A 72089-nucleotide genomic window follows, 5' to 3' on the forward strand; every position below is an offset into this window, starting at 1 on the left:
GAACTACTTGGACAAAATGACCACATCCCTTGAAAGACAGAAATTTTAAAAAACTGACATAAAAGGGAACCAGATAATCTAAATTGCCCTTAAAGAATTGAAATTTGTAAATAATAACCTTCTCATTGGTAAATTCAAGACCCAAATGATTTCTCTGATTAAATCTATAAAATATGTAAATAAGAAACGATACTGGTCGTCTCAGCTGCTGCAGGTTTGATACCACCGTCCCAGCAGGCCTCAGTCCCAGACTTTTCCATGGCCAAGCCTGAGGAGGTGCGTGCCTTTTTGCCGCCCCCACCATCTCCCCCTCTCCATTCTCTTCAGAGGCATCTTTAGCATCCTCCCCCATAGTCCCAGTAACTTTGGATTGGCCTGTTCCGAGCAGGAGCAGCAGCGAACAGTGGACCGGCTGGAGGAAGTGGAGCTGCAGATTGGAGATGCAGCATTTTCACTAACCAAACTTCTTGAAGCCACATCTGCAGTATCAGCTCAAGTGGAAGAGCTTGCCTTCAAATGTACAGAAAATTCACATTTCCTTAAAACATGGAGGGACCTCCTGAAAGAAGGCTATGATTCTTTGAGACCTGAAAACTGATTTGGCATGATTAATTAGCTATTGAAATAATGACAGTGTAATAATTCAATTTTCCTCATATACATTTGCGCATGTATAGGATAATCTCTTTTGAGCTGTTCTGGGTACTCAGAATGAAGTTTTTCTTAGTTTTCTTGATTTTTGTGAAAGCAGGTTACTGATATTATTTTTGTCAGTGGCAAGTTTTTGGTATTAAAGTTAATTTTATTAGATAATTAATATTTGTAATGCTACAGTGTGACTAGTATTAAAATAGGTAGACCATTATTGATTTTACAAGAAGATTCCAAGGAAGGCAGAGTTTGAAGGGACGTTTTAGTTTAGCCTCATTTTATGGACCAAAAGAGGTAACTTTGACTAAATTTGCCAGTGGTAGACCCACCTCCACCGGGCTAAGTTCCCTAGAGCTAATGATGGTGTCTTGATTACCTCTATTATCTCCAGCACCTGGAATAGTTTGTTGAATAAACAAAACTTTCACTAAATGTTTGTTGAATAAAAGTTAGCCAAAATGATTAAAGCTATTTTTTCTATTTTTAGCATGAAGACCAATTGTTTCTCTACTTTTTAAAAAAGTCTTCTTTTTTATGGGGATTTGAACTTTGATTGCTTTTCTAAATATATGATGAATTTTTTCCTTATTATGATTTTTTTTAAGAGTTTAATTCAGAAAATGAAAGCCTGTATGGAAAGAATACGTAATTTTCTCTATCTCTATGGCTAACTGCTTTTACAGTTACTGTTTCCTGTATTTGATATATTTATACATTTGATTGCTATCTTAAAAGTGCCTTGTTAGTTAAGGTTCTAAACTGTTGCATTTGGAGCTTTGAAAATTGTTTATGTGACAATTCTAAAGAAGTTTGTTGCTTCTAATGCATCAAGTTTAAATAGTGTGATGGTTTTCATGTTCTTTGACCTTAGTGATCCTTGTTTTTTTACTTCTTTATCTTATATATATTTTTTGATGGTTATTGTCATATGTGTCAATTAAACCAACTAAATCTCTGCAATATAACTTCTGTGACATTTTGATAGGGGCATCTTAATTCTTTGTATATATGGAAATGTGTACAGACAATATTCTAAAGTCCCACAGTGGGGCTATGAAAGCGGACAAATGGATGGGCAAAGAATAGTTTTGTTTAGCATATTAGGTCACAGTTCTTAACTATGATTTTAAGTTAAAGATCACACACAGGCATGATTTCTGTACCAAAGAGATGCTTATTTTGATATTAGAAAAATATTTTTATTATGTATCTTGAAAATAGCAGTTGTTAAAACTTGCAAAAATAAAGTGAAAAAAAAAAAGAAATGATACTAATATTATACAAACATTTCAGAAAATATAGGAGGAGGGAATATTCCCATCTCATTCTCTGAGACAGCATAACTCTGATACCAAATCCAGGCAAGGACATTGAGGAATAAGGGAAATTTTAGAGATGATGAAACTTTCCATATCTTAATTGTAGGGGTGGTTTCATGACTGTATGCATTTGCCAAATCTCAGAACATATACTAAAAAGGGTGATTTTAGTGAGTTTGTATACAAATTAAACCTCAATTTAAAAGAATAATGTTATGTTGGGTGAAATTAGCCAAAATCAAAAGGACAAATATAGTATAGTCTCACTAATATGAAGTAATATTAATGAGAAAACTTTGAGACTTAAAGTTGAGAACACAGGTTATCAGAATATAGAAAGAGGGAAGAGAACAGACATTTGATGTTGAAAGAGTATAGAATCTTTAATAGGATTGAGTGTATAGATCCAGAAATGGATAACACAATACTGTGTGATGGTAGCACAATATTGTAAGCACACTGAACAAAGATGACTGTCAGTCAAGTTGAAAGAGGAAGGCTAGGGTATGGATGACAACAGAAGAAAAATTGAAGATAAAGACCGAGACTATATAACTTAGTGAAATCTAGAGTGGTCAATGATAGTGATTAAATGTACAAATATAAAAATGCTTTTACATGTGGGAGAACAGATGAATGTAAACTTTGCAAGGTGTTGAGAATGGGATGGTGTTGGGGAAGAATACAATCAAGGAAAAGTAGAGTCTACAGTTAACAGAAATATTGTAATATACTTCCATTAATTGTAACAAAGGCAATATATTAATGCTTTATGTCTGTCAGAGGGGGATATAAGGGAGAGGTATGGGATTCTTGGTTGTGATGTTGTCTGACTTAATTGTATTTTATTGTATTTTTAGTTTTTCTTTTATCATTTTTATTATTCTTATTTTAACATTTTTTTGCAGTGATGAATGTGTTCAAGTGCTGATTGTGGTGATGAATGCACAACTATATGAGGATACTGTGAACAACTGATTGTACCTGGATGATTGTATAAAATTGTACGAGAAAAACTAAACAGAGGGATACAAGTTGCTGGAGAAAACATGGAGAGAAGGATCTACCTATTCACTTTGGGAGGGGAAGTAGTATAGTACAGCCCATCTGGAGGGCACTGTCGGGTTCCACAAGAAGCTAAGTATGGGAGTCTCATAAAATCCTGCAACCTCATTATTGGGTATATACCTGAAAGAACTGAGAGCATGGATATCAATGGACATTTGCCTACTGGTGTTTATGGTCACAGTATTCATGATTTGCAATGAATGGAGGTGGCCTAAGGATACACTGACTCATAAATGGAATGGTGAGATGTGATGGATGCATACCACAGAATATTGAGCAACTGCAAGAAGGAATGAAGTTGTGAAGCATGCAACTACATGAATAGATTTTGAGGGCAACATTTTGAGTGAAATAAGCCAGAAATGAAAAGACAAACTGGATACACATGGGCCTTGGGGTGCTGGAGATGGCTATAGGAAGACTCCAGGGTAACCCACAGATTATTAGGTTCTTGTATGTTATTTGGGAAGTGGTCAGGATTTCCAGGTAAATCTGGTGGTGATGGATAACCTGAGTGTCATTAGTTCAGTGTTTCCATGCAAATATTTGTAGAGAAGGAATGAGACTCCAACATTCATGCTTGTGTGGCCCTGCAGCCTCTAAGAATAACCAAGAGGAATTCCTGGGAGTGCATGAAACCTGGTTGCTGGTTCCTGGGGACAATTGATAATCCCCAATAAATATGTTTGAAGAACAGTTTATGATCCTTACTTGTAACTTCTTACCATCTTTTATTGACTGTCCACTTGCCTCTTCATCTGGGATAACATGTAGTTTTTTCTCATGGAGTCTGAGTATTCTACAGGTAAATTAGTTATGCCTGGTGTATTAGAATACCATCAAATTTGAAAGTCTTAATAATGCAGCAGTGAAAGAAAATGGTTTGGCTATTAGAGAAGCATATATAAAGCTAAGAAAACATTAGAAAGGTATGCAGAAGTTGGAAGATATTTTGTTGTATGTTGAACTTCAGGAAAATCTTATGGAATTTGTGTCTTTTGACATTTCCTGTCTGATTCCTATCTGCTCAGACTTCACTGGCATTTAGGTGGAGGGCAGAAATCCTTCAGCATAAAAGGAGTATGTTTCTCTCTTACAGTTTCATCCTGTTGTTTTGTATGACTGGCAGAGACCAGGATGCCTTTCCTCCCATCCAAGACCACCTCCTCTTCAATTGTTTCCCACCCATAGGGAAACTAATGAATGTATCCTGGACAAGAGATTGCAGTAAAACAAGACTATCTGCTTGTCACAGAATCAGAGAGGTAGAAGAGGAAAGTTTCAATCATAGGAACCCTATATTTTTTATGCCAATGGAAATCCTAGGACCTCAATCAATGTTGCATTGAATTACTTATTGAACCCAGTTCCCTTATTTTGCATATGAGGAAACTGAGGTCTGGTGGCATTCAGAAAACAATTTGGCATCATAGTGACAATGCTGACATGTGGACCCAGAATATTTGACTCAGCCTTGCACTGTGTTATTCGAAGCAGTGCTTATCTCCAGAAAGGACAGTCCTTATTGGAAAGACAATGTTGAATGTTGTTAATAATATTTATATTCAGCAATTGACAATTGAGAGACTCTTCTACTATTAATGATCACCTGCTCTCAAAATGCTGCTGCAGTTTTTTTACTCCCATTTGCTCTTCAACCAGTGGGACCCATCAACATCAAAGTTGACTTGGTTACCAGGGTGACAATTAGGAAAAAGTTGAAAGCACACAGGGAAGCATGATGTGGCCTTGACTCTCATTTCTCATTGAAGGAAACAGTACAGAATTTATTATTGATACTCTTACTCATCAAAAATTATTACATGTTTTGGGATACTGACATGGGTAAATAGCAATGAGTTTTCCTTTGGAACTTAGTATTGTAGGAATACTTGCACAATAAAATCAAAGAAATCAAATTAAAAGATGCAATTTTGTACCAGAATTGATCCTTTTATGCTGGGAATATTTTCTGAGGTTCAATTTCTGGAAAGTTTTAGACAAATTTCTCTCTGTCTTTTGTCCTACTTCTTTTTGTTCTACCTTTGAGGATCTGAACATTTTCCATTAGGGTGGATTTTTCTGACAACATGCTTAGAAGTGTTTTCAGATTTCCATTTGGATTGGAGCTATCACTTCTTATTCTCCCCTTAACCTCTCAATTTATCCAAAGCATCTTTTCTAACATTTTCCAATATGTTTCCAGTACTAGATTTAAAAGATGTCTTCTACTCTGCAACTGAGTCCAGATTCTCAAGAACAATTTGCTTTCAAATGGAAAACCTCAAAATGACTCTAAAGAATCACATCAGTATTTTGGACTGTGCTCCCTCAAGGATTTAAAAGTGTCCCCTCTATATTTGTAGAAGTACTAGCTAAAGATTTGGGGGAACTCTAACTTCAGCAGGGAATCCTACTACATAGATGAATGATAACCTGCTTGCCAGTAACACCAAGAAAGTTTCAGATCAAAATGCTATCTTAACTCTGAACTTCCTGGAAGATTGAAGCTATAAAGTTTCCAAAAAAAAAGGCCCAAATTTCATGACCACCACAAAATACTTAGGATTTGAACTTTCAAAGGGTCAAAGAAATTTACTGCCAGAGGAAAGAGAAGCAATAGCCAGAGTGGCAGTACCAACCACTAAGAGGCAACTCTGAGGATTTCTATGAATGGCTGGATTTTGTTGAATCTGGATTCCAAATTTTGTACTTATAGCCAGATTTCTTATGATGCCGTTAAATAAAGAACATTGAGCCACTAGACTAGACTGCTAGAGGTCAAATGGTGTTCCATGCTATTAAAGAGGATCTCTTAACAGCCCTAGCACTTGGTCTCCAAGATCTCAGGAAACCTTTCAATTTGTTTGTACATGACAGAAAAGGGATTGGCCTTGGGGTACTAATGCAAAACTTGGGTAACACTTGAAGACCATTTGCCTACTTATCCAAATGATTAGATATAGTTTCCCAGGCTTGGCCAGTATTCTTTATGCCATGGCTCCCACCAGTGACCTCCACAGGAAGCTGAAACATTTACTCTGGGACAGCCTACAACAGTGAATACCCCCCAGTGTGTGACATGCCATCTTGAACAAAAAGGGGGATGTCGGCTTCCCTCTAATTGCTAATCATCCTCTGGTTCTGTATTCCTCATTTGAGTTCCTTTAATGGAAGTGGGATGTCCCATCATTGGATTATTTTTGGCACAAAACAAGCAATTGTCAACCACATATTGAATTATTCTCTTCATATTTGTTCAACTATGAATTTTCATAGCCATTGATACATGGCATCTCAACCATATTGACTTTCTTTGTGTTTGTGTGTAATGATTTCTTCTATAAAATATTCAGGAATTAAAATAATCCTTTTTTCATTAAAAATCAATCCATCCTTCATAGCTTTGTAGGGTTCTTCTTCTGGGTCTCTGGAGCCAACATTGAAACCCCACTCATTAGCTCTCTTTAGATCTACTGCTGAATATTGGGGCATAATGAATCCAGATCTATGTTAGGTATAGGAGAACTAAGATGTTATTGTTTGTCTGTTGTGTCTTGGCCACCTGTTTAGCAATCTGACCAGGGAAATTATCTCCTTTTGCTACTGAGGTATCAATATTTGATGACCAAATCAATGGAAAACAGCTATTTCCAATGGAAACATAATGGCCTCCAGCACTGTTAGTAAAACTTTTGGGTGTTTAATTTCTTTTTTTTTAACTGAGTTTTATAGTCCCATATCTTTCCAGATGACTCAATGTGCATGGATTATGGAAAAAAGCATACTTAGAATCAGTGTGGATGATACTCCTGTTTCCATCTCCTAGATATAAGGCTCTAATAAAGGCTATACTTTCTGCTTTTGGGTGGACATAACTGGAGGAAGTGTGTTTACCTCTAGAGCTTCATGGAGGATTACTGTAGCATTGCCAATGTTTCAGAATCCCTGGTCCATGAATTTACTTTTTTTTGTGCACATCTTGAGACTGGCTTCATTTAGGGGTTGGACTTTGAAGTCTGGTCAGCTGGAATAGATTTCTTCAATTATCTGTGTACAGTTATGCATTGATTTCTTCTGTGTATTGAAGCATAGGGCAGCAGGGTTCAAGCTAGACACTGCTTTTTTAATGCAACTTTTTTGAGATACACTCACACACCATATAATACATCAAAAGTATATAATCAGTGGCACAGAGTATCATCAAATAGATGTACATTCACTGCACAATCAATTTCTGGGCATTATCATTATTCCAAAATAAAGAAAAATATACAAAAAATTAAAAAATAGAAGAAAAAGTACACCCAAGCCACCCATACCTCTTCTACCTACTTTTATTTATATATTTTTGTCATTATTTTATTACTCATCTGCCATCAAACTGGTAAAAGATAGTGTCAGGTTTTCACTATCACATGGTCACACTATCAAAGCCATATAGTTATACAATTATTATTAAGAATCAAATCAACTAAATTATTATTCAAGAGATTCAGCCATTTCTTTCTAGATATTCTAATACACTGGACACTAAAAACTAATAGCTATAAAATTCATAAGAATAACCTCCAGATTGACCTCTCAACTCTATTTGAGCTTGGCTTTCTCTAGGGGGTGGTCTGTGAAGTTCTGTTGGTTTGAATAGATTTCTTCAATTATCTATATACAGTCATGAATAGATTGCTTCTGCAAATTGGGTTAAGGATGGCAGAGGAAGAGACTACTCTTAATTTCACATTTGGATTACCTAATAATATAGCTTGATATTTGCCCAAAGTCCAGGGAAATTATAAATACCTATTAGTGTTTGTGGACACTGTCTCAGGGTGGGAAGAAGGCTTTCCAAGCAGGACCAAGAAATCCCCAAAGTAACAAAAGCTTTACAGAAAGAAATTTTTCCACAGTGTGGACTGCCTTATTCTATGCAGAGTGATAATATGGGTGCTTTCATAGCTAAAGCAACCCAAGAAGTCACTGGAGACCTAGGATTACATTGGTAGTTTCATGCCTCCTGTAGGCAACAATCTACTGGAAAGATAGAAAAGATGAACCACACCTCAAAGAGGACCTTGGCAAAGAAGTGCCAAGAAACTAACCTAATTTTACCAAGAAACTAACCAACTGCACTACTTATGGTAACAGTGGTTCTCAGAAGCAGGCTCCAATTGAGCTCATATGAAATGTTACATGGGACACATTTTCTTAAGACCAAAATTTACTGTGATTTAGTAAAAAGTCATTCTGCTATGGAATTACATGCTATAAAATCTGTGTAATCCTTAGGTGCTAATTTATCTGCTATTAATCAATATGGTTGAAGACATCTTATTTTTCCCACAGATTTAATTCTTCACTTCATAAATCCAGAAGTTGGGGTACTTCTTGAGACTTGAATAAATTTGCAAAAAATAACCAAACAAAAAAACCAATGTCCAAAAAATAAATGTCTAAAAGACCAACAATGTCAACAGTGGAATGTGCATTTTGGTGTTTTACTAAACACACATTCTTCTAGTGAGCTGCAGGGAATAAAGTCATGGGTCCTTCAGTGTTGAGTTAAATAATTTCCCAGGATTGAGAAGATCTCCCTAGGCCCATCCACTGGGACCCAAATGGGTAATAGACTTCATAGACAGCAGATTGTCTGTCTTCAGCAACAGTCTAACAGTGGATGGGCAAACTCCACATATAATAGTGTTTTACCCTACAATATTCCTGTAAACACATGTCCAATCTCAAACTGCTTTTTAAGAGGAACAGAGGCCTAAAAGCTAAGTTGTAAAATACTGTCACTGTGTTCCCTCTCCTTTTGCTCTTCCTTGTCCTCATATATAATTATTTGGTCCTATCAAAATCAATGGGCCCCTGATGGTAATGTTTTCCTTCAGTGGGCACACACCTATACCATCTTTATGAATCAATCTAATTGCTGAATATGTGGTCAGCTCCCACTTTCCGGTGCTTCTGGCCTACTCTGCTGGATATCAGCCCTCCAGGAAAAAGGCTGGATAACCCTAAGGTACTTAAAGAGGAACAAAAACAATCAATGATCATTAACTCTATAGATGTAACTAATGCTGACCCAAATGATTGGTCCACTGATGTTAATGCATCTGGGTATATGGTCAGTTTTTTCTATAACATGACTGTTAACATGGACACACAATGGGCAAGACAATCACCCAGGGATAAAAACTTAACTATTAGGGAAATGGAAGGACACATACAACTCTGGGATTTCTTAATATGATTTACCCCTGGGTATGGCCACCTGGGTCAAAACCCTTTTGTTGGGATCAATGAAAACATTCCAAGCAGCTATTTCCTTATATTACCAGAAAAAATAGTCTGGCTGATCCCTGAAAAAAGTCACCCAACTATTATATAGCAAGAAAGTAACTGATTTGGGACTGATTTGTCAAAACATGATGGCATTTATTGGAAAGCTCCAAACAGAACCCAAAGGACATGGAGAACCAGCATATGGCTTTGGTTGCCCCATGCTGCTAGGATGATGTACATTAGGCCTGTGATGGACCCAAGGGACTATTCATAGCATTCTGCCTGCTTCTGCTAATTTACCCTTATTAAAAGCTAGATGGGCACCATCAGTTTTCCACTCACATGATCATCTTGCATCCGTATTTGTTCCATCAATAGACTTTGAAGATGTCCTCATTCACATTGAAATCCTTAATAGATTTACTCAGCAAGCCCTAAACAATAGTCTCCATAGTGTTTCCCTGCTATATGCAGAAGTCACCCTCATTCATAAAGCTGTCCTTGAAAACCAAATTGCCCTAGGCCTCACATCTTCATCCCAGTGTGGCACATGTGCTATAATCAAAACTGAATGCTGCACTTTTATGCCTGATGAATCTGCTAATGTTAAGAAAATATTATCTCACATGAAAAATCAGATTAATGCCATGGAAGCAAGGTTTTCCTCATTTGATTTGTTTAGTTGGTTCCCCTCAGGAATCTGGCCTTTGTTCAAAAAAATATTACAGACAGGACTGTTCCTCCTTATTGTGATTATTATTGGTATTCTGTTTAAGCTATGCTTTAATGACTTATCCCAACTCTGACAGGACCTCAAGGCACCTTCTCCTCATGGCCATCAGCAAACATATGCAGAGAATGTCAAAGCTGGTACTTGTGGCTTTATTGCCATTTCTGGTTGGTATTGCTCATTTCAGCACTTATCTCTGAGATATATGCTTCTTTCTCTAATAAATTTAGGAAAACAGAATGCCTTGATAAAAGTTCTACCCTGTGGTCCCATCAATTCTTTATCCACCTCAGAAGAGAGAACTGACAAATCAACTAACTCTCTAATCATTGTCTGTAATTTCAGAATAACTACAGGGCTAAATAAAGTTTTTTATCTTTTACTGATTTTTAAAATTTTGTCTTCTGTCCTTTACATCAGTTAGTTTGCAATAGAAAATTAGTTATTGAAATAAAAGTTATTAGTGGAGAATTAAATCCCACCCAGTACTTTGTAAAGACTGGATTCTCCACAAATACCACTGATTTTGAAGGTGGCCACTACAGTGGCTTAAGGCCCCATGAAGGCACAGCACCTATGAAAGGTTACCCAGGAGAGCTGCCAGGATTCAGATGAAAATAGCTTGTGAAAAGAGTTGCTTTTAAAATATTTTCTTTCCTACTACTACACAGAAAAGTAGGAAAATAAAAGGCTATGTGATATGAAATGGAGGGAAATGACATCCCTGGATTTCCCCAAACACCCCAGGCCACACTGGCATAATCTTGGAGGCTCATATGAATGGCAGCTTACTTTAGCCTGGGCAATTTCTGTGTCTCAGTCACAAAGCAAATCTGAAATGGATTTGTGTACCAACTCAGCTTCTGGAACAGAAAAGCACCCAGAGAGAAGTGGCCTCTCTTCATTTTCCAGGCCTACTGTGAGGCTCTTTCCAGACCCTGCTTTCCCTCTGTCACCTGAGAAGGAGAGAGGGAGGGGACTTGGGGGACAGTTATGGAGAGAGGGAGTTTGAGAGAAAGAGGGGAAAATGGAAAGAGAGAATGATAGGAAAGTGAGAGGTGGAGAAAGATAGAGAGATGGAGAGAGAGAGAGTGATGGAAGGTGATGGAAAGAGAGGGAGATGAGGAGAGAAAGAAGAGTGAGATCACAAATGGGAATGGATCAGAATATTAACTAAAGTTCCAAACTGACTGATATTCATCCCCCAAGACAGACCCAACCATCACCATCACTACATGTGCCAGTTTGAAACTGTTATGTACCCCAGAAGAAGACATACTCTTTTAATCCAGTCTTCTGGGTGTGCACTTATTGTGGGTAGATGGGTAGAGGGTGTGGCCCAGATTGGAGCACATATACCTGTGGTGTAGATACATGTAGTAAGAGGCCATACTCAGAGCCCTATACACACAGCATATAAGGATGGAGGCATGGGGCCAAGCTTAGAGCCCATATAACTGTGGGGTAGACAGATGGAAGCTGGGGCCAGTCTCAGAGTGCATGTCACTACAGTGTAGATGTATGGAGGCTGGGGTCTGGCTCAGAGCCCATATTCCCAAAATGTAAGCAGGTGGAGGCCAGGTTATGACCCAGATCAGAGCCCACATACCTGCAGTGTAGACAGGTGGTGGCTGGGGACCAGCTCAGAGCCCATAACCCCACACCATAGGTTGGTATAGGCTGAGGCCCAGCTTGGAGCCCATATACCTATGGGTAAATAGGTGGAGCCTGAGAACTGGGCCAGAGCCCATATTACCAAAGTATAGATGGGTGTTGGTTGGGGCCAAGTTTGGAGCCCATATACATGTGGTGTAGACAGGGAGATGCTGAGGCCAAGCTTGGAGCCCAGGTACCTGTGGGGCAGACAGATGGAGGTGTGGGGTCTTGCTGGCTCTCAGATTCCTATAATGTAGATGGGTGGAGGCTGGGGTCCAGCTTGGAGCATATATACCTATGGTACAGACAGGTCAAGACTGGGGACATGTTCAGAGCCCTTATTACCACAATGTAAGTGGGTAGAGGGTTTGGCCTGGATTGGAGCACATATACCTGTGATGTAGGAAGTTGGAGGCTGGGGTCTGGCTCAGAGCCCATATCCCCACAGTGTAGATTGGTGGAGGCTGGAGCCCACCTTGGAGTCCATATCCCTACAGGGTAGATGGGTGGACATGTGGGGCCCAGCTTGGAGACCATATAATAGTTGGGTATGCAGGTGGAGGCTGGGGCCTGGCTCTGAGTCCATATAGCTGTGATGTAGACAGGTGGAGTCCTGGGGCCCAGACTGGAGCTTATATCCCCACACTGTAGACAAGTGGAGGCTGGGACTCAGCTGGGAGCCCATATAACTGGTGTAGACAGGTGGAGGCTACGGCTTGCCTCAGAGCCCATATCACCAAAGTGTAGATGGGTGTTGGCTGGGGCCAAGTTTGGAGGCCAGGTACCTGTGGGAAAGATGGGTGGAGGTATGGGGCCTGACTGGAGCTCAGATTCCTGCAATGTGGATGGATGGAGGCTGGGGCCCAGCTTGGAACACATGTATCTATGGTTATAGATAGGTCATAACTAGGGATTGGCTCAGAACTGATATTCCCACAGTATAGACAGGTACAGGCTGGGCTAGGTTCAGATCCCATATTCACACAGTGTAGAAGCATGTAGTGGGCATGGAGGCCCAACTTGGAACTCATATACATGAGGGGTAAACAGGAGAAGGCTAGCACCTGGCTTGAGCCAATATCCCCACAGTGTAGACATGAAGAGGCCGGGGCAAGGCTCAGATCCTATATTCCCAAAGTATAGAGAGGTGGAGGCTTGGGCCCTTTTCAGAGCCCATATCCCCAAAGTGTAGATGGGTGGGGGCTGGTACACACCTCAGAACCAATATCCCCAAAGTGTTGATGGGTAGAGGAGTGAAGCCCAGCTTGGAGTTCACATCCTCACAGTATGGACAGGTGGAGGATAGGGCCCAGCTCAGACCCATATACCTGTGGGGTAAACAGATGAAAGCTTGGGTCCAGCTTGTAGCAATATACCTATGGGGTAAACAGGTGGAGTCATGGATCCTGGTTCAGAGCCCAAATAACTGTGGTTAACCCTGGTTTGGAGCTCATATTCCAGCAATATAGATGGGTGGGGGTGTGGGGTCTTGCTTGGAGTCATTATAACTGTGAGTTAGACAGCTAGAGGCTGGGGTTCAGATCAGAGCCCTTATCCCACATGTAGATAGGTGGAGGCTGGGGCCTAGCTCAGACCCATGCACAAGTGGGGTAAACAAGTGGAGGCTGGATCATGGCTTGGAGCCCATATTACTGCCATGTAGAGGGTGGAGGCTATGACTCAGATTGGAGCCCACATATATGTGGTGTAGACAGGTGGAGGCTGGGGCCCCGAATGGAGCCCATATACCTGTGGGATAGATGTGTGGAGGCTGGCACTCAGCTCAGAGCCCTTATACCCACAGTGTTGGAAGGTGGATTCTGGGGTCCAGCTCAGAGATGATATCCCCACAGTGTAGATGACTGGAGACCTAGGGCCCTGCTTGGATCCCATATACCTGAGTGATAGACAGGTGGTGCCTGAGGTCCAGCATGGAGCCCATATTAATGCAATGTTGAAAGCTTGTTGCTGGTCAGGCTCAGAGCCCATATACCTCTCTTCTATACAGCTGAACACTGGGGCCAGCTTTGTGCACATATACCCACAATGTATTCAGGTGGAGGCTGGGGCCCAGTATGGAGCCCCTATACCTGTAGGATAGATATATGGAGGCTGCCCCTGCTCAGAGCCTATATACCCAGAGTGTAGACAGGTGGAGGCTGGGGACTGGCTCAGAGCCCATATAACTGTGGAGTAGACAGCAGGGTAGAGAGATGAATGCTGGGGCCTAACAAGGAGCCCATATTTCCACAATGTACACAGGTGGAGATGGGGGCCAAACTTGAACCCAAGATATGTGTGGTGAGACAGATGGAGCCTAGGTACTGGCTTTGAGCCCATTTCCCCACAGTGCAGATGGTGGAGACTTGAGGCCCAGCTTGGAGCCTATATACCTTAGCAGTAGTTGGCTGGAGGCCAAGGCCCAGCTCAAACCCATATTCCCACAATATAAATGGGTGCAGGCTGGGGCCTAGCTTGGAGCCCATATCCATACAGTGTAGATGGGTGGAAGCATGTGTTTCAGGTTGGTCTCCATATATGTGTGGGGTAAATGCATGAAGGCTTGGGCCAAGCTTGAGCCCAAATCCCCACAATGCAGATAGTTGTAGGCTGGGGCTCAGCTAGGAGCCCATATACCAGTTGGGTAGATGGTTGGAGGCTGGGGCATAGCTCAGAGCCCATATCCACAAAGTGTAGACATTGTTGGCAGCAGCCCAGCTTGGAGCTCCTATTTCCACTGTGTAGAAAGGTGGAAACTGAGGACAGCCTTTGTGCCATTATTCCCACAAAATAGATGGAGGCTAGGGCCTAACTTGGAACCCATATAACTATAGGGCAGAGGTGTGTAGGCTGTGGACAAGCTCAGAGCCTATATATCCACAGAGTAGGCACATGGAGCCATGGGGCCCAACTGGGAACCCATATACATGTGGGGTAGAGAGGTGGAGCCTGGAGACTGGCTCGAACCCATATCCCCACAGTGCAGATACATGGAAGTTGGGGACCATCTTGGATCTCATATAGATGTGGTGTAGATATGCAGACACTGTGGCCTAGCTTTGAATCCATATAACTGTGGTGTAGACAGGTGGAGGCTGGGGACCCACTTGGAGCTTATATACATGGGGTATAGGGAAGGGGAGGCAGGGGCTCAGTTCAACACCCATATCCCCAAAGTATGGATGGGTGAAGGCTGGGTCACTTCTCAGAGCCTGTAACCCTGCAGTGTAGACTGGTGGAAGCATGGTACCCAGCTTGAAGTCCATATATCTGTGGGTTAGACAGATGTGGCCTGGGTCCTGGTTTGGGGCCCAGACCCCCACATTGTTTTTGGGTGGAAGCTGCAGCCAGAATCCAAACTACTATCCCCATACTGTAGATGGGATGATGTGGGGCCTGGCTCAGAACCCATATATCTGTGGTATAGACACATGGATGCTGGGGCCCAGCTTGTAGCCCATATACCTGTGGTGAAGACAGGTGGAGTCTGGGGCCAAGCTTGGGGCCCATACACATGTGGGGTACATGAGTGGATGCTAAGGCTCAGCTCAGAGCCCATATCCCCACAGTGTAGATGGGTGGAACCTTGGGCCAAAGCAAGAAGCCCACATACCCATGGCATAGACAGGTAGAGGCCTGGGCCTGGCTCTGTGCCCATATACCTGCAATTTAGATGGGTGGAGGCTGGGTCCTGGCTTGAAACCCACATACCTGTAGGAGACACAGGTGGAAGCTAGGGCCCAGCTCAAAGCTTATATAACTATGGGTTAGATGTTTGGAGGCAAGGGCCTGGCTCAGAGTTCCTATCCCTACAGTGTAGATAGATGGAGGTATGGGGCCCAGATTGGAGCCCATATAACTCTGAGGCAGACAGGTTGAGGCTGAGGCCCAACTTGGAGCCTGTACATATGTGGGGAAGATAGGTAGAGGCTGGGTCCCAGCTCAGAGCCCGTATCCCCAAAGTGTAGATGGGTAAAGGCTGGAGCAGGGCTTGAAGCCCATATACCTATAGTGTAGACAGGTGGAGGATGGGGCCCACTTTGGAGACCATATACCTATTGGGTAGGGAGGTGGAGGCTAGGGCCTGTGTTGGAGCCCATATCCCCACTTGTACATGGGTGGAGGCCTGGGGCCAAACTTGGAGCCCATATACCTGTGGCATAGAGAGGTAGAGGCTGGGGACCAGCTTGCAGCCTGTGATGTTTGGGTTCATGTGTCAACTTGTGCTGGTGATGGTATCCGGGTGTCTGGTCAAGCAAGCACTGGCTTAACCATTATTGCAAAGAAATTTGAGGCTGGTCAATAAACCAGAAGGCTGGTTTATTAAATAATCAGTCAATTGGCTGCAGCTGTGACTGATTATATCAACAAAGGTTGTGTCTTCCTCAGAGAATTCAATCAGCTGGATTTAATCCAATCAGTTGAAGGCTTTTAAATGACAAAGTTAGAGGACCTTCACTTCTTTTTCAGCTAGCCAGTGAAGTGTTTCCTGAGGAGTTCATCAAACACCCTCTTTGGAGTTGCCAGTTTGCTGCCTGCCATATGGAATTTGGACTTGTACATACCCACAGTTGCATGAGATAATTTTATAAAATCTTAAGTTTATAGATATCTCTTGTTGATTCTGTTTCCCTCAAGAACTCTAACTAATACAACTTGGTATCAGAAGTGGCATGATTCTTGAGAAACAGAATCTTAAAATGGGCTTTTACAATTGGCTTTCTACACTGATTAGATTGAAAGGCACTAATGACTCCATTTTCAATAATCAAGATGGCACTGACAGTCCATGGCATGAATTGGCAATGGAGATACACAAAATATCACCATTTGATTCTCCTAATCATACTCTTATATGAAGCCAGGCTCTGGGTGACAGTGTTTTTGATACCTTAACAGAGTTTTGCAGAGTTTAGAAGTGTAATGATGTTGGCTGCTTGCTGTTAGATATGCTGGATAAAGTTATAAGAGAAAGGGATGAGCTAAAGCCTTCAAATTTGAAATTTACACACCCTATGACAGACATAAATGTCTCTATGTGTGCCCTGAAAGAAAATTTTATTTCCTAAGGCCAAAGACTTAAGACATCTGAAAACCAGAACCAAAGTTTCATTGTGCAAGTAGCAGATTTACAATGTAAACTAAAACCTCAACCTTGCAGGTTGTCTGCTGTTAAAGTAAAGGTATTGATTGGAAAGAATGGGATCCTGAAACTTGGGATGGGGACATATGGATTGATAATAATGGCAGTGTGGACACTGGAAAACTGAATTCTTCTGAGTCTTTGTTAGATATACCTGTAGTGGTCTGTCCTGAGGAAACATCCTTCCCACTTATGCTCTGCCCTGAGGAGAGAGCTAGCCAACCTAGAGCCTGTTTTGAGGAAACAGCTTCCCAAACTCCAGTCTGCCTGAGGAGCCTGCCATCCAAACTCCACCTAAAGAGATTAACCCCTCAGTGTCTGCTAAACCTGTACCCACCTCCCATGAAGAAGCTCCATCAGTCCTCTGTCTGGAGATATTAATCCTGTTTCAAGAGATGAAACTGCAAAAGAATGTCCTGGTGTAAATGGCTTAAGGGATACTTCTAACTCTTTTCATAACCTGTTTGGTGGATACCAATCAGCCTCTTTCCCAAGCCACTCCTGTCAATGCCCAATGGTTTCATGAACAAAGTGTCCATGGTGGCAGTGATGGAGGTTATGCATGGGCTCAACATCATGGACTTCCACTCACCAAGACCAACCTGGCCACAGCCACTGTTGAGTGCCTAATCTGTCAGTAGCAGAGATGCACACAGTCCCCAATATGGCACCATTCCCCACAGTGATCATCTTGCTACCTGGTGGCAGGTTGACTACATTGGAACACTTCCATCATGGAAGGGGCAGCAATTTGTTCTCACTGGACTAGACACTCCAGATATGTATTTACCTACCCTGCATGCAATGCTTCTGCCAAAACTGCCATGCATGGACTTATGGAATGCCTTATCCACTGTCATGGTTTTCCACACAGCATTGCTTCTGACCAAGGAATGCACTTCACAGCAAATGAAGTGATGGAATGGGCTCATGCTCATGGAATTCTCTGGTCTTACCATGTTCCCCATCATCCAGAGGCAGCTAGGTTGATAGAACAGTGGAATAGCCTGTTGACCACTCAATTACAGTGCCAACAATGTAGCAATAACTTGCAAGGCTGGGGCAGTGTTCTCCAGTAGGCTGTGTATGCTCTGAATCAGTATCCATTCTATGGGACTGCTTTGTCCATAGCCAGGAATCAAGGGGTGGAAACAGGATGGCACCACTCACTATAACTTCTAGTGATCCAGTAGGAAAATTTTTGCTTCCAATCCCTGAAAGCTTAAGCTATACTTGTCTACAAGTCTTAGTTCCAAAAGGAGGAATGCTTCCACAGCGAAACACAACAATAATTCCATTGAACTGGAAGTTAAGAATGCCACTTGGCCACTTTGGGCTTTTTATGCCTCTGAATCAACAGGCAAGGAAGGGGATTACTCTACTGGCTGGGGTGATTGATCCTATCAAGGGGAAATAGGAGTGCAACTACACAATGGAGGTAAAGAATTTTCCTGGAATATAGGAGATTCTCTAAAGTGTCTCTTAGTACTACCATGCCATTTGATTAAAGTCAGTGGAAAACTTCAACAACTCAATCCAGGCAGGACTACCAATGACCAAGAAACTTCAGGAATGAAGGTTTGGGTCACCCCACCAAAGAACCATGGCCAACTGAAGTGCTTGCTGAGGGTAAAGAGAACATGGAATGGGTAGTGGAAGAAGGTAGTGATAAATATGAACTATGGCCACGTGACCAGTTACAGAAATGAGGACTATGATGGCATGAATATTTCCTCCTTGTTTTGTTATGAGTATATTTGTATTTGTTGTCAAGCAAATATCTTCATTTTCTTCTCTATCTTATCCCTTTATCATATCACAAGTGGTATTGTTTATTTCATAGTATTTAAGTTATAGGAAATCACATTTATTAATCAATGTTACCCAAAGACTTGTACCCTATTCTGGAGAGATTCAGTGCATTTTCAGTTGTATGCAGGACAGCTAAGTATTGTTATGTGAAATATATGTCTACTATTGTGTTCTATTTAGAGATTAAATATGCTTTAAGGTGATGTGCATAGCTGCCATGTTGATAAGGGTTGGTCTGTGGTGGTTAGGTTTTTGTGTCAACTTGACCAGGTGATGGTGTTCAGGTATCTGAGCAAGCACTGGCCTAGCCATTACTGCAAGGACATTTGTGACTGGTTAATAAACAGACAGCTGGTTTATTAAATCATCAGTCAATTGGCTGCAGCTGTGACTGATTACATCAACAAATGGTGTCTCTTCTGCATGCCCTTGGTTGTGATTTAATCTAATCAGTTGAAGACTTTTAAGAGAGAAAGTTGAGGACCTTCACTTCTTCTTTGGCTAACTGGCAAAAAATTTCCTGAGGAGTTCATCAAACACTTTCATTGGAGTTGTCGGTGTGTTGCCTGCCCTATGGAATTTGGAATCATGCATAACCACCTACAGTTACATAAGACACTTTCATAAAACCTTATATTTATAGGTATCTTTTGTTGATTCTGTTTCCCTAGAGAACATTAACACAGAGCCCATATACCTGTGGTGTACACAGGTGGAAGCTTGGTTTTGGCTTGGAGGTCAAAATCTCTGGTTTAGACAGGTGGAGATGTCAGACCAACTTTGAGCCCATATATTGGTGGGGTGGACAGGCATAGATGGGATGTGTTTCTGAACCCACATTCCCACAATATAGAGGGGTGGAGACTGGGGCCCAGCTCAGAGACAATAGTCCCGCAATGTAGATGCATGTAGGCTGGGTCCCAGCTTGTATCCATATACCTGTGGTGTATACAGGTGGACAGGCTCAGAGCCCTTATCCCCTCAGGGTAGATGGGTGGAGGCTAGAGCCCAGCTTGGAGCCCATATCTGTGGGCTAGATGGGTGGATGTTGGCTCTGACTCAGAACCCATATCTCCACAGTGTAGATGGATATAGTCTGGGACCCAGCTTGGATCCATACAACTGTACTGTAGACCGGTGGAGGCTGAGACCCAACTCAGAGCCCTTATCCCCACAGATTAGATGGGTGGAGGCTAGGGCCCAATATGAAGCCCACATATCTGTAGGGCAGACAGATGGAGGTTAAAGCCCAGCTCAGATCCCATATTCCTATAATTTAGATGGGTGGATGCTGGGGGACAACTCAGAGCCCATATACCTGTGGTGTAGACAGGCAGAGGCTGGGGACAAAACTGGAGCCCCATATCCCTGTAGGGTACATGAGCAGATGCTGGGGTCTGTTCAGATCCCATAACCACAGTGTAGATGGGTGGAGTCATGGGCTAAAGTGAGGAGCCCATATACCCATGGGATAGACGGATGGGAGCTAGGGCTCAGCTTGGTGCCCATATCCCCACAGTATAGACAGGTGGAGATGTGGAGCCCAGATTGGAGACCATATACCTGTGGTGTAGACAGGTGAAAGCTAAGACCCCACTTGGAGCCCATATACCTGTGGGGTTGACAGGAGGTGGCTGTGGCCTGGCTTGGAGACTATATCACCACAGTGTTTATGGGTTAGGCTGGGGCTTGGCTCAGAGCCGATATCCTGACTGTGTAGACATGTGTAGGCTGAAGCATGGCTTGAAACCCTGTTCCAGTTTGCTAATACTGACATTATGCAAAATACCAGAAATGGATTGGTGTTTATATAGGGTGTTTATTTGGTTACAAAGTTACAGTCTGAAGGCCATGAAAAAGTCCAAATGAAGGCATCAATACAAGTATACTTTCACTGAAAGAAGGCCAATGGCATCTGGAAAACCTGTTACCTGGGAAAGCACATGGCTGGTATCTGCTGATCCCAGGTTGTGTTCAGCTCCACTCTCAGTTCCTGTGCATTCTTCAAAGTGTCTCTCTCGGCTGCAGCCCCAAAATGTCATGCATAGCTGCTCTGAGGTCCTTATGTTTGTGAGTTTTTTATAGGAGTCCAGTGATTCAGTTAAGACCCACCCTGAATGATGGTAACAATTCCATGGAAATTATCCAAAGTTCTCACCCACAGCTGATTAAGTCACATCTCCATGAAAACACTCACTCAAAGGATTTCAACCAAATCAACACTAATACATCTGCTCCCACAAGACTGCATCATAGAAGATGGCATTTCTGGGGACATAAAACATCCAAACTGACATAAGCCCATATAAACTGCTGTGTAGACAAGTCGAGGCTAAGGCCCAGGTTGATGCTCATAAACCTGTGGGGTCAATAGTTGGAGGCTGGGGGCCTGCTCAGAGCTCATATTTCTCCAATGTGGACTAGTGGTATCTGTCACCTGGCTCAGAGCCCATAAACCAGTAAGGTAGACAGGTGGAGGCTTGGGCCTAGCTTGGAGCCCATATCCCTCAGTGTAGATGAGTGGAGGCTGTGGTCAGGCTCAGAGCCAATAATCACAGTGTACATGGGTGGAGGCATGGAGCCCAGTTTGGAGTCCAAATAATTATGGGATAGACAGGTGGAGGCTAGGGCCCAGCTCTGAGCCCATAACCCCACAGTGTAGGTGGGTGAGGCATGGGCCAAAGCAAGGAGCCCCTATACCTGTGGATAGATGGATAGAAGCTGGGGCCTGGCTCAGAAACATATACCTGTGGAAAAGAGAGGTGGAGGCTTGGGTCAAGCTTGGAGCCTATATACATGTGATATAGAGAGGTGGAGGCTGGTTTCCAACTTGTAGCCCATATACCTATATGGTAGACAGTAAAAGCTTGGAACAGGCTGGAAGCCATATCCACACAGGATAGACAGGTATAGCCTGGAGTCCAGATTGGAGCCTGTATACCTATGGGGTAGACAGGTGGAAACTAGAGCATTACTTAGAGACCACATAACTGTGGGATAGACAGGTGGAGGCTGGTGCCTGGCTCAGTGCCCATATTCCCACATGTAGACAGGTGGAGGTCAGGCCTGGCTCAGAGACCATATACCTGTGGGGTTGATGGGTGGATGTTTGGGCCCAGCTCACAGCACATATCTTCACAGTTTAGACAGATGGAGGCTGGGGCCCAATTCAGAGTCCATATATCTGTGGGGTAGACAAATGGAAAATGGGGACCAACTTGGAGCCCATATCCTCACACTATAGATGGGTGGGCCCAGGCTTGGAGCCCTATTCCCACAATATAAATAGCTTTGGGTGTGGGTCTGGCTCATTGACCATGTAACTGTGTGATAGATTGTTGGAGGATAGAACCTGGCTTGGAGCCCATATCACCACAATGTAGACAAGTGTAGGATGGGGCCAATTTTCAAGCCCACATATCTGTCCAGATGGGTTGCTGTGGTCCAGCTTTGATCCCATATAATTGTGATGTAGACAGGTGGAGGTTGGGCCTGGCTCAGAGCCCATACACCTGTGGAGTAGATAGGTGGATGTTTGGGCCCGGCTCAGAGCACATATCCTCACAGTTTAGACAGGTTGAGGCTTGTTCCCAGCTCAGAACCCATAGCCCCACAGTGTAGAAGGGTGGAGACTGGGGCTCAGCTCAAAGCCCATATCCCACAGTGTAGACTGGTGGATATGTCAACCCATCTTGGAACCCATATATGTCTGAGGTAGTTGGCTGGAGACTAGGGCCAGGCTCAGAACACATATTCCCACAGTGTATATGGGTGGAGGCTGGTGCCCAACTTGGAGCCACATATTTCTGGAGTGGACAAGTGGAGGCTGGGACCCAGCTGAGAGGCCATATTCCCACAGTGTACATGTGTGGAGGCTGGGGACAGGCTCAGAGCCCATACACCTATGGAATAGACTGGTGGAGGCTGGGTCCCAGTTTGGAGCCCATATGTCTGTGGTCTGGATAGGTAGAGGCTGGGGTCCAGCTCAGAGACCATATTCCTGCAATGCAGAGAGGTGGTGGTTTGGGCCAGATTGGAGACCATATACCTGTGTAGTAGACAGGTGGAGACTGTGGAACACCTTGGAGCCCATATACCCAAAGTATAGATGGGTGGATTTTGGTGCCCAGCTCAGAGCACATAACCCCACAGTGGAGACAGGTGGAGTCAGAATCCATATACCTGTTGTGTAGAGTGGTAGAAGCTGGGGTATAGCTTGGATCCCATATACTTGTAGTGTAGACATGTAGAGGATGGGGCAGATCTTGGAGCCCATATAATTGTAGGGTAGACAGGTGGAGGCTGGGGTATGGCTCAGAGCAAATATCCCCACAGTGTAGATGCATGGAGACCAGAGACTGCATTGGAGCCCATATACCTGTGTGGAGACTAGTGGAGGCTGGGCCTGAGTCAGAGCCCAATTCTACAGTGTAAATGGGTGGAAGCTGGGGCCTGGCTCACATACCATATATCTGTGGTGTAGGCAGGTAGAGCCTGGGGCCCAGCTCTGGTCCCATATTCCCACAGTGTAGTTGGTTGGAGGCATGGGGACCACCTTGCAACCCATACACATTTCATGTATACAGGTGGAGGATGATGCCAGTTTGGACCCCCAGACTGGAGACCTGGCTCAGAGCTCATAATATCCCCACAGTGTAGATGGTAGAGTCCTGGGTCCCAGCTTTGAGAAATACTGTAATATAGTATTATATTAATACTATAATATAATATAGTAACTGTAACCAAATAAACCCACTTTATAAGAGCCAATCCATTTCTTGTATTTTGCATTGTGTCAGCATTGGCAAACCAGAACACAGCCCATGACTGGGAAATGTCATGGGACAAGTCATGCCCAGAACTGCCCAAACACCCAGAAAGTGTCCCATCATTACCACTTCCTGAGCCACCATCCCAGAGACAGATAACGGCAACACATTTTTAATGTATGGCATAAGCAAATGCCTGATCAGGATTGTGGGGATTTTCCATTCCCCTGTCCCCAAATACCCCAGGACTTACAATCTTATTATTCTAAGATTTAATTTTACTTCCATTTTAAGTTGAAAGACAAATAAAAACATTTAAAAGGGAAAATGTCTGTATCACCAGAAATGACTTCCAAGTTATCTGTTTATTTATCTATGTTCTATTCATTATTGCTCTGTACATAACAGTATATAAGAATTATGACAGATCATCTTTGGTTGTACATTTGTCATTAACATTTAAAGATGTTTTCTGATATAACCTAGTCATCATAGTTATGTTTAGAGTTGTATGAAAAAATAGAAGTTGAAAATTAGAATTTTCAGCCAGTTTTTACCTCATAATTATGTACATGTACTAATCTTGAAAAGAACTCTGATTTCCCTGCCTACAACTCATTACAAAAGTCTGCATTCAGTAGTTCCAGATCACCTCACAATCCTACATTTTAATTTATTTTTCATTAATATGTCAAAAGGGAAAACCCTGAATTCATGTCTGAATTTTGTTGTAAAGTATTCTTGATAGTTATTTTTCCCAGTCTGATATTCCTGGTGTGAACTCCAGCTGAACACTTTTTCACCTTGATTTTAGTGTTGACATTCCCTCAATATGAGAAATTTAACATTAATGGGTAAATTGAAAGCACCAAAGACTTTTCTTCATTCTACATATACATAGAATGTATTATACAATGTGAAACTTCACATATATTCTACACATTGCTTTGTAAGTAAAGAATTTCTCACATTTTTTCATTGAGTAGCCACTCCATCAAATATTATCTCTTGTTCTCCTAGAATATTCTTCTCATAGTAAGGATATTTCTGTCCATTTTTATGGTTTAGGAGGTATTCCTACTCTGAGCTATACTTGTATACTGAAGGATGGAGATAAGCTGAAGTTTATTATACATAATTAGACTTTGAGTTCATACTAAAATAGTAAAATGAGATTATGTAAAGATAGATTGTAAATAAAAGCATTTACCCATTTATTACATTGAGAGATATTTATTACTCTCCTGTGTGAATTCTTTTAGTTTATATGTTAGAGCTGTGGCTGAAGTCTCTTCCATAAGCAAAACATATTTAATGAGTTCTCTGATGTCCAATAGCAGAATAATGTCTAAAGGTTTTCCAACTTAGATGGGTGAAATGTTTCCTCCCCAGTTTTACTTACCTTATGTCATCTGAGACTATCAGTAAAACATTTACCACATAACTGGCAGGTGTATAGTTTCTTCTCACTGTGAGTTCTTTCATGTAACCTAAGTTTATCACATAAATGGAAGGATTTCCCACATAGATGGCAGACTTATAGTTTCTCCCCAGTGTGTGTTCTCTCATGTTGCCTAAGTTTTCCATGAAGTTGGAAGTATTTCCCACATGGATGGCCAATTTATGATTTCTCCCCATTGTGAGTTTTTTCATGTTGCCTAAGTTTATCATGTACATAGAAGGATTTCCTGCACAGATGGCAGACATGTAGTTGCTCTGCAGTGTGAACTCTTTCATGTCACCTAAGGGTACCACAAAGACTGAAGGATTTCCCATGTGTATTGCAGACATTGGGTTTCTCCCCAGTGTGAATTCTTTCATGTCGCCTAAGGTTACCACAACGAGTAAAGGATTTCCCACATATTTTGCAGATATTGGGTCTCTCTCCAGTGTGAATTCTTTCATGTTGCCTGAGGTTACCACAATTACTGAAGGATTTCCCACATATATTGCAGATATTGGGTTTCTCTCCAGTGTGAATTCTTTCATGTTGCCTAAGGTTACCACAATCACTGAAGGATTTCCCACATATATTGCAGATATTGGGTTTCTCTCCAGTGTGAATTCTTTTATGTTGTCTAAGGGTACCACAATGACTGAAGGATTTCCCACACATACTGCAGACATATGGTTTCTCTCCAGTGTGAATTCTTTCATGTTGCCTAAGGGTACCACAATGACTGAAGGCTTTCCCACACATACTGCAGACATATGGTTTCTCCCCATTGTGAATTCTTTCATGTCGCCTAAGGGTATCACAACAATTGAAGGATTTCCCACATACATTGCAGATATTGGGTTTCTCCCCAGTGTGAATTCTTTCATGTCGCCTAAGGTTACCGCAATGACTGAAGGATTTCCCACATATATTGCAGATATTAGGTTTCTCTCCAGTGTGAATTCTTTCATGTTGCCTAAGGGTACCACAATGACTGAAGGATTTCCCACACATATTGCAGACATATGGTTTCTCCCCAGTGTGAGTTCTCTCATGCTGTCTGAGTGTAGAACTATCAGTGAAGTCTTTCCCACATACATGGCAGGCATATAGTTTCTCCACATTGTGAATTCTTTCATGTTGCCTAAGGTTAAAACTTTGACTGAAAGAATTCCCACATAGATGGCAGACATATGGATCCTCTACAGTGTGAATTCTTTCATGTTGTCTGAGGGTAGAACTACCAGTGAAGTCTTTTCCACATAGATGGTAGCCATATGGCTTTTCTCCAGTGTGTATTTTCTCAAGTTGTCTAAGGCCAGAATTACTTCTGAAGACTTTTCCACATAGATGACAATTATATGATTTACATCCAGTTTGAGTTTTCTTATTTTGACCAATGAGTGAATGATAATTGAGAACATTTTGAAATTGTTTGTTTACATTGGATTTCTTTCCCATGTCAGTCATTGTGCAGTGAGTGAAATATTCTCCCAAATCATTACTTTCAAGGGGATCCTCTTCAGTGTGAGAAATCTGCTGGTATAAATGACAAGAGAGACTGTTAATGATGTGTCCACATATATTTATTAACAGAATTCTGTAGTCTAATCATTCAGAGAGTCTCCAGTTATCCTTCATTATAATAGTTCCATGTACATTCGGTACTACATTCTTGTATGCACAGAACTTCTCTTTTGTATCATCTCAACGGCAGAGCTATCTAATTAATTTTGAAAACTTCATTATGTTTCAAAGAATAGGTATATGAACAATATTTTTGCAACTGTCCTCTTATAAGACTTCAGGTTATGGTTTTGAGCTCAGGTTAATTTTTTGCTAAATTGAAACTATCCACAACTTTTGATGGGAGAGTGAGTAATACCATCTATAATCACTCAGGTAATTGTGATGATCTCCTAAATTATTCAATCCTATCTCTAATTGGGAGACAGATGCTCACAGTCATGAAACTTACATTTGTCTGGTTAGCAGATGTGTCCTTCTCAGAGATATGTTGCATGGTTATCATTTCTTCTTTATGATAGTCATTTTCCCTGCCTGGAACAATTTTAAAAGCATTATAGAGTGGCATAAGCAGAATGAAATATTTGAAAACCCTCAATTATCATGTGATTATTTTTCAAATATTGTCATTTAGATTGGATAACAATGTAAAATTAAGGAGGTAGAAGCACTTTTCTGGAAATTGACAAATAAAATATTTTCAGAATTAAAGTAAGGGAAAATAAGATAAGAAGATGGGATATTCAGTGGTAAAGAGAGGGAAAATCCTCAAACAGGAGGACCAGAACACAGGCCATTATGTGAAGATTTAACTCCTGTAAGTATGCAAATATCCTTTCCCTAAGTGAAAGACAATCACAGATGGATTCTTGAATAGAAATTGATACATGTATGGAAAAATTACATATTTGAGGAGATTTTCCCCCAGATTCATAGCCTACATTTCAGAGAATATCATTCAGTTCAGGAAATCTTCCTTTGATACTTCTAAGGACCTGCTCATTCAGTGACAATGCTCCTCCTCATAGTGAAGCACAGTGTCTTAGAACTCACCTGGACTCTGTACTTGGAGAAACCTTAATCCTTCTCTCCACAGTTCCCCTTGTTCTGACAGTGAAAGCACTTCTGATATGCAGACCTGATACCCTGTTTATGAGAAACAGAAGCATAGATTTTGAGATCTATAGTGATATAAATTCATGATCATCAAGTCCAGGGCAAACTATGAGGAACAGAAAGTAAGCACTTATAAACAGCACAAGGAAGTATAATTTACATACAGTATTGAAAATCCTTTTCCTGCAAATCATGATTCTTGACCTTCAGTCAAAAACACTAAGGATATATTGATGCCCATGCTTAAATTCATGGACTACAGTATCCTCAATATTTTCATACCAGGAGAAATTATGATTCCAAAATGGTTGAAGTATATTTTATAAAAGCATCCAATAAACATAAGCACAACCAAAACAATCTATGTACCATGTGGAAAATAGTATGCTTTCTGTGTGCCAAAACTTCACTACAGTCCCTAGTGGATACTAATTATCTAGAGAATGTTTATTTTGTCCATAGAAATAAAATTTATTGCAATCTCACATTGTTATTAATGTTGGAGATTGAGCAGCAAGAAAGACCTGAAATTTTAGAGCAGAAAATCACATGCCATGGGTGGGACACATAAGAGATAAGGAATAAACAAAATACAAAGTTTCCTTTAAGTACCCATAAGAGTTATGAAAGAATCAGAGTAGAGATCAGTGTGGCACATAGGGCCACTATCTAGATACTTGAACAACTTGATGCAAGATTAAATAGATGGATGGATGGATAAATAGATAGATAGATAGCTGTATATAGATAGAATATTTTGAGAAACTCACCCATGAACACCAGATGATTGATATTCTCCAGCATAACATCTCTGAACATCTTTCTCTGGTTCATATCCAGCATGGCCCACTCTTCCTTGGTAAAGTTGATTGCTACATCATTGAAGGTCACTGATTCCTAAAATGACATAGGCATTTGGTTCAGTCAATGCCATCCCTACCAATATCCAGAGTACATTGGATGAAATGAGAGCCCTGAGGAAGGGTGGTGGTTGTGTACAAAATGCTCAAACTGTGTTTGGGATTCCAGTTAGATCATTCTTACTGCTTACCCAACATCTATTGGATACACTCACAGAGACATATACACTCTGAATACATAAAACTTCACCATAAGGCAATATTGCATAACATGTGGAATGATATAACCTGAAAATTTCCAAAAAGTCTGATAATAATAACTTCCAGATGGTGATCATAAAACTTTCTCTTGAGAATTCATAACTAAATCTCTTTCATCAAATTCAAATAAATCCACAGACTCATGATAAGGGATATTTTGTGTTATGCCTCAGAATCCATCGTATTTTGGCCAAGACACTTGCCTCAACACTGACCTTTGAGCTAGCTAAGAATTTTCCATCTCTGCAGACATAACTCCCCAGGTTTCAAACCTAAATCTTTGGTCATCTGCCTCATCAGTGACATGCATAACCCAGAACACACAGGTGGTCCCAAATTGTAAGGTAATCATCCCAACAAACCTGGGTTCCTGAGTACCCTTCCCTTTTTACAGGTTTTTGCTTTAAACTAACCAATCACTGACTCCTGTGGAAAATCTACTAACTTACAATTTTGGCCCATATAAAAGCACAATACCAAGGGTCCCTTTTGCTCAGCTGTTTGCTGCCCACATAGAACCAGGGCTGTTCATGTTTCTTACTGGCTCCACATGGCAACCCTCTCTCCCTAGGGTCTTGGAGTAATCAACAACTTTTCATGTATTGTTTTAGCACTTCACAATTATGTAGTACCTGATGTGCACTCAGATATATATATTTAAAATCCAACTTCACCAATTTGAGGCATCTGCATTGACCTCAGTTTCCCTGACTAGGAAATTGTTTAACAAAATGCAACAGAAGATGGCAGACTGGTGAGCGGTATGTTTTAGTTACTCCTCCAGGAAACTAGGTAGAAAGCCAAGAACTGCGTGGACTGGACACCACAGAGCAATCTGACTTTGGGCATACTTCATACAACACTCATGAAAACGTGGAACTGCTGAGATCAGCGAAATCTGTAAGTTTTTGCGGCCAGGGGACCCGCGCCCCTCCCTGCCAGGCTCAGTCCAGGGGGAGGAGGGGCTGTCAGCTCCAGGAAGGAGAAGGCAGAACTGCAGTGGCAGCCCTTATCGGAAACTCATTCTACTGATTCAAACTCCAACCATAGATAGACTGAGACCAGACACCAGAGAATCTGAGAGCAGCCAGCCCAGCAGAGAGGAGACAGGCATAGAAAAAAAAACAACACGAAAAACTCCAAAATAAAAGCGGAGGATTTTTGGAGTTCTGGTGAACATAGAAAGGGGAAGGGCCCTGAGGCGCATATGCAAATCCTGAAGAAAAGCTGATCTCTCTGCCCTGTGGACCTTTCCTTAATGGCCCTGGTTGCTTTGTCTCTTAGCATTTCAATAACCCATTAGATCTCTGAGGAGGACCCGTTTTTTTTTTTTTGTTTTTTTTTTTAATCCTTTTTTCTTTTTCTAAAACAATTACTCTAAGAAGCCCAATACAGAAAGCTTCAAAGACTTGCTATTTGGGCAGGTCAAGTCAAGAGCAGAACTAGGAGAGCTCTGAGACAAAACGCAATAATCCAGTGGCTGAGAAAATTCACTAAACACCACAACTTCCCAAGAAAAGGGGGGTGTCTGCTCACAGCCATCATCCTGGTGGACAGGAAACACTCCTGCCCATCGCCAGCCCCATAGCCCAGAACTGCCCCAGACAACCCAGTGTGACGGAAGTGCTTCAAATAACAGACACACACCACAAAACTGGGTGTGGACATTAGCCTTCCCTGCAACCTCAGCTGATTGTCCCAGAGTTGGGAAGGTAGAGCAGTGTGAATTAACAAAGCCCCATTCAGCCATCATTTCAGCAGACTGGGAGCCTCCCTACACAGCCCAGCAGCTCAGAACTGCCCTGAGGGGACGGCACTCACCTGTGACATAGCACAGTCATCCCTCAACAGAGGACCAGGGGGTGCACGGCCTGGAAGAGGGGCCCACTTGCAAATCTCAGGAGCCATACACCAATACCAAGGACATGTGGGTCAGTGGCAGAGACAAACTGTGGCAGGACTGAACTGAAGGATTAGACTATTGCAACAGCTTTAAAACTCTAGGATCACCAGGGAGATTTGATTGTTAGAGCCACCCCCCCCCTCCCTGACTGCCCAGAAACACGCCCCATATACAGGACAGGCAACACCAACTACACACGCAAGCTTGGTACACCAACTGAACCCCACAAGACTCACTCCCCCACTCACCAAAAAGGCTAAGCAGGGGAGAACTGGCTTGTGGAGAACAGGTGGCTCGTGGACGCCACCTGCTGGTTAGTTAGAGAAAGTGTACTCCACGAAGCTGTAGATCTGATAAATTAGAGATAAGGACTTCAATTGGTCTACAAATCCTAAAAGAACCCTATCAAGTTCAGCAAATGCCACGAGGCCAAAAACAACAGAAAATTATAAAGCATATGAAAAAACCAGACGATATGGATAACCCAAGCCCAAGCACCCAAATCAAAAGACCAGAAGAGACACAGCACCTAGAGCAGCTACTCAAAGAACTAAAGATGAACAATGAGACCATAGTACGGGAGATAAAGGAAATCAAGAAGACCCTAGAAGAGCATAAAGAAGACATTGCAAGACTAAATAAAAAAATGGATGATCTTATGGAAATTAAAGAAACTGTTGACCAAATTAAAAAGATTCTGGACACTCATAGTACAAGACTAGAGGAAGTTGAACAACGAATCAGTGACCTGGAAGATGACAGAATGGAAAATGAAAGCATAAAAGAAAGAATGGGGAAAAAAATTGAAAAAATCGAAATGGACCTCAGGGATATGATAGATAATATGAAACGTCCAAATATAAGACTCATTGGTGTCCCAGAAGGGGAAGAAAAGGGTAAAGGTCTAGGAAGAGTATTCAAAGAAATTGTTGGGGAAAACTTCCCAAATCTTCTAAACAACATAAATACACAAATCATAAATGCTCAGCGAACTCCAAATAGAATAAATCCAAATAAACCCACTCCGAGACATATACTGATCACACTATCAAACACAGAAGAGAAGGAACAAGTTCTGAAAGCAGCAAGAGAAAAGCAATTCACCACATACAAAGGAAACAGCATAAGACTAAGTAGTGACTACTCAGCAGCCACCATGGAGGCAAGAAGGCAGTGGCACGATATATTTAAAATTCTGAGTGAGAAAAATTTCCAGCCAAGAATACTTTATCCAGCAAAGCTCTCCTTTAAATTTGAGGGAGAGCTTAAATTTTTCACAGACAAACAAATGCTGAGAGAATTTGCTAACAAGAGACCTGCCCTACTGGAGATACTCAAGGGAGCCCTACAGACAGAGAAACAAAGAAAGGACAGAGAGACTTGGAGAAAGGTTCAGTACTAAAGAGATTCGGTATGGGTACAATAAAGGATATTAATAGACAGAGGGGAAAAATATGACAAACATAAACCAAAGGATAAGATGGCTGATTCAAGAAATGCCTTCACGGTTATAACGTTGAATGTAAATGGATTAAACTCCCCAATTAAAAGATATAGATTCGCAGAATGGATCAAAAAAAATGAACCATCAATATGTTGCATACAAGAGACTCATCTTAGACACAGGGACACAAAGAAACTGAAAGTGAAAGGATGGGAAAAAAATATTTCATGCAAGCTACAGCCAAAAGAAAGCAGCTGTAGCAATATTAATCTCAGATAAAATAGACTTCAAATGCAGGGATGTTTTGAGAGACAAAGAAGGCCACTACATACTAATAAAAGGGGCAATTCAGCAAGAAGAAATAACAATCGTAAATGTCTATGCACCCAATCAAGGTGCCACAAAATACATGAGAGAAACACTGGCAAAACTAAAGGAAGCAATTGATGTTTCCACAATAATTGTGGGAGACTTCAACACATCACTCTCTCCTATAGATAGATCAACCAGACAGAAGACCAATAAGGAAATTGAAAACCTAAACAATCTGATAAATGAATTAGATTTAACAGACATATACAGGACATTACATCCCAAATCACCAGGATACACATACTTTTCTAGTGCTCATGGAACTTTCTCCAGAATAGATCATATGCTGGGACATAAAACAAGCCTCAATAAATTTAAAAAGATTGAAATTATTCAAAGCACATTCTCTGACCACAATGGAATACAATTAGAAGTCAATAACCATCAGAGACTTAGAAAATTCACAAATACCTGGAGGTTAAACAACACACTCCTAAACAATCAGTGGGTTAAAGAAGAAATAGCAAGAGAAATTGCTAAATATATAGAGACGAATGAAAATGAGAACACAACATACCAAAACCTATGGGATGCAGCAAAAGCAGTGCTAAGGGGGAAATTTATAGCACTAAACGCATATATTAAAAAGGAAGAAAGAGGCAAAATCAAAGAACTACTGGATCAACTGAAGAAGCTAGAAAATGAACAGCAAACCAATCCTAAACCAAGTACAAGAAAAGAAATAACAAGGATTAAAGCAGAAATAAATGACATAGAGAACAAAAAAACAATAGAGAGGATAAATATCACCAAAAGTTGGTTCTTTGAGAAGATCAACAAGATTGACAAGCCCCTAGCTAGACTGACAAAATCAAAAAGAGAGAAGACCCATATAAACAAAATAATGAATGAAAAAGGTGACATAACTGCAGATCCTGAAGAAATTAAAAAAATTATAAGAGGATACTATGAACAATTGTATGGCAACAAACTGGATAATGTAGAGGAAATGGACAATTTCCTGGAAACATATGAACAACCTAGACTGACCAGAGAAGAAATAGAAGACCTCAACCAACCCATCACAAGCAAAGAGATCCAATCAGTCATCAAAAATCTTCCCACAAATAAATGCCCAGGGCCAGATGGCTTCACAGGGGAATTCTACCAAACTTTCCAGAAAGAACTGACACCAATCTTACTCAAACTCTTTCAAAACATTGAAGAAAATGGAACACTACCTAACTCATTTTATGAAGCTAACATCAATCTAATACCAAAACCAGGAAAAGATGTTACAAAAAAGGAAAACTACCGGCCAATCTCCCTAATGAATATAGATGCAAAAATCCTCAACAAAATACTTGCAAATCGAATCCAAAGACACATTAAAAAAATCATACACCATGACCAAGTGGGGTTCATTCCAGGCATGCAAGGATGGTTCAACATAAGAAATCAATCAATGTATTACAACACATTAACAAGTCAAAAGGGAAAAATCAATTGATCATCTCAATAGATGCTGAAAAAAGCATTTGACAAAATCCAACATCCCTTTTTGATAAAAACACTTCAAAAGGTAGGAATTGAAGGAAACTTCCTCAACATGATAAAGAGCATATATGAAAAACCCACAGCCAGCATAGTACTCAATGGTGAGAGACTGAAAGCCTTCCCTCTAAGATCAGGAACAAGACAAGGATGCCCGCTATCACCACTGTTATTCAACATTGTGCTGGAAGTGCTAGCCAGGGCAATCCAGCAAGACAAAGAAATAAAAGGCATCCAAATTGGAAAAGAAGAAGTAAAACTGTCATTGTTTGCAGATGATATGATCTTATATCTAGAAAACCCTGAGAAATCGACGATACAGCTACTAGAGCTAATAAACAAATTTAGCAAAGTAGCGGGATACAAGGTTAATGCACATAAGTCAGTAATGTTTCTATATGCTAGAAATGAACAAACTGAAGAGACACTCAAGAAAAAGATACCATTTTCAATAGCAACTAAAAAAATCAAGTACCTAGGAATCAGCTTAACCAAAGATGTAAAAGACCTATACAAAGAAAACTACATAACTCTACTAAAAGAAATAGAAGGGGACCTTAAAAGATGGAAAAATATTCCATGTTCATGGATAGGAAGACTAAATGTCATTAAGATGTCAATTCTACCCAAACTCATCTACAGATTCAATGCAATCCCAATCAAAATTCCAACAACCTACTTTGCAGACTTGGAAAAGCTAGTTATCAAATTTATTTGGAAAGGGAAGATGCCTCGAATTGCTAAAGACACTCTAAAAAAGAAAAACGAAGTGGGAGGACTTACACTCCCTGACTTTGAAGCTTATTATAAAGCCACAGTTGCCAAAACAGCATGGTACTGGCACAAAGATAGACACATAGATCAATGGAATCGAATTGAGAATTCGGAGACAGACCCTCAGATCTATGGCCGACTGATCTTTGATAAGGCCCCCAAAGTCACTGAACTGAGCCATAATGGTCTTTTCAACAAATGGGGCTGGGAGAGTTGGATATCCATATCCAAAAGAATGAAAGAGGACCCCTACCTCACCCCTACACAAAAATTAACTCAAAATGGACCAAAGATCTCAATATAAAAGAAAGTACCATAAAACTCCTAGAAGATAATGTAGGAAAACATCTTCAAGACCTTGTATTAGGCGGCCACTTCCTAGACTTTACACCCAAAGCACAAGCAACAAAAGAGAAAATAGATAAATGGGAACTCCTCAAGCTTAGAAGTTTCTGCACCTCAAAGGAATTTCTCAAAAAGGTAAAGAGGCAGCCAACTCAATGGGAAAAAATTTTTGGAAACCATGTATCTGACAAAAGACTGATATCTTGCATATATAAAGAAATCCTACAACTCAATGACAATAGTACAGTCAGCCCAATTATAAAATGGGAAAAAGATATGAAAAGACAGTTCTCTGAAGAGGAAATACAAATGGCCAAGAAACACATGAAAAAATGTTCAGCTTCACTAGCTATTAGAGAGATGCAAATTAAGACCACAATGAGATACCATCTAACACCGGTTAGAATGGCTGCCATTAAACATAGAGGAAACTACAAATGCTGGAGGGGATGTGGAGAAATTGGAACTCTTATTCATTGTTGGTGGGACTGTATAATGGTTCAGCCACTCTGGAAGTCAGTCTGGCAGTTCCTTAGAAAACTAGATATAGAGCTACCATTCGATCCAGCGATTGCACTTCTCGGTATATACCCGGAAGATCGGAAAGCAGTGACATGAACAGATATCTGCACGCCAATGTTCACAGCAGCATTATTCACAATTGCCAAAAGATGGAAACAACCCAAATGTCCTTCAACAGATGAGTGGATAAATAAAATGTGGTATATACACACGATGGAATACTACGCGGCAGTAAGAAGGAACGATCTCGTGAAACATATGACAACATGGATGAACCTTGAGGACATAATGCTAAGCGAAATAAGCCAGACACAAAAAGAGAAATATTATATGCTACCACTAATGTGAACTTTGAAAAATGTAAAACAAATGGCGTATAATGTAGAATGTAGGGGAACTAGCAATAGAGAGCAATTAAGGAAGGGGGAACAATAATCCAAGAACAACAGATAAGCTATTTAACGTTCTGGGGATGCCCAGGAATGACTACGGTCTGTTAATTTCTGATGGATATAGTAGGAGCAAGTTCACAGAAATGTTGCTATATTAGGTAACTTTCTTGGGGTAAAGTAGGAACATGTTGGAAGTTAAGCAGTTATCTTAGGTTAGTTGTCTTTTTCTTACGCCCTTGTTATGGTCTCTTTGAAATGTTCTTTTATTGTATGTTTGTTTTCTTTTTAACTTTTTTTTCATACAGTTGATTTAAAAAAGAAGGGAAAGTTAAAAAAAAAATAAACAAGGAAAAAAAAAGATGTAGTGCCCCCTTGAGGAGCCTGTGGAGAATGCAGGGGTATTCGCCTACCCCACCTCCATGGTTGCTAACATGACCACAGACATAGGGGACTGGTGGTTTGATGGGTTGGGCCCTCTACCACAGGTTTTACCCTTGGGAAGACGGTTGCTGCAAAGGAGAGGCTAGGCCTCCCTATGGTTGTGCCTAAGAGCCTCCTCCCGAATGCCTCTGTGTTGCTCAGATGTGGCCCTGTCTCTCTAGCTAAGCCAACTTGAAAGGTGAAATCACTGCCCTCCCCCCTACGTGGGATCAGACACCCAGGGGAGTGAATCTCCCTGGCAACGTGGAATATGACTCCTGGGGAGGAATGTAGACCTGGCATCGTGGGACGGAGAACATCTTCTTGACCAAAAGGGGGATGTGAAAGGAAATGAAATAAGCTTCAGTGGCAGAGAGAATCCAAAAGGAGCCGAGAGGTCACTCTGGTGGGCACTCTTACACACACTTTAGACAACCCTTTTTAGGTTCTAAAGAATTGGGGTAGCTGGTGGTGGATACCTGAAACTATCAAACTACAACCCAGAACCCACGAATCTCGAAGACAGTTGTATAAAAATGTAGCTTATGAGGGGTGACAAGGGGATTGGGAAACCCATAAGGACCACACTCCACTTCGTCCAGTTTATGGATGGATGAGTAGAAAAATAGGCGAAGGAAACAAACAGACAAAGGTACCCAGTGTTCTTTTTTACTTCAATTGCTCTTTTTCACTCTAATTATTATTCTTGTTATTCTTGTGTGTGTGCTAATGAAGGTGTCAGGGATTGATTTGGGTGATGAATGTACAACTATGTAATGGTACTGTGAACAATCGAAAGTACGATTTGTTTTGTATGACTGCGTGGTATATGAATATATCTCAATAAAATGAAGATTAAAAAAAAAAAAAGACATTATGCTGAGCAAAATAAGCCAGGCACAAAAAGAGAGATATTGTATGTTACCACTAATGTGAATTCTGTGAAAAATGTACAACGTTTTATACTGTAGAATGTAGGGAACCTAGAGATACCAATTAGTGGAGGGGGAATGATAATCTAATAAGAACAGATAAACTATGGAGGGTAATCTCAATGTTATGGGAATGCTCAGGAATGATTATGGTTTGTAAACTTTCTTGGATATAGTAAGATCATGTTGGAAGCAATAGAGTTTATTTAGGTTTTTTTTTTCTCTTATTCCTTTGTTTTCTTAGGGGTTGTTAATTTTCTTGGGGTATGGTAGGAACATGTTGGAAGCAATGTAGTTATTTTAGATTATTTGTTTTTCTTACTCCTCTGTTTGGACATGGTTTATTAATTTTCTTGGGGTATGGTAGGAACATATTGGAAGCAAAGTAGTTATTTTAGGTTATTTGTTTTCCTTAATCCATTGCTTTGTTTGAAATGTTGTGGGGTTTTTTTTGGTTGTTGTTTGCCTGTTTGTTTTTAATTTTTTGATAAACAAAGTTAAAAAATTGAAAAAAAATCAGTAGAAAAATGGGAGTAAAAACTAAATGACAAATAGGGTGGGATGGGGGGATGGTTTGGGTATTCTCTTTTCACTTTTATTTTTTATTCTTATTCTGATTCTTTCTGATGTAAGGAAAATGTTCAGAAATAGATTGTGGTGATGAACGCATAACTATATGATCATACTGTGAACAGTTGATTGTATACCATGGATGACTGTATGGTTTGTGAATATATTTCAATAAAACTGAATTTAAAAAAAAAATGCAACAAGTTTTGAAAAATCCAGTGAGCTGATGATTCCTATGTAATCAACACTTAAATAAAAATGATAAATCTATTCATTAAAATGGAAGATATAACTGAAGCAAAGTACATAATTCTTGAGAAGTGTACAGTCTTTATACAGAAATTCAGAACAGTATTAGTCCTCTTTCAGCTCTTAAAAACTCAGGTTTTTATTATGAGATATGAGGGTAAGCTGTTTAGTAGGAAAAACCAGGGTCCTTGGAGACTACTATACTAAAGGACAGTTCTAGGGTGACTCTTCCTATGGTAGAAGCCTTCCCATACTTAATAATTACCTGGACCTCCAAACTGGGGCTTACATTGTGTCTCTTGTCTACTCATCTTGATTCTATTCAGTGACAAATAGACTTATTTGTTCTGTTCTCTTGACAGTTCTTCAAATATTTTCACTGGTCCTAAAATTTTACAATACATACAATACCCCTGCTGTGTGCACAACTTAAAATAAGGAAACAATATTACCTGTACATTGCTTCCACTTACAAAGTTGTTTGCATTTTTTAAAAGAGAGAAAATGGTTAACTGGGGACAAGATGGTAATGATAATTTCAAACATCTTTTCAAAATGTGAAAATATTCTCTCAAAACTGTAAGAAGTATTGGACAAAATAAATACATTCCTTTTCATTGCCTTTACTGTCCTTTTGTGCTCTCCTGAACATGGCATAGTCCTGATCCCAGCATTCATAACACTGGTCTCATTGAGCTCACCTGATGAACCATCTGCCTCCCTATTGGACTAAGTTGTGCAATTTCTCATCTCTATCCCTTATATTCACCACAATCCTAAGCACAGCACTACCACTAAAATAGTGAATGAGTGAATTATTTCCACACTGGGTCATAGGATGTATGAAGAAAATAAATCCTCTCATATCTCTTTTGTGAATACACAGCTTTAATAGAGGCTGTACAGATTATTGCAAATGGTGGAGAGAAGATTATTTCTTACCCACTCCCTTGGTGACCATAATTATAGCAGAGTCCTGGTTATACACAGTGGATCTCAAATATGTGGGTATCCCATGAGTGCACTTAGAATGTGCCAGACCTGTATGGGAAATCTGCATATCTTGGAAAGGGTTAAATTTCAGTAGAAATAGCAATTCCCTACTCACCACTGGTTTCATTGTCAGTAGTTCTGCCACCAACTATCTTCCTCTGGGTTTTCACTCTCTGTCCAAGCACTAAGCATCCAAGCTGAGGATGGGGCAAGAAACCATAAGAATCAAAACTTGTCTTATCACATATACCCAATCCTTCACCTGGAAATACCCCCCCATTTCAACCAAGAGAAACATATAGTCTACTCTAAGAGAAACAGGGGAAGGCCATCATCTCCTAAACTCATATATAAGAAGGCTATGGATTATGTTGCTAATAATGAAAATGTGACTACAGATATCTTATAAATAATAACATAAAAATCATTGTGTTTCATGTGTTAACTATCCCATGGTACTCAAAGACTTTCAATCTCTTCATGATTCAAAAATAGGTATCTCACTTGAAGAATTAGGCTGCTTTGCATCTACCCAGCATCTAGAACCAACTACAGCTTCTTAACTCAGCTGTGAATGAACTCTCTTAGGCATTTGGTAGCCATGTAGCCAGTAGTTCAAGACTAGGAATCCCTGAAGTGGGTAAAAGTGCAGACTGTTATCTGGAGGTGTAAGTGTATGTTTTGGAGGGAGAGTGCATCTCATTCTGGGAACTGGGAGGCACATTTAAGAAATCCCAAATCAAAATAGTGTCATGGGAGCTGCTGATGTTTTGAAAGTCATCAAACTGAAGCTGAAACACATGACCAGAATGTTCCATCAACATGCACAAACACAAATTGCTTGCTGGTTTGGAGGGGTCAAGAGCAGTTTGCAAGTTCCAAACTAATTTTCCCATAATAGACCCTGCTGACAATCCTCTCATTATCAAAGTGGAAGCAGTGGACCAATTCTTCATGTCCCTCTTGGACTCTTGAACACGTGCCACATTCAATATCCCATAGCCTAATGGTATTATCTGATGATCCACTAACAATTACCCAATCCCTGTACAGGAGGTAGGCAATGTCTTACTTGTGCCCATTCAGAGTACAAACAAATTCACAGGTACTCATACCTCCTACTTTGATGGTTCTGTCACCAGAGGCACATATGATGTACTTATCATCAAAGTCTACCACATTGACAGTAGTGTTGTGGCCAACCAGGACATGGCATAAAGTGATATCAGTGGCAGAAGCCATGTCCCACATGGAGATGAAGTGGTCCTTGGAACAGGTCACCATGAGTCCATTGCTAAAGTGTAAGTGCAATACAGCCTCATTGTGGTGGATCAGTGTATTCAGAACTTCACCTGTGTTCACATCCCAGACTCTTACTGTAGAGACTGAAGAGCCAGTTACAATGACATGTTCATCATACTGGAGACAAAGGACAGAGCCTGTGTGTCCCATTAACAGTTTCAAACATTCCAAGCTGGTTTTATCCCAAATCTTAGTAGAATTATCTCATAGGCCACTGATAATGTTTTCATCACCAAACAGTAGACACCTTTACTATTTTCAGAGTGGCACCGAATCCTCTGTAAGTTGTGTCATCCACACCACCAGTTAGATTCTATAGTCTCTATATCCTGGATAATCTTTGAGTATAATGGCCTACAAAATGAACTGGGAGGGCCATCTGTGAGTCTGTTTTTAAACAGGTACTGATCCCACCCTGTTTTTTCTGAAAGACCCTTCCATAGAGGCTCTGTGTGTATAATTCATTCAATCATCTTCTTCCAAAGTATTCCTTCTGAGAGCACTCATGGCTATTCTTTACAAACCAGCTCTGCTGCACACAGAGACCTGGAATCCAGGTAGGAAAGAATGTTTTCTGCTATGTGATCTAAGCTTTGTTCTGGCAAAGCAGTAATAAAGTCCTGGTGCAACATGGGCTTCAGGTAAGAGTTAATATGTCCATACTGATAGTGACACATTCATGAAATAAAATGTTCCACAAATTTCCCTTGATCTGATTCAGAGCACTGGTCAAAATATTTAATAAACAAGTCTTTTTTCTTTTTGATAGTTTCCATCTGATGGCCTCTTTCTGGAGATGATCACAGATGATGTTCCATTATCTGGAAAATATTTTGTACTTCAGATCCACCATTCCAGAATGAATGGGTGTATTTGCTTTCAGACTAGTCTGAGAAAAGACAGCAGCAAAGCATCTTCCAAGATTCTTTCTGTTTCCAGCTTTCTTCAACAAAATGCCAGAAATACACTCTGGCAACATGAGCTCAATTGTCTTATCCTCATTCACTGAGTCAGGCTCCCTGGTGGCCCCAGCAGCCCTGCCTCACTCTCTCCACACAGCAGTGAATGGCTTTGGTGGAGAAGGTGACAGCAGAGGCAGCAGAGGCCTAAAGTGTTCTTTTAAATCAATGAGGGAAAAATGATAATCTGTAATAGAAAAATGGGGTAATGATATAAAGAAAAGATTACTAGAAGAAAAAATACAAATGGGAAATGGAAAAAGAAAAAATTTAGCTTTATTAATGAAATAAATGCAAGTTAGAATAGTAAAAAAATAGGTATCTCTAACTCATACTGCATGTGGATTTTGGTCTTCTCATGCACATAAATATTGTGCAAATTCTCAGATTTATGTATTTTTCATTTATGTTCTAGCATAAGTCCTCCAAGGCCTATCCATGCCCTCTGCATCCTCACTCCATTCCTGCTCTATCCTTCCACAGCCTTTTGTATGCACTTGCTGTAAATAATCTTGGTTCAACTCCTTGGGGTTCTGGAAAGACCACTTTCTCAACCCCCTTGACACTGATTTTCAGAACTTTCCATAGTGGATTTGGATATTGTGCAAGATTAAAACTGTTTTGGACCCAAGAGGAGCCACAATCTTTAATCCAGTCTTGTTGGGTGAGATTTTTGATTGTTTTTCTTTCCCTAGAGGTGTGACCACATCCATTCAGGGTATGTCTTAATTAGATCACCAGAGTCCTTTAGATAGGTAAGATCCCACACAGACACAGAAACTTGAGTTGTTGGAGATGCAAATAAAAGTCTATTCAAAGATGCCAAAATGAGAGATGAAGCATAGAGTTTGTACCAAAGATGTAAGAGAGCACCCCCAGATGCTTAGAGAGAAATGCCCTGGGAGAGCAAGCAAGGATGCATAGGAGTTGAGAGAGAGAAACTACAAGAAAGAAGCCCAGAGACATTTTGGACAAAGCTATTTTGAAACCAGAACCAAGGAGAAAAGAAAGAGCAGACTCCAGCCATGGGCCTTTCCAGCTGACAGGGGTGTTCTGGATACCATCTATCTTTCTTTGGTAAAGGTATCCTCTTTTTGATGCTTTAGTTTGGACACTTTGGTAGCCTTAGAACTGTAAATTTGTAACCTAATGAATTCCATTTATAAAAGCCAGTCCAGGGAGGCTTTTGGAACCTGGCAGTTAGGAGAGACAGGGCAAAAATATCTCCATGAAAAATACTAGATAAAAGACAAGAAGTGACCCAGAATACCGGTTTCAGTGATGCACCAGCTGGACAAGGTCTTTGAAATCCACAGGGTCCATGCACTTGGTAAAACTGGGACTCTGAATTCTAAAACAAGTGAGGGAGCCTGCTGGATAACCAGCAGCCATGCTGCAGTCTCAAGAAACGGGGGTTGGCATTTGGAGTTGGACTAGTTTTAAAAACTCAAAAATAGCTACATATATGGCAGCAAGAACTTCACGGTGAAGTGTGGTGGGAACTGCATACCCAAAACCTGTGGGTATGCATCAATATCTGGTGTGAACAATAGCTTTTCAGGCACCCACTGCTAATTGTCTCAGAGCTAAGAAGGCAGAGTTAGCAAAAAGGGGAAAATAATCACACCCTATATAGCCATCTTGCCAGCAGGCTTGGAAAACTGTTCAGTGCCAGAACTACAGCCCAGAGCTGCACCAAACAATATGACACAATGGGAAATGTTTCAAGCAACATGTGAACATGCCACAATATCTGGCATGGATGATAGGCTTTTGCACACCTGCAGCTAGCTATCCCAGAGCTAGGAAGGCAGATGCATGCAAAAATGAGGAAATTAACATGCCACATACAGCCATCCTTTCAACAGGCTGGGAAAACACCTACATGGCCCTGTGGCCCAGGACTTCCCTTGGGGAATGGTGCTCACTTGTGATATAGCACAATCTTCCCTCAGCAGAGGTCCTGGGAGGGCATGGCTTGGAAGAGGGACCCACTCAGAAGTCCCAGGGACCATACACCAATACCAAGAACTTCTGGGTCAGCAGCAGAGATAAACTGTGGAGAGACTCAACTGAATGTTTAGACTCTTACAACAGCTTTAAATCTAAAGGAACACTTTGGAAGTTTGACAATTAAACCTGCCCTCCATCCCTAACCACTCAGACACATGCCCCACATTCAGGGTGGGCAGCACCAACTACACATGCAAACTTGGTGCATAAATTGGACTCCCATAAAATTCAGACCCCCACTCACCACAAAGAGAAAGTTGGGGAAAACTAGCTTGAGGGGAAGAGGTGGCTCACAGAGGCCACATGCTGATTAGTTAGAGAAAGGGTATGCCACAAAGCTGTAGATATGACAAATTAGGGATGAGTGTTTGCATGAGACTACATATCCTAAAATAACCCTATCAAGTTAAGCAAATGCCAAGAGGCCAAAAAAGAACAAAAAAATTTAAAGCATATGAAGCAGATGATATGGATAACCCAAACCCAAACACCCAAATCAAAAGATCAGAGGAGAAACAGTAATTGGAGCAATTAACAAAGAACTAAAGACAAACAATGAGAGCATGGCACAGGATATAAAGGACCTGAAGAAGACCCTAGAAGAACATAAAGAAGAAATTGCAAGAGTAAATTAAAAATAGACTATCTTATGGAAATAAAAGAAACTGTTGACCAATTTAAAAAGATTCTGGATGCTCACAGCGTGAGACTAGAGGAAGCTGAACAGCAAATCAGTGACTTCAAAAAAGACAGAATGGAAAGTGAAAGAACAAAGAAAGAATGTGTAAAAAATTGAAAAATTTGAAATGGACCTCAGGGATATGATAAATAATATAAAACATTCAAATATAAGAGTCATTGGTTTTCCAGAAGGGGAAGAGAAGGTAAAGTTCTGGAAAGAGTATTCAAAGAAATTTTGGGGGTAAACTTCCCAAACCTTCTAAACAACATAAATACACAAATCATAAATGCCCAACAAGTTCCAAACAGAATAAATCCAAATAAACACACTCCCAGACATATTCTGATCAGATTGTTAATTACTGAAGAGAGAGAGCAAGTTCTGAAAGCAGCAAGAGAAAAGCAATTCACCACTTACAAAGGAAACAGCATAAGACTAACTAGTGACCACTCAGTGGGTATCATGGAGGTGAGAAGGCAGTGGCATGACATATTGAAAATTCTGAGAGAGAAAAATTGCCAAACAAAAATTCTTTACCCAGAAAAGCTCTCCTTCAAATTTGAGGGAAAGCTTAAACTTCTGACAGACAAAAAAATGTTGACAGAATTTGTTAAGAAGAGACTTGCCCTACTTGATATATTACTGACAGAGAAACGAAGAAAGGAGAGAGAGAGATGGAGAAAGGTTCAGTGTAAAGAGATTCACTATGGGTACATTAAGTGTGAGAGGGAAAAAATATATCTGACAACACAATCCAAAGGAGAGGATGGCTGATTCAAGAAATGTCTTCATAGTAATAATGTTGAATGTAAATGGATTAAACTCCCCAATTAAAAGATATAGATTGGCAGAATTGATCAAAAAATATGAACTGTCAAATATTGTATACAAGAGACTCATCTTAGACATGGGGACACAAAGAATTTGAAAGTGAAAGGGTGGAAAAAAAGAAACACATGAAAAAATGTTCAGTTTCACTAGCTATCAGAGATGCAAAATAAGATCATAATGAGATACCATCTCACACACAATTAGAAGGGCTGCCATTAAACAAACAGGCACCTACAAATGCTGGAGAGGATGTGGAGAAATTGCAATTCTTATTCATTGTTTGTGGGACTGTATAATGGTTCAGCTACTCTGGAAAACAGTCTGGCAGTTCCTCAGAAAACTAGATATAGAATTACTGCTCAATCCAGCAATTGAACTTCTTGTTGTGTACCTGCAAGATCTGAAAGCAGTCATGTGAACAGATATCTGCATACCAATGTTCATAGCAGCATTTTCACAATTGCCAAGAGACGGAAACAACCCAAATGTCCTTCAACAAATGAGTGGATAAATAAAATGTGGTATATACACATGATGGAATACCACATGGCAGTAAGAAACAACAGTGTCATGAGTCATATGACAACATGGATGAACCTTGAAGACATGAAGCTGAGGGAAATAAGCCAGGCACAAAAAGAGAAATATATGCTACCACTAATGTGAACATTGAGAAATATAAAACAAATTGTTTATAGAGTAGAATGTAGGAGACTTAATGACAGCAATTAGTAAAGGGGGAACAATAACCTAATAAGAACAGGTAAGTTATTTTGAGTAAATTTGACATTCTGGGAATGCCCTGGAATGACTAGGGTTTGTTAATTTCTGGTGGGTATGGTAGGAACAAGTTTATGGAACAAGTTTCTTATTCCTTTGCTGGGTTGTAGTCTGTATATTTTCTTAGGGTAGAATAGTAACATGTTGAAAATAAAGTAGTTATTTTAGGTTAGTTGTCTTTTTCTTATTTCCTAGTTTTGGTTTGTTTTAAATGCTTTTATATTGTAGGTTTTAAAAATTTTTTGATATGGTTAATAGTTAATTAAAAAAAACAATGAAAATATACACAGAGCCCCCTGAGGAGCTGGGGGAGAATTCAGGGGTTTTGGGTTTCTTCACCTTGAAGATTGCTCATGTCCTCACAGACATTGGGGACTGGCAGTTTGATGTGCCAAGACCCCTATCATGGGATTTGCCCTTGGGAAGACTGTTACTGCAAAGGAGAGGCTAGGCCTGCTTATAACTCTGCCTAAGGGCCTCCTGAGTTCCTCTTTGTTGCTCTGATGTGGCACTGTATCTCTAGCTAAGCCAACTTGGCAGGTGAAATCAGTGTCCTCCTCCCTATGTGGGATCTGACACCCAGGGGTATATATCTCCCTGGCAACATAGAATTTAACTCCGGGGAAGGAATCTAGACCCAGCATTGTGGGATGGAGAACATCTTCTTGACCAAAAGGGGGATGTGAAATGAAATGAAATGAGTTTCAGTGACTGAGAGATTCCAAAAGGAGTTGAGGTCACTCTGGTGGGGAGTCCTATGCACAATGTAGATAACCCATTTTAAGTTTTATTGAATTCAAAGAGCTAGCAGTAGATACTTGAAACTATCAAATTACAACCTGGAACCCTTGAATCTTGAAGATGATTGTATAACAATGTAGCTTATAAGGGGTGACAATGTAATTGGGAAAGCCATATGGATCACACTCCCCTCTGTCCAGTGTACAGAGGATGAGTAGGAAAATGAGGGCAAAAGAAACTAAAGGAAGAATGGGAGAGACAATTTGGGTGTTCTGTTTTTACTCTTGTTTTATTTATTTTTGCTTTCACTTTTTCTGGTACAAGGAAAATGTCAAACAATTTTATCAGGGTGATGAATAAACAACTATATTATGGTAGTGTGATCAATTGATTATATACTTTGTATGACTGTACGGTATGTGAATAAATCTTAGTAAATTTTTTTTAAAAAAACAAATATCTATCATTCAACTTCAAAATGATTTCATGTTGGGGTTAATAAATTCAAATATTACCTTCATTTGGAGGTATCAGTGATGTCCATACACCAAATCAATTCTTCAAATCCCCTTAAAAGGAAGAGGAACATGGTCATAATATTTATGTCATCTCCCACAGTCCTCAGAGGTTAGGAGGCTCAGAAAATATAGAATGAATGGGTTTGTCAAGATATCCAGTTGCTCCATATGATAAATTCATAAAATGGTTGCTATAGTACTGCCCCATATTAATCTTCATTTGTGGGAACATCCTTGCATTTCTTTTTCTCTCTTTGTATGTGGTATGTGTGTTTGTGTGTGTGTGTTTGTGTGTATGTGTGAAAGCATTAATCTCTATAGCCAGAAAATTTTCCCCTAAAACACTGTTAAGAATGTATTTCATGGGCAAATGGTGATAATTTTTCATAAACAATGGTAGGCTTAATTCACCAATTTGTATCCAAGACCCAGAAAAAAACAGAAATAAATGTGTATTATGTGTGATGCTATTGATGTTTAACTGTATTTGTTTATTTAATCTTCATAATAATTCTACTTACAGTTTATTTACAAAGTTAACAAATGATATGATCACAGATTCAGAAATTTCAGAAAATTTTAATATCATGAAAAAATTACATGGTAGAAAATTACACAGCTAGAATTAGAATGTTTCTCTGCTTTTCCCCAACCATAAATTCCTGGAGTTTTACACATCACTCACAGGTTTTTACATGGAATGTCCCTCTCACATCAAACATCAGATTTCCCACTCTGGGGCTACAACCTGCTCTCCTAGTTTCTCCACAAAAATACTCCCTGTATCCAGATTATCATACTACATGGAAATGTATACTGAACTGGCCCCTCTCAACAAACATCATTTGTTAGCTCTCATTTTTACTGCGCAGTTTACTCCAGAGCTTGTTATTTCAACAGATACTACCAAGGCAAACATTATGGCCCTCTGACTGTTTACAACATTTACCAACCAAAACCTCAATAATCAATGACTTCAAATACCTGTAATTATCCATGACTACATCTTACACAATACATGAGTAAGATATTGATTCAGGAATAAGCACAGATTCACAAGTTCTAGAGGTTTTCAAATATACCTGGGAATTGTACTATGTCTTGTTAATTAGATCATTCCTGCATACTCCATAACTGCTCCAAACCTTCTCCATACCTTTTGAATCTCATGCACTCTATCATTTATCCTCATTTTTAACAGATGAAATTACCTCCTAAGCAGATGGGAAATGTAATTTGCCATATTTCACTATAATACAATAATATTTTCAAATATCCCTGAATACATACACATTGTTAGTTACTCCATCTCTCCTATTAAATACAAAATTCATGGTACCTCTGGCCAAGTCCAATGTCTCCAATTGTTGTCAAGCTCATGTTTTGTTGTGCACTATATTTTGATTATAAATTAAATTGTCTTTATCAAAAACCTCTTGCTCTCTTCACAATCTCCTCATTTAAGCTCATTATTGACTCTTCCATTTTGAAAGAGAAAAAAAAAAGGCAAATCTACTGTGTATGCATTTTCTCTCAAGTACTAAATCTCCAGATCTTCTCTTGACAAACTGAGAGTCCACCTATGATGACCTCACATTCACCTCACTCTTTGACTCACAAAAATCAAGGCTGGTGTCCTCACTAATCACTAATGATCTACCCATAAATACTTACTTGGAACAAAATTATTGGACCACAAAATCCTTTTTAGAACTTCTTTTTTCCTTTCTTTTTCTGATATCACATCTCCTGATTATATTCAAACTACTCTAGACACTTCCCCATGCCTGCTGCGAAGAACTCCTCCAAGAACACTATTAGAACATCTTGAAACTAAATCCTAACCCTCTTCTCTCCTCATTTGATTTGCTGTACTGGTCTGTTCTCACATTTATACAATTTCATTTCTTCAATTGATATTTCTAAACTGAAAGACAGAAAACATTTTTCTGGATTCCATCTCAGAGCTACCATGGCTACTTGCTTAATTGTGTGCACCTAAAATGAAATATACCACAAGATATTATCATCTTAATAGCCAAAATATAAATATTACTGTCCCCCTGTCTCTAATCTTTGTTACATTCTCCAACAGGCATTCAGTGATTCATCTTTACATGTCCTCTTGAAATCACCAAGCCTAATTAAACATTGCTATTATCTCTACTGAGGACTATTTTCACCCTACATTTCCACCTCATTCCACAAGCATACCTTCTCATACTGCACTCATCTCTTTTCCATTTTAGTTTAATTGAAAACTCCTCAGAAAATCCTTCAATGAACAACCAAAGTCAGCTTTGCCCTCCCTTTCCCACTTAATTACTATCCTAGTACTCCTGCAGGCAACTCACCAATTTGTCAGTATGAAAACAATCTATCAATGCATACCTCAATCCAACTACCTATCTATGGTCTCTCTCCCCTACTGGACTAAATGCAGAAAAATTAACATGCTGAATGTTAAAATCTGGCAAGATTAATTTAGACCACTAGGGATACATTTTAAATACAGAAAAATATCAAGTTACAACCTCCTAACTTACCCTCAAAATGTCTGCCAAAAACACCTAAGTCAGATTAAATGATGACCTTCTGACTAAATTTTAATTTATGAAAAAAGGGAGGTCTGATCATCTGGGCAAAAACTCTCCCCAATAGTCACCAGAATTCAAATTAAATTGGGAAAGAAAAACAATCAAATTCTTTGTTCGTGTTTGCTAATGCTGCCATTAAGCCAAATATCCAAAATGGATTGGCTTTTATAAATGAGGTAATTTGGTGATAAATTTCCAGGTGAAAAGTTAAAAAATGTATCCATGCAAGGGCATCAAAAGGGGGTACCTTCACTGAAAAAAGCTGGTATCATTGGGAAAACTCTGTTACTTCTGAAGACATGTGGATGGCACCTGCTTACTCCCAGGTTGCATTTCAAAATGGCATTCCCCAAAATGTCTCTTGGTTTAGCTTCTCATAGCAAACTCTGGGCTAACATCTCTGAAGCATCAGCAAAATCTGTTTCCAGTGGCTGTCTCTAAAATGTCTCTCTCAGTGACAGCACTTAGATCCTTTTTCCTTAGGTCTTATAGGGCTCCAGAAAGCTATTCAAGACCTGTGCTATATGGGTGAGGACACACCTCTATGGAAATAATCTAAACAGGGTTATCACCTAGATTTTGGTGGGTCACATTTCCATGGAAACAACCAAATCCAAAATTTCCCACTAAATCAACACTAATACATCAGTCCCCACAAAATTGCATTAAACATAGCTTCTCTGGGGGACATAATATATCCACACTGGCACATTCCACACCCTGGAACCAAGAAAAGCATGACTTTTCCATACACAAAGTACATTCATCCCATTACATCACAGAAACTTAAATCCTTTCAGTAACAATAGGTAAGTACAAGATCCCATCAAAATCAGTCACAGGTGTTGTCATGTCCTAAAGCAAAATTCCCCTCTAGCTGTGGGCCTGTGAAACTTAGAACAAGTTATCTGCTGCCAATATAAAAAGGAGGAATCCCCATAGCATAAAATTTCCTATTGCCATATGGAGAAACTGAAAGGAAGACATGGTCCATAGGACCAAAACAGTTTCTAAAATGCTCAGGAAAATGTCATTAGAATTCAAAGTCTGTGAGTCACTTAAACAATAATGTTTTATCCTTGGGGATTCAGAGACCATGAACACAAACTTTTCCAAACATTTATGCAGAAGTCCCTTTTTCTCCAAATGCCAGGATGAGTGTTCAAACATATTCACACATTGGGAAGACCACCTTTTACTTGGCCCCACCTTCTTCCAACATCAATGTGCAGCATGAAATCTGCCTCTCCAGGGCCAATGTTCTGTACTCTCAAAATAGTGGGGTGGTGGCCAGGTTCTCCCCAATCCCTGTGGAATGTGTTCCCACAACTCTGAACCTCAGGTGGCAGCCCAGTTCCTGAGCACCAAGGCAGAGAGCCTACTTTCTCATTCTTGGGCAAACTGACCCTTTACATATGCATTTGTTGCTCTACTCTCCTTGCCTGAGATTTCTTGACTCCAGACCACAATTCCCATGATTTTTCCTTCAAGAATATTTTCCTTCAATTTGTCCTAACTCCATTCCCTCCAGTCCAGACTGCCAGTGATTACAGTTATACAGATCTCACAAAAATTATTGGCTTGGCATGAAGCATGCAAGGATCAAAACCATTAGACAATATGACTTTCCACAAATCCTATCTGATTACCACATCTCCAAACCTGACTTGTACTGAAATGGTGGTTGGGTTCCATGTTTGGTTAAATCCCCATGTAGGGCTGTAGCTTGTGAGATCTAACTTTTTGGAAGCCAGAATTTTCCAAACTATCAGTTTCTGTTTTCTTTGTACCTAGGAGTACAATTCTCAGCTTACCCCTCTCCTCTTGCATTTTACTATAGGCTGCAAAGAGAAACTGGGCTACATCTTCCACATGTAGTTTGGAGATCTCTAGAGCTAAGTATTCCAGGTTGTCACTTTCAAATTCTGCTTTCTATCTGACACCAGGACCCAATATTGCCAAATTCTCTGCCACTTTGGAACAAGGATCACCTTTCTGCCAGAATGCAACATCACATTCAACATTTCTGTTCAAAGTCTCATCAGAGCTATCTCTAGATCCCATGTTCCCACTGTCAGTTTCTTCAAAGCCTACTAGGCCTTTTCTATCAAGTTTCTCACAATTCTTCCAGAACCTTCCCCTTATCCATGTAAAAAGCCATTCCAAAATATCTGGTATTTGCAAAGGCAGCAAAATCCCTCTCATCTAGTAAAAAAGTCTATTCCAGTATGCTAAATCTGTTGTTTGACAAAATGTCAGAAATGGATTGACTTTTATAAAGAGAGTTTATTTGGCTACAAATTTCCAATTCTAAAGCCAAAAATGTACCTATGCAATGGTATCAACAAGGGTGTACTTTCACTGAAGAAAGGCTGTTAGCATCCAAAAAACTCTGTTAGCTCCAAAGACACATGGATGGCAACTGCTTACTCTAAGGTTGCATTTCTAAATGGCATTCTCCAAAATGTCTCTTGGCTTAACTTCTCATGGAAAACTCTGGGCTAGTATCTCCCAAGCATCAGCAAAAGTCTGCTTTCAGTGGCTGTGTCCAAAATTCTCTCATTAGCAACACTGAGCTCCTTCTGTCTGAGCTCTTATAGGGAGGGCTCCAGAAAACTAATCAAGACCAGTGCTATATGGATGGGTCCACACCACCCATGGAAATAATCTAAAGAGAGTTATCACCTACAGCTGGGTAGGTCACATTTCAATGGAAACAACCAAAGCCAAATTTTCCCACTGAATCAACATTAATAGTTCAGCCCCAGCAAGTTTGCATTGAACATGGCTTCTCTGGGGGACATAATACATCTAAACTGACACTTTTCACACCCTGGACCCCAGAAATACATCATCTATCCATACACAAAATACATTCATCCCATCACATCACAGAAACTTAAATTCTTTCATTAATAACAGGCAAGTACAAGATCCCATCAAATTCAGTCACAGGTGTTGCCTTGTCCTAAAGCAAAATTCCCCTCTAGCTATGGACCTGTGAAACTTAGAACAAGTTATCTGCTGCCAATATACGAAGGAGGGACAGTCATAGGAAAAAGGTTCACATTGTCATAGGTAGAAACTGAAAGGAAAACAGGAACAAAACAGTTTCTAAAACCCTCAGGGAAATCTTCATTAGATTGCAAAGTCTGAGAGTATGATGTTGTATCCTTGGGTCTTGAGAGAACAGGAGTCCAACCTATTCCAAAGACTTATGCAAAAGTCTTATTTCTCCAAACACAAGGAAGAGTGCTCAAACATACCCATGCACTGGAAAGACCACCTTCTACATGGCCCCACCTTCCAAAAACATCAGGGTGCAGCATGGAGTCTGTCTCTCCAGGGCAAATATTCTGCCCTCTCCAAATAGTGGGGTGGTGGCCAGTTTCCCCCAAATCCCTGTGGAATATGCTCCCCCCTCTCTGAGACCTTAGGTGGCAGTGCATTTCCTGAGCACTGAGGTGGAAAACCTATGCACTACTTCTTGGGCACACTTACCCTTTCCATATGAATTGGTTACCCTCCTCACCACCTTGCATGAGATTTCTTGACTCCAGACCTCAACTTCATGAATTTCCTTAAAGAATATTTCCCTTCAATTTGTCCCAACTATATTCTCTCCAGGGCAGACTGGCAGTGATTCCAGTAATACAGTTCTCACAAAAAAAGTGTAGGCTGGGCATGAAGTGTACAAGGGTAAAAAACAATTAGAAAATAGTATTTTCCAAAAATTTTATGTGGATAACATCTCCAATACTGGATTGTGCTGAAATGGTGGTTGGGTTCCATGTTTGGTTAAATCTTTATGTAGGGCTACAGCTTCTGTGATCTATCTTTTTGAAGCCAGAATATTCCAAGCTATTAGTTTCTGCTTTCTATGTACCAAAGTGTTCATTTATTCAGTGTGTTGCTCTCCTCTTGCATTTTGCTATAAGCTGCAAGAAGAAACCAGGCTACATCTTACAAAAGTAGTTTGAGATCTCTTGTGCTATGTATCCCAGTTTGCCACTTTCAAATTCTGCTTTCCATCTGACACCAGGCCTCAATCTTGCCAAATTCTCTGCCACTTTTGAAACAAGGATCAGAATACAACATCATATTCAACATTTCTGTTCAAAGTCTCATCAGGGCTATCTTCAGAGTCTATATTCCTACCATCAGTTTCTTTGAAGCCATCTAGGCATTTTCTATCAAATGCCTCACAATTCTTCCAGAATCTTCCCCTTATCCATGCAAAAAGCCATGCCAAAATGTTTGGTATTTGCAAAGTCAGCAAAACCCCTCTTCTCTGGTAACAAAGTCTATTCCAGTTTGCTAATGCTAATGCTATGCAAAATACCAGAAGTAGATTGGCTTTTATAAAGGGGTTTATTTGGCTGCAAATTTTACTAAGACCATATGGTTCCAAGACCATAACAGTGTCCATGCAAACATATCCACAAGGGTTTACCTTCCCTGAAGAAAGGCTTCTGGCATCTGTAAAACCTCTCTTTGCTCCAAAGACATGCGGTTGGCATGTTCTTGATCCCATTTTCCACTTAAAATGGGGGTCTCCAAAATGTCCCTGGTCTTAGGTTCTTGGCACAAACTCTGGGTGGCTATCTTTTAAGCTGTCTCTAAAATGTCTCTCTCAAATGCAGCACAGAGCTCCTTCTCTCTGAGTTCTTATATAGCTCCAGGAAACTAATCAAGACTGGTAGAATATGGGTGGGATCACACATTCATGGAAATAATCTAATCAGAGTTACCACCTAGAGTAGTGTGGGTCACACCTCCATGGAAAGAGCCAAATCCATATTTTCCCACTTAGTCAACATTAATAGATCAGCCCCCACAATATTACATTAAACATGGCTTCTCAGGGGACATAATGTATCCAAACTGTGACATTCCACACTGTGGACCCCAGAAAAACATGATCTTTTCATACACCAAATGCATTCATCCCATCACATCACAGAAACTTACATCTTTTATTAAAAATATGCAAGTACAGGAGGGGCAAGATGGCAGAGTGGTGAGGTGTGTTTTAGTTACTCCTCTGGAACAGTTGGTAGAAAGCCAGAAACTACCTAGAACAGACACCACAGAGGAATTTGAGCTTGGGCCTGCTTCATACAACACTCACAGATATGCATAGCAGCTGAGATCAGCAAAATCTGTGAGTTCTTGTGGCCAGGGTGCCTGTACCCCTCCTGGCCAGGCACCGTCCCAAGGGAGGAGAGGCCTTTCATCCTGGGAACCAGGAGGGAGAACTATAGTCGCAGCTCTGATAGAAGAGCTCAGGCTCCTGAAAAACGTCTCCAACCATAGAGAGACTGAAACCAGACACTGGAACAGTCAGCCTGGTGGAGAATCAAGTATTTAAGAATAAACTTATACAAGAACCCAAAGACCTGTTTAAAGAAAACTACAAGAAACTGCTAAAAGAAATTGAACAGGACCTAAAATATGGAAGAACATACCATGTTCATGGGTTGGAAGACTAAATATAATTAAGACGTCAACTCTACCTAAACTGATTTATAGATTCAATGCAATAACAATTAAAATCTCAAAAACTTACTTTGGAGAAATAGAAAAACCAATAACCAAATTTATTTGGAAGGGCAAGGTGTCTTGAATAGCCAAAAATGTCTTGAGAAAGAGGAATGAAGTGGGAGGTGTCACACTACCTGACTTTCAAGCATATTACAAAGCTACAGTGCTCAAAACAGCATGGTACTGGTATAAGGACAGAGATACTGACCAATGGAATCAAATGGAGTGTTCAGAAATAGAGTCACATCTACAGACAACTGATATTTGATAAGGCAGTCAAGCCAAAACAAATGGGGCAGAGCAGTCTCTTCAATAAATGGTGTTTGGAAAAAAGGATATTCAATTCCAAGAGAATGGAAATTATATGAAAATTAACTCCAATTGGATCAAAGACCTAAACATAAGTGCTAAGACCATAAGACTCTTAGAAGAAAATGTAGGGCACTATCTTAAAGATCTTGTGAAAGGAGGTGGTTTCCTAGGCCTTACACCTAAAGGGCAAGCAACCAAAGAACAAATAGACAAATGGGACATCCTCAAAACAAAACACTTTTGTACATCAAAGGACTTTGTTAGAAAAGTAAAAAGGCAGCCTACACAATGGTAGACAATATTTGGGAACCACATATCAGATAAGGGTTTAATATCCAGAATATATAAAGTAGTCCTAGAACCCAACAACAGAAAGGCAAACAACCCAATTAAAAAATTGGCAAAAGACATGGACAGACACTTTTCCAAAGAGGAAATACAAATGACTCAAAAACATATGAAAAAATGCTCAACTTCACTGGCTTTTAGGGAAATGCATATCAACACCATAATGAGATATCATCTCATACCTACCCGAGTGGCCATTAGGCAAACAACAGAAATTTACAAGTGCTGGAAAGGATGTGGAGAAAGAGGCACACTTATTCATTGCTTGTGGGAATGTAGAATTGTGCAACCACTCTGGGAGACAGTTTGGGGTTTCCTCAGGAAGCTAAGTATAGATCTGCCATATGACCCAGCTATTCCATTGCTAGGTATATACTCAAAGGAATTGAAAGTTAAGACACAAATGGACATTTGTAAACTGATGTTTATTGTGGCATTATTCATGATGTCAAAAGATGGAAACAGCCAAAACATCCATCAACAGATGAATGGATAAACAAACTATGATATATACATATGATGGACTACTATGCAGCTGTAAGATAGAACAAAGACAAGAAACATATAATAAGGTGAATGAACCTTGTTCTAGTTTGCTAATGCTGCCAGGATGCAAAACACCAGAAATGGATCAGCTTTTATAAAGTGGATTTATTTGGTTACAAAGTTGCAGTCTTAATACCATAAAGTGTCCAAGATAATGCATCAACAATTGGGTACCTTTGCTGAAGGATGGCAGATGGCATCTGGAAAACCTCTGTTAGCTGGGAAGGCATGTGGCTGGCTTCTGCTCCAAGTTGTGGATTCAAAACAGCTTTCTCCCAGGATGTTCCTCTCTAGGCTGCAGCTCCTCTTCAAAATGTCAATCTCAATTGCTCTTGGGACATTTGTCTTCTCTTAGCTTCTCTGGAGCAAAAGTCTGCTTTCAAAGGCCATCTCCACAATGTCTCAGTAAACTGCAGTTCCTCTCTCAGTTCCAGTGTATTCTTCAAGTGTCCCTCTTGACTGTAACTCCTCTTCAAAATGTCACTCACAGCTGCACTGAGTTACTTCTGTTTGCCAGCTCATTTATATGGCTGCACTGATCAAGGCCCAAATGGAATGAATGGGGCCAAGCCTCGATGGAAACATCTCATCAGAGTTATCACCTACAGTTGGGTGGGGGCACATTTCCATGCAAACCACCTATTCTAAACATTCCAACTTAATCCCCACTAATTTGCCTGCCCCACAAGATTGCATTAAAAAATATGGCTTTTTCTGGGGGACATAATATATTCAAACTGGTACATTCAACCCCCTGGACCCCAGAAAAGCACATTCATTCCAAATACAAAATACATTCATCCCATCACAATATCACAAAGACTTAAATCATTTCAGTAACAATTGTTAAGTACAAGATCTCATCAAAATCAGTTATAGGTGTGGTCAGTCCTGAGGCATAATTTTCCATTAGCTGTGGATCTGTGAACTTAGAACAAGTTATGTGCTTCCAATACACAAAGGAGGGACATTCATAGGATAAACATTCCCACTGCCATAAGGAGATAGAAAAAATGGGTTCATAGGACCAGAACAGTTCCTAAAACCCACAGGACTAACTCCATTAAATTTCAAAGTCTGAGAGTCATTAACAGAAGGATGTTGCATCCTTGGGGCTTGAGAGAGTGGGAGTCTAACACTTCCTAAGGGTCTTTTTGGCAGCCCTCTCCTCTCCAAATGCTGGGTTGAATGTTCCAACATATCCACACTTTTGGGAGACCACCTTCTCAGCTCCACCCTCCTCAAACATCGGGACAGCACCCAGATTCCCTTCCATCTCTGGGGTACACACTCAACCCCTTCTGAACAGTGTGGTGTCAGCCAGGTTCTCCCCAATTCCCTGGGAATGCGCTCCAACCTCTTTGGGACCTGGGGTGGCAAAACTCTTCCAGAGCATTGAGGCAGAATGCTCACCCTTGACCACTGGGACAAACTCACCCTTTCCATTCATGTGGATCACTCCTCTCTCCCAGCCCAAAGTCTCTTGACTCCAGACCTCAACCCCCATGGCTCTGACTTTGAAGACATTTTTCCCCCAATATGTTCCTTGTCTGTCTCCTCCAGTCCAGAGTGGCAACAGCTCTGTCTATAAAGATCTTGCAAAAATTCTGTTGGCTTCAGTTGAAGCACACAGGGGTCAAAGCCAACAGGCAATAGGACTTTTCACAAATCCTTTCTGATTAACTCCTTTTCCAATCTTGGCTTGTACTGAAATGGTGGCTGGGTTCCATGTTTGGTTACATCCTCACACTGGGCTGTATCTTCTGGGGTTCCACCCCCTGGAAGCCCATAATTTTCCAAGCCATAGGCTTCTGGTTTCTTTGAACCCAAGAATTCTGTTCTAAGTTTATCTCTCTCTGCCCACATTTTACTATAAGCTGCAAGGAAAAGCCAGGGTACATCCTCCACATGTAGTCTGGAGATCTCCTCAGCTAAGTATTCCAGGTTGTTGCTTTCAAATTCTTCCATCTGACACCAGGACTCAATTTTGACAAATTCTCTGTGACTTTAAAACAAGGATCATCTTTCTTCCAGTTCACAACACATTCATAATTTCTTTTCAAGTCCTCCTCAGAAGTATCTTTAGAGTCCATATTTCCACCAACAGTCTCTTCAAAGCAGTTTAGGCCTTTTCCTCACACTTCATCAAGAACTTTCCCCTTATCCATTTAAAAAAGCCATTCCAACATGTTTGGTATTTGCAAACTCAGCAGCAAAAGCACCCCACTTTTCTGGTAACAAAGTCTGTTCTAGTTTGTTAATGCTGCCAGGATGCAAAACACCAGAAATGGATCAGCTTTTATAAAGGGGGTTTATTTGGTTACACAGTTACAGTCTTAAGGCCATAAAGTGTCCAAGGTAACATATCAGCAATCAGGTACCTTCACTGGAGGATGGCCAATGGTGTCCGGTAAACCTCTGTTAGCTGGGAAGGCGTGTGGCTGGCATCTGCTCCAAAGTTCTGGTTTCAAAATGGCTTTTCCCCAGGGCATTCCTCTCTAGGCTGCAGTTCCTCAAAAGCACCATTCTTAGTTTCACTTAGGATATGTGTCCTCTCTTAGCTTCTCCAGAGCAAGAGTTTGCGTTCAATGGCTGTCTTCAAACTATCTCTAATCTGCAGCTCCTGTGCTTTCTTCTATGTGTCCCTCTTGGCTGCAGCAAGCTCACTCCTTCTGTCTGATTTTATATAGTGTGCCAGTAATTTAATTCTGACCCACCCAATAGGTGGGCCAACACCTCAATGGAAATTATCCAATCAGAGTCATCAACCACAGTTGGGTAGGGCACATCTCCATGGAAACACTCAAAGAATTACAATCTAATTAACACTGATAGGTCTGCCCACACAAGATTACATCAAAGATAATGGCATTTGGGGGGACATAATACATTCAAACTGGCACAATTCAGGAGCAAATTTTGAGAGTTAAAAGCTGATAACACAGGCTACCAGGAACTAGAAAGAATGTAGAGATTGGGCATTTGTTGCTGAAGAACTACAGAATATTCAGCAAGATTGATTATATAGATCCAGAAATAGATATCATAATACTGTGTGAAGGGGGAACAATTTTTTAAGTACACTGAACAAAAATATCTGTGAGTGAAGCTGAAGGAGGTGGGATAGGGAAGTGCATGACACCAGAACTAATGGATATTGGACTTGGACTATGTAACTTGGCAAAAACTGGAGTGGCCAATGACTGTTGCCAAATGTAGAAATATAAAAATGTTTTTACCTGTGGTAGAACAAATGAAGGTCAAACTTGCAGAGTGTTGTACAAGGGATGGTATTTTGAAAACAAAAACATAGCCAAAGCACACTGCAGTCTGTGGTTGGCAGTGACATTGTAATGTGCTTCCATTGGATGTGGCAAAGGCAGTGTACCAAATCTGAGTGTATATGAGAGGGAAATGTGGGGGAGGTATATGGGATTCTTGGTCATGGTGTTGTTTTCTGTCTTTACTATTATATTTTATTGTATGACATTTTATTTTTCTTTTTACTATCTTTATATTATTCACCAAAAAGAGCTTTTTCTTAGTAATCAATATGTTCAAGTGCTGATTGTGATGATAAATGTACAAATATATGATGATACCATGAACAACTGACTCTACACTGTGGATAATTGTATGGTATGTGGATATACCCCTATAAAATTATAGGAAAAAATATAAATATAGGTAAAAGTGCTGGAGGAAACAGTGAGGGAGGGGTTGCCTATTTACTGTTGATGGGGAGGCAGAATGGTGTAGATTTTCTGGAGGTCAATGTGTGGTTCCACAGGAAGCTGGGTGTGTGGGGGCCATGAGGTCTTGCAGCCTCATTATGGGGTGTGTACTTGGAGGAGCTGAGAGTGAGGATGGATGGACATTTACACACTGGTATTTTAACATTATTTCATCAACAGTAACAAATGTACTGTACCAATACTATGAGTCAGTAATGGAGGGGGAGGTTTAGGGGTATGGGAGGACTTGAGTTTTCTTTTTTACATCTTTATTTCTTTTCTGGAGTATTGAAAATGTACTAAAAATTGAAAACAATGTAATTGTGGTGATGGATGCACAGCTGTATGATGGTATCATGGGCAATTGATTGTGCACTTTGGTTCTTTGGATAATTGTATTGTATGTGAACAATCACAATAAAATTAAATTAAAAAGGAAAAGGAAGACCCACATAGGCCATGATGCTAGCTGCATCTAAGAGACACATTTTGAAGATGGCCACTGGGATCTTACACTGACATTTGGGAAATGCCATTTTCAATGCAACCTGGGAGCAAGCAGATGCCAGGCACATGCCTTCCCAGCTAACAGAGGTTTTCAGACACCATGGTCAACCTTCACTAAAGGTACCATGTTGTTGATGTCTTACTCAAGATAATTTATGGACTTAAGGCTGCAACTTTGTAACCAAATCAACCTCCTTTATAAAGCCCCAATAAAAGAATATGACATTATGAATTGTTCTGAATTGTTTTAAATGGATATTGTAAAACTTAGACCATTTCTTTATTTGCAGATGGCAGGTAGCAGGAGGATCACAGTTTTTCCTGGCATAACTAGAATATTGCATAGGTGCTCTCATCCCACACAATATAAAATCAAATTTTCACTTAAATGCATAAACTTGAAGAAGGCAATTTTCAAACTGAAGAATCATGGTAACTTTTTATTTTTTTCATCCATACTTCCATATAATATTTAAAATAAAGTTAATCAATGTTTCAAAATATTCACATGTGAAGTATATGGTGTGTGGATGAATCATGAACAAATGCTTCTATACTCTATCATTAATGCTATGAGAAATCAATGGAATTACACCCAAAGTATAAGGGGATAAAGTACATATTTTATTTTTATGACAAGGATTCATACGCTCACTTTGTATCCTTGAATATATAGCACAGAAGTTAGCAAAGAGAAGATAATAGGCAGATATTTGTTCTAATTATTAATTAAATATCAATAGATAACAAATGTGCCAGTTTGAATGTATTATGTCCCCCAGAAAAAGCCATATTCTTTGATGCAATCTTATGGGGCAGACATATTAGTGGGGATTAAGCTGGAACGTTTGGGTTAGGTTGTTTGCATGGAAATGCATCCCACCCAACTGTAGGTGATAACTCTGATGAGATATTTCCATGGAGGCCTGGCTCCACACATTCAGGGTGGGCCTTGATCAGTGGAGCCATATAAATCAGCTGACAGGCAGAGGGAGCTCAGTGCAGCTGTGAGTGACATCTTGAAGAGGAGCTACAGCCAAGAGGGACACTTTGAAGAAATTACAGGAACTGCAGATGAGAGACAGTTTGGAGATGGCCATTGAAAGCAGACTCTTGCTCTGGAGAAGCTGAGAGAGGACAAATATCCCACGTGCAGCTAAGAGTGACATTTTTGAGGAACTGTGGCCTAGAGAGGAACATCCTGGAAGAAAGTCATTTTGAAACCAGAATTTGGGAGCAGACACCAGCCACATGCCTTCCCAGCTAACAGAGGTTTTCTGGACACCATTGGCCATCCTCCAGTGAAGTTACCTGATTGTTGATGCATTACCTTGGACACTTTATGGCCTTAAGACTGTAACTGTGTAACCAAATAAATCTCATTTAATAAAAGCCAATCCATCTCTGGTGTTTTGCATTCTGGCAGCATTAGAAAACTAGGACAACAAAATATCCAATTCTTAAGACAAACAGAATCCATCATAATTAAATTGTTTAAATTTAATATTCTGTATATTGAAACTTTGCTGCAAGGAGAGCCCTCTTGTCCCTCCCTGTTTAGCTGACACCAGTTTCACTAAGTGCTATAATCCAGTTTGCACTTTAATTAACAATTATCCCTTCTGCTTAAAACTTCTGGGAGTGAGTTTTTCAATTCAATGAATAATAAAGAATACATTGGTCTCATTTTCTGAATATCATCCATCAGTGTTTTCTATTCCAATTTTATAAAAAAAATAAAGCAGGAGAGAAGTGGGGTGATTCATGGAGCAGGATGAAGAGCAGGAAAAGAAGTAAAGAATGACATATAACACTCATAATACTGTTTCTTCTTACACTGGAGAGGCAAGGCAGGACTTCTGTTAAAGATCCAGTCATGCTTTAAGTGCAGACAAGGATGAGTGGGCACCTGGGATGATGAAGACCATGGCAGGAAACATTCTGTTTTATAACCAGGCCATCTCTGTTCAGTTTTAGTTTAAAATGTATGAAGCAGTGACACTAGAGAAAACCCCTGGGTATGTAACCCTTGGCATAAAAAAGAAAAAATAGACAGAGTAGAGGTGAAATTTCAGATAGACCATTGGCTCCAGATGTCTCCAGGAAATCAAAAGCTCTTCCATGGTTCTTAGAAATGCCACTTAAATTTCTTTCATTGATTTATAGATTTATTCAACTATGCTAAGACAACACAGTCATTATCTCAGGCAAAGGAAAGAAAGAAAAAAAGGAAAAGAAAGAAAGAAAAAGAAAGAAAGGAAGGAAAGAAGGAAGGAAGGAGGGAAGGAAGGAAGGAAGGAAGGAAGAAGGAAGGGAGGAAGGAAGGAAGGGAGATGGAAATGGGGCCTATTAATGCTCAAGGTAATGACACTGCCTCAACCTCTTGGCCTGAAACTATTAAACAAGACTTCAAATAACTAAGAGCCACTGTCTTTTTTAAACACTCACTGTGCCTGTTTGAATGTATTATGCCTCCAGAAAAAGCTACATTCTTTTATGTAATCTTGTGGGGCAGATGCTTTAATGCTGATTAGATTGGAATCTTTCTAGTGTTTCCATGGAGATGTGACCCACCCAACTGTAGGTGACAACTCTGATGAGATAATTCCCATGGAAGTGTGGCCCCAACCATTCAGTGTGGGCCTTGATTACTGGAGCAGTATATAAGGTCAGACAGAAGGAGCAAGCTTGCTACACCCAAGAGGGACACTTTGAAGAACACACTGGATCTGAGAGAGGAGCTTCAGCTTACAGAGACATTTTTGGAGATGGCCTTTGAAAACTGACTTTTGTTCCAGAGAAGCTAAGAGAGGACAAATGCCCCAAGAGCAACTGAGAGTGACATTTTGGAGAGAAGCTGAAGCCTAGAGAGGAACGTCCTGGGAGAAAGCCATTTTGAAAGCCATTTTGCATTCCAGCAGCATTAGTAACGTAGAACACTCACCTAAGTAATTTTACCTAAGTAATTCTTTTGTAAAAAAGTTTCCTTTTATTTGATTTTTTCCTTTAAAAACATTCTTCAGTGTCATATTAAGGGCTGCACTGCCTGAATTTGCTGAGGTCCCTTTCAGCCCTTATGCTAGTGCATAGAGGAACCCAACATCTCAGCCTTATTTTAAACATCAGAGCAAATTAAAATTGAGGTGTCAGTTAAATCCAAAAGCTAATGACAGCAATGGTTCTCCACCAGTATCTGTGAAAACAGACACCAGACCCTCCATGCTAGAAGCCTTGGTATTTGAATTGATACATAATCATAGAGTGACAACCCAGGCAGGCCCAGTGGGTTAATACCAAGTACTGTAGTCAAGAATGTCATTGTTCCAGTTTGCTTATGTTCTCATTATGTAAAATACCAGAAATGGACTGGCTTTTATAAAGGGGGATTATATGGTTACAAAGTTACAGTCTAAAGACCATGAAAATGTCCAAATGAAGCAATCAACAAAAGTATACATTCACCAAAAGAATGCCAATGGCATCAGGAAAACCTTGTTAGCTGGAAAGGCATGCGGCTGGCATCTGCTGATCCCAGGTTGTGTTCCAGCTCCACTCTTGGCTCCTGTATGTTCTTTCAGATACATCTTCAAAGTATATCACTTTGCTGCAGATGCACTGAGTTCATTCTGTTTGTCAGCTCTTTTATATTGTTCCAGAGATTTAATTAAGACACATCCTTAATGGGAGGGGTAAATACCTCCATGGAAATGATCCAATCAAAGATCTGGCCCACAGTTGATTAAGTCACATTTCCATGGAAACACTCAATTTTTAGGTTCCAACCAAATCAACCCTAATACAGGACTGCATCAAAGAACATGGTGTTTTGGGGACAAAATACATCCAAACCAGCACAGTCGTCAGAATCACTTTTTGAACCTAAACAAAGTAAATGATATTCATGGACAGTCTGAGCCAGGACCAGCAACCTACAAGACCACTTACCATATATGAGATGATTAGAATGAAAGGGCTATGTTTTGAATAAAATAATCAAATATGTGGCACCCTCCTCTTCCTGAAAACTTGTCCTATTCTTACTCTGGACCCTTTTTCACCTAATCCTGTTGATGACAAACAGAACTTAGAATAAGGAGACCAGACTGCAAAGTAAGATTTTCCAGATGCACCATGGGCTTGGGCAAGTAAACCTCACATTTGTTGGTTTTTACACTCTTTATTATGTAAAGTAATGTTTTAGAGTTTTCCATGTATTTTGCATGTATTTGTTAAGTTTTATCCTCATCTTTTGTGTTTCTGATTCTCTGCCAAGGTATTTTTACATTTCTTTTTCCAAACATGTTTCCTAGTATACAAATAACTGATTTTTCTGTTAAAAAGAGGAATAACATTTGGGGCATCTCTTACAATATTAAGAGTTGCCAGTAAAATCCTATCCAAAATACACACCCATCTCTGGAAATAGCTTGCCATGCAAAGATTCCATAGGAATATATGAACATCCTTGAAGACCTGAGTTGCCTCAATGGAATGGAAATCCAGGCTGTTCACAGATACAGATTGAATTTGTTCCCAAGGTTATATCAGCAGAGACAAACAAGAAGGGTAAAATGGAAGAAATACACCATTCTCATGATTTCATGTAAAAAGAATGGCTACCTTAACTACAAGGATCAGCACACCAAGACATTCTTAAAAACATTTTTTTCTTATAATGTCTCCATCTGATTGTTGTATCAGAGTGCAACTGGCAAAATAAAATGAGTTGGGGAGTTGTTCCTCTTATTTTCTGGAAGAGAGTGCATAGAATTGATAGTACATCAATGTTAATTAAATATTGGGTAGAATTCACCAGTGAAACCATCTGGGCCTGAAGTTTTCTTTTCTGGAATGTTTTTCACTACAAACTCAATGTCCTCAACCAATAAAGGTCTACTCACTGTTTCCTCAGTGAACCTTGGAAAATGCAGATTCTGGGCATGCATGGGCAGGTAGGGTTTTAATGGGGTTGCACAGGGTGGCTGGGTGATGTTAGGATTAGTGGGGTCCCTCTGGGGAGTGAACTGGGCAGGGCAGGGCTGTCCTGCACTGGTGATCCTTGGAAGGCTGTATTGCCTGAATGTGCTGCTTCTTGTCTAATCTGGGAAGCTAATAGTGTCCAAGCCTGCTTACTATTTGGATGGGAGGCCATCTAGGAATACCAGGTGATGTAGGCTTTTGCCAGGAACATTGAGTCCCCTTGGCTCCCTCCCTTCTTCTCTTGGCCACTGCCCAGATCATGGCTTCTCCCTGCAAATACCTAGAGTCCACCTGTCACAGGTGAATACCTGCATGGAAACCTCCACTGCCCTAGCTCCTGCCATGTGAGCACAGGCAGACAGATGGCTGCAACCCAGCACATCCATATTGGTAGCAACCCAGAAGAAACCCAGGCCTGGCATTGGCTGGGCTCCAACAATTCCTAGGATCAAGGTCAAGACACCTTACCCTGTAGACACATTCTCAGCCATCCACCCCTGTGCATTTACACCTGCATTCAAACCCTGCACATAATGGACACACCCAACCTGGACTTTGCTGCCTTCCCTGGCAAAATAGGGATGAGGTGAGGGAACATAAATTACTTTGACACCTGGGCCACACTCTCCAGTCTTCCTGTTCACTCCAGGTCCCAGAGTATAGGACACACCCAGCCACCTCTCCAGCCCCTTTGAGTATAATCAGGGACCTCTGCTTTCCAGAAACCATATGAGGCATTCCGCCCCACCCAGGCCTCTCTGCAGAGGAAGAGAAACCTACAAAAACCCCAGGAAATAGAAAGACACATTCCAGGTGTCCACTGGTCTTCCTACTTACCCACCCCAGCTGGCTGATGTGCTGTTGTCCCTACCCTGGGATCAGAACCCCTTCTCTGGAATGCTCTTTCCACAAAGTTTTTCATAAGCTCCTTTTGATTGTCCTTTACAATCCATGTGTTGCTCCAATTTTTATTTTATGTTACTGAATATTTGTTCATTTCTCATTGAATAGTATTAAATTCCTATTGTGTAATTGTGATAATAGTCCAATGGAGCTGTTAGTGTCCAGACCAAGTTTGTGCAGAGCTCTGGGGAGGTTGGGGGTTTGCTACCAAGAGAGTGAAAAACACCCCAGGTATAGAAGCAGACATAGGTGTGTTGGGACTTATGGACAGGAGAGATTCTCTGGTGGTGTCTGATCTGGAGGTTTAGTGCTTCCATGAAGAATAGGAGTGCAGGGGCAGCAGGGTGTTAATATGTGATTTTAGAACAACTTATTCCATGTAGCATGAGGATGCTGTGTCCCTATTACATTCATTAAAGGGGCCTAAAACCTGATGTTTTACTATGATTAGTGTTTAGACTAAGATATAATCAATGCTGTTTTTATATCATGGTTATATTCTTCCCCCTTCTGGGAGATTGTTTACTTTCTTGACCTTCATCCTTGGCTAAAGAAAGTTTCTTACCAGCATTTAGGAGGGGCCACATCTTGGGAACCATGTAACTAGTAAAACAATTTCTTTCTTTCCTTCTCCTTATCAGACCCTAGTTTCACATTCTTTTATGCTTTTATAGATGTATGTTTTAGAAGAAACATCAGTACCCTAGGAGATATTGTGTAGCTTGTGCCTTGTTTCCTCCACAGACATATTTCCCATCTGTCCTTGATGGTTGGTCATTTCACTCCATAGGATTCAAACATTTTAAGTAGTTAGCATAGTCTAGTTTAAATATTCAAATATCCCTGCAGTTATATGTCATTAATTTCCACAGTTCACCATAGTCATTCATGAATTATAAATGCCCACCAACTCTGAGAACTGGGAATCTCCCTGTGCCTGCATGGAACCCTGGGCTCAGCCCCTGCATTTCTAAGCAGGAAAGATGAGTGTGCCAGATACGTGTAAAAGGGGTGGGCCCTAGGCCTGCTAATGCCATTTGTCCTGCCTTCTCACATCTCTCTTCAAATTGTTTCATGTCTCTCCTTCCTTTTGAGTACTGTCTTCTGGTTTCTCTCTTTTTCCTCATGCTGCTGTCTGGGCACTTTGTGCCAGTTTGCCTTTGCACACTCTATGTTACCTCAGAAAACCTTATATTCTGCATGTCTGAAACCCATGTCTTCCCCATGGCATCTACTTCTGCAGATCTAGAGGAGCTGTGGTTCATGGAAGAGGCCCTGGTGTGGCATCTGCACAGTGAGCATTTTCCCACCAAGTTGGATGGGCAGCTGGCATGGCTGGTGCAGGTGGGGCTCCCAGGCTGTGGGGACCCAGGGCCTGGACCCCTCCCCTCCATAGTGATTTCATATAGACTCCTAATTGACTGAGACAGGTGTTAAAATTCATCAGATGTCCCCAGGGGAGGAAAAATATATTGTAAACAATGCACTGAAACTGCCCTCCATTGATCAATGTTGATAACAGATCTCCACACCCTGTGTCACACAGGTTTGCCTACACCCTGTTCTTACACCCTCCTTGTCCTAACCTTTATGAACCACCACCTGGCACTCCCTGTTTTTCCAAAGCACTAGTTTCCATCTTTCCTGGCCTCCACTGTTGTGGAACAAATCATCTCCTCTTAGTAAGTCCTACTAAATTCATGTCTAACTCCATGCCTAGTGTATTCTTCTGTTCTAAGGTTAAGCTGGGTTGAAACATGGCCCTTTGGAGCTGGTCTTCAGCCTGTGTGGGTGCCTGCTGGCCTCCCTGCTGCAGCTGTATGTTCCAGTGTCCTGCCAGGTTGATGCCTTCCACCACACCCTCATCTTCTGCTGTGGGGAGCTAACCTGATGCACTGGCCTGCACAGTGAAACTGCCTCCAGATGCAGGGTGGGGACTGTGGTTGGCAGTGCAGACCCATTTTGCTATTATACCCTTCCTTGGACTTTATTCTTTTCTCAATGCTTTTTTTATTCATATTCTTGAAAGCTGCTTGGTGCACAGGGTTAAAATTCCAGCAGTAAACAAGGGTAAACATATAAATTTCCCATTCCTGTCATCATTTTCCCACCATTCAACAAGCTCCATTTCCCAACCACTATCATAACTTTCATGTGTCCTTCCCAGGATGTTGCTTGTCTGTAATAAATTGTTGCATTTGCTAAACCTATACAATGCACTAGCACAGTTGTAATCTCCAGCTTTTGGATTAATCAGTTGGGACTAAGTGTGGGTGTGTGAGGTCCCACAGCCCCATGCCCTCCTTCATTTTCAGTGCATGCAGCCACCTACCTGAACAGGACAGATGTCAAGGTCAACCAATCCCCCATGGGTTGAGGGAAGTGAAACTCCCTTCCCTTGATCAGTGTTAATTCCCAGGACTCAGGAGACCACGCTGAAATTCCATTGTCACACCTTATGGACCTAAGTCATTCTAAGCCACCCCTGGCACTCCTCTCTCTCTTTTCTATGTCTTTCACTTTCCATAGCCAGCCACAACCATGAAACCATCATCTCCTGTAAAGTCCCAATTAAAGCAATATCTCCTTCTGTGTCTGGGGTGCCCTTCAGTCTTAGGGCTAAGCTGTGTTGGAACAATTGGTGAGCCAGGCAGGAGGCCCAAAAGCCACTGGCCATAATCAGCCTGGGTCCTGAGAAGGGGGAATACATGGAGACAATCCCATATTGCTCCTATCATCCATGTGAGGAGGGGTGGATGCCCTCCTGGATGAATGGGGCTGATGTGAGAGTATGGGAATGCCCTAGAAACTGGCAGTACTGCTAAATGTTTTGCAGTGGATAGCAGGATAATCAAATTTGATAAAAAAGAAAAGGGACTGCAAATACTGGCAGTCATAGCATAGTCCCTTTTAGGAGCCCCACAGATGGCTACCAAGGCAGAACAAGCAGTGAAAGCTACTGCATGCCATTTAGAGGAGAAAGTAAGACTAGAAAGAGATATGCCCAGGTGGAAATGAAGGACTGTCTAACTGATCACCTGCTCTGAGTGGACTATGAGCTAAAGACTCTAGCATGCAGATATGTCCAAGTCAATGGCTGTAAGTTTCCTGGGGCTCAAGTCTGGAAGAATTTAGCTACTCCAGATGGGACCCCAAGCATGGGAGCCCATAGACTCCTCCCAGAATTGGAAGGATGGGAGGTGGAGGAAGATGAGCCCTGACAGGAGTGCCCCATAATACAACAGAAATGGAAGGAATCACAAAATCAACTGCCTGGGCTCAGCAATTCCAGCCTCCTGAACAGAAATTACACATTACTGTAAGAGTGTACCATGGCAGAAATGAAAAATTTGGGCAGCAGTATAGACAATATCTGGGGAGTCCCTATCCAAATGGCTTCTGACATTATAGGGCAACAGGACAGAGGGAATAAGTGCTTTCTGGGGGTAGAGGTGAGTAAATTGGCATCTATTTCCACCCACCCTTCTCTATGAAATGCTTGTGTGCTACCTCAGCCAATGTGAGAACCACCTCCTTATTGGTGTGGCTGATTGACATGTGTAAGTCTTCATGACCCAATGAAGGGGATATAGCCACACAGCACCCTCACTGGAAAACTATGGAGGAAGTACAATACATTTTAAGGGGGGTTGGAATGAAGCATACCTTTTATGCCATAGTTTTTCTAGGTACTGACACTGAAGATTTTACCACAGGAATGGAAAACATGGTATTGCATGGTGCTGTCAACCATTACTATGGGCCCCTCATGTCTATCCTAAGTCTGCTAATAGGACAACACATTTCCCTTGCTGCTCAGGTCATAGCTGGCCTCAGGGAGGTGGAAAGGCTGCATAGAAAGGGGTGGGAGTAAGGGCAATCAGAAAGGCTCCCATGAGATTTACTGCTGTAATTGGGTATCCCCTAAGCAGAGGTGGGTGAATCTCATTACTGTAGGCACAGAAATAGAAACTATTGGTAAGCAACCAGATACAGTCCTAGCAAAGCTATGGAGAAAACTGCCTAGGGGCCAGAGATTACTAAAGTGAGCTCCCAATCCCCTGAGGGAGAAAGGAAGTCAGAAACCTCTGCTCTCCCAGAGGAATTGTGGCAAGACCCTTTCCCTATTCCTTAGGAGGGAGGTCAAGCTCCATAGGTGCAAAAAATAGCTAAGGACCCCTGGGATCAGAGACCACATATAGAAGTAACCATTTACTGGTCCCCTACTAACTAAGAGAAAAGGTTGACACTAGTAGGTATAGGAGACAAACATACTCTGGTTTATGGACATGTAGCCTGATTCAAGGGATCTGTGCTGTCCATGGATGGCTATGGGGAGAAAAACAGAACTAAATGGCATAATTTGATTTTTGCCTAAAGAGTTTAATTTGATGTACCTAAACTGATTTATAGATTCAACACTATACCAATTAAAATTGAAGAAGGGACACTTCCCAAATATGTGTTTGTTGCTTGGTGCAGCTAATAGAAGTCACACTGAACCAGGCTGAAGAGGAAAATATGGTTTAGTTTATTGTTTAGTTTAGTAGGAAGACAGGGGGAATTTTCCAAAATCTGGCTCCCTGAAGTGTTTCTCCAATTGAGTTTTATACCCAAGTTCAGAGATAAAGAGAGAGAACCATTCAGTCAACGTGCAAGAAGAGTGATAGACAAAAGGCCCATCTATATGGGAGGTTTGGGGCAGTCTCCCAGCGATTCTTTAATTGGCTAAACCCAATAGAGAAAAAGGGAGTCAATTATTTTAATTAACATGTAACAGGTTTGGAGAACTTAAGTAACATATTATCTCTTGTTTTCTATGTGAAGGTGGGAAAGGGGCAAACTTTACATTTATATATGTTTGCACACTTTACATTTACAAATTGCTCCTTTGTGAGAATAGGCACTTCCATTATATGCTGTATCCAGCTTTGAAGGTTATATTTTGCAATTTCTTGCTTGTTTACAGTTTAAGATTATATTTTAAAAGTAACCATTTATAATTTCCCCCTTAAAATAATATTCATTTTCAGTCTTGGTAATTGGACATTTGTTGGTCTGGCTGCTTTGTGCTGACAATTGAGGTGAAGTAATTAAGGGGTTATCTGGTGAAATCTTTGACTTATAGATATTGTCAATTTCCCCTGGGGTAGAATGGACTATTCTTAGCCAGGGCTCTGGAAGATGAAAAGGGTTACATTATGCAAATTATTAGGCACATACATACAGCATTGAACATTAATTAGAGCACAAGAACCACCTTTGGTGGCAGCCAGAATATTTATCGACATTTTGTTTTGAGAAACCACCTCTTTTAAGTTGTGGGGTTTTACCATTAAGTAGTGATATGACTAGTCTTTATCATTTTCCTACCTTGACCACAGAAATAAATTTCCCTTTCTGTGAACTTTCTACAACTTTCTTCCTCCATTCAGGTTTGTATCCCACATTCTGAAACAACCAGATATTTAAGACAAAACTACTTTCTTTTCCCCTCTAATAAAAACATTCCTTATATCCTCTACATTCAAGTCATCATGGATCATTCTTAGCCAGAGTTTTGGAAGATGAAAAGTGTTTCATACATACTTGAGTTATTATTTGAGTACATAGAAATAAGAGGTATTTGACTAGGACAACAGTAGACATAACAATTAGGAAGATTGTGAATATGGTTTGAAATGTGTCCATAACCATGACTATATTTCTGGAGGATTTACTGTTACCACAGTTTTTGTTTAACAGGA

General features: G+C 40.6%; 3 pseudogenes; 1 reads left to right on the forward strand and 2 right to left on the reverse strand.

Annotated features, from left to right (window-relative positions):
• Positions 1-258: 258 nt before the first annotated feature.
• On the forward strand, positions 259-598 carry LOC119520803 (annotated as a pseudogene).
• A 24456-nt stretch (positions 599-25054) lies between these two features.
• Positions 25055-28338, reverse strand: LOC119520685 (annotated as a pseudogene).
• A 23-nt stretch (positions 28339-28361) lies between these two features.
• LOC119520836 lies at positions 28362-41307 on the reverse strand (annotated as a pseudogene).
• Between the last annotated feature and the right edge of the window lie 30782 nt (positions 41308-72089).

This window comes from Choloepus didactylus, chromosome 26, assembly GCF_015220235.1.
Source record: "Choloepus didactylus isolate mChoDid1 chromosome 26, mChoDid1.pri, whole genome shotgun sequence".
NCBI classification, from domain to species: domain Eukaryota; kingdom Metazoa; phylum Chordata; class Mammalia; order Pilosa; family Megalonychidae; genus Choloepus; species Choloepus didactylus.